Below are 72,089 nucleotides of genomic sequence, written 5' to 3' on the forward strand. Positions count from 1 at the left end.
GATTGTGTTAACTCAGAAGAGCACGCGATTATGCGCTGAGTGGATTTAACTGATCGACCTTTATTATTTTAGGGTCACTAGCAGAGCTTTAGAAGAAAAAAAACCTCACCTGTGCATCAGTTCACTTCTCCCCCAGGGTTAAAGCTTTGGCAACTCAGGCTGAATCCCCAGTGTTGCAATCGCTTTATCTTCTATTGCAAGACGTTGGGAAAACATCAGCTTCGCTGGTCCAAGGTTCAGTCTCAACACACTCCTGGAGTAACTCAAGGAAGAAGAGGACCTGGCTCAGCAAATATCATCTTGGAATGATGCTGCCAGGTCTGTTCAGCACAGATGAAATGCTGCAAAGGAAAGCCCCACCATGCCAGCAGCCTCGTATCAGTGTCAGGGCTCATTTACCTTTATAAAGCACTGTCATCCAGGGACACGTACAAGGGTAGAGCATTGCAGCTGCAAGAAAAGTGCTAGTGAAACCCAAAAACGCGGCGCACCTCCAGCTTTAGGGATTGGAGGTCCCAGGCCCACCTGTGAGTGCCCCAAGCTGCCCTGGAAAAGGGACTAAACCCCCAGTGCCACCCTCCTGGGGCAGCACGGCTGGCCGCACAGCCGCTGCTCTCCCTAGCTAGCACAGCTTGTGTTACCCTGCCCCGCTCCGCAGCAGGTTTTGGCTGACCCCCAACCCAGGCTCAGCTGCTCAAATTCATTGCTGGGGTTGGAGCCATCCCCAGGGCTGGGCAGAAGCTGGGACAGTAACCCAGAGCACCCGACCCCCCTCCCTGCCCTGGGCTGCCCTGTGCAGGGGGCACGCTCTGCCGGTGCCAGGGACCACCTGGCCCAGCCAAGGGGGGAGCAGGATGGTTACCAGCAGACACAGACCCCTGGGAGCTGAGCTCCAGCACCTGCGGGAGGGAGACAGCAGCCCGGAAAGATCAAACGTTTCAAACGTTTCTCTCCTGAGCACCAGTGTGAGCTGAAAGAAAACTAGTGAAGTCTTTTAAGTGCCGGAGGCTAGAGGGCTCTTCCAGCCAGGCTCCCGCAGCCGGCGGTGCTGCTCCCCAGGGTGATGTCTGGAGGGTCTCTGAGGGATGAGGAGCTCCTTCGGCCTCAGCTCACCCACGTGTCCACATTCCACAGGGATGCTGGTGCAGGTCAAACACACAAAGCTGACCAGGACCCTTCAAGCGTCTCCAAGGAGCAGCAGCCACTCTTCCTCCTCCAGCTCCCAGCTTCATCCTCACGCTCAGCATCTCGGGCATCGAGGTGGCTGCACTCTGCAGACTTCCTTCCCCAAAGCCCTTTGCCTTCAGCCTTCGACAGCCAGATGGATTGAACCAGATTCGCTGCACACGTGGCAACCAAATGAAATGGTTTCTTTGGCAACAATAATGAAAGCTTGGAAAAAATTTTGCTTTCTGTCTCATGCGACTTCAGCAGCCCAGGTAACGCAGACCGGGAAGCAGAGAAACTGCAAGCATCTGACTTGAATTACTGCCTCTGATAAGAATCAGACATGCACTCCAGCATGTCTGCTGCACATTTATTTATTTATTTGGGGGCTGATTGATTTAAAGACTCCCTATTGCCCGAGCAGCAGCATGGCACAATAATTCACTTGATCTCTGATTTATATTTCATGTTCAAGTGAAGCAGGATGCTTCTGCCCAGCACAAGACTAAGCTGTATATGCCAATACTGTGTTTAGCAGCTTCAGAGAAGCCAGGCACGTACAGAAGCAAAAGCCGAGGCTACAGAAGGGACTAAGCACAAGATAGAAGCCCTGTTAAGCACCCAAACCTGCACGGCCAGGTTCACGTACCAAAACAGGGACCCACAGATCCGGGTCTCTCTTTGCCCTCTCATACCATGCTCAGTCCCAGGCTACATTTTCCAGCTGAGTCCCACCCCCCCTTCACCTCCTGCCCAAACCATTCCCCTCACCCCACAGCTCCAACAGTGATCCAGGTGTCAGCGATGTTGATCCCTGAGGTCTCCAGCCTTTTCAGGATGTGATACTGGAAGGTTTTGAGCTTCTTGCAGCTCAGCAGGAGAGAGCACAGGGGCTAAGGCATCCCCCACAACACCTACGCTTTTGGCCCTGGTGAGCCATAGATTTCCTACTTGACCTTATGCCAACTACCCCAGCAGCTCCGGCTGCGGCGGGTGAGGTAATTGCTCCTAATTAAGTCCCTCTGCATTTCTGTCTCCCATATGGGGAAAGGATCAAAGCGCTCCCCACAGTACTGCAAAGGCGAGCGGGGCCCCAGGAAGGGTGAGATGAGGGATCTGCTAGTCGGAGGGGGGGATATGTCAAGCAGAGACCCCCCCCACTTTCCCCCTTCCAGCATCACCTTTCCTCTGCAGCCCCTCAGAGATGTCCCCAGGGACTTGTGGCTCCAAACAGAGAGGCAGGAACCTGTGAAACCCACGGGAGAGAGGACCAGCAGTGACACCCCCCCCAGTGTCCCATCACCCACAGGGTACCAGGGGCTGCAGGCACCTCCCAGGGCTTTGCTACTACACTGGTGGTATCAAAACCAGATAGAAGCTATTTCAGACATTTCTCCTTCCTCTTTACAGAAATTGTTATACGGAGGAGAGTTAAGATCTGCTATTCTCTGCTCTGCTTCCCACTTGGAAATACCCTCTGGAATTTAAGGAGGATAAAAATAGTAGCATTCAAAGGGAATAGGAGCGAGCTCTTCAGAAGGTCCCGTAATCACGCAGAGCCGGAGCCCAAGCCCTCAGCTGCAGTGAATAGAGCTGCCAGTTGATCTCCTTCAGAGTATTGTTGAATGAGGTCTTGGCTTTGTAATTTAAGGGGATGAAGTCCTTCCTAAGGTTGGGAAGTTTTGCACTTTCCAGATCTACTATTTTATATTAAGTTCTCCTGGACAACCTAATTAGACAAGGGGGCAAGGGCTGTTCCCTCCTTCCCCCCGTTATCCGGGGCCCTTTCTCCTCTCATAAGAGATTTTATTTGTGCTGCACATAAGATTTATCAACTGCCTTTATAGCCCTCCCTGCACTAAATCACATTCCTAATGGATAGCCTGAGGTAAGAGCACCACTGTTTATTTTATTATTTTTTTTAATCCATTGAATAGCACAGTTACATGCACACAGAGCTGACAGGCTGAGCTCTGCCTCCCCCTCCTCCCTGGACAGCACAGTTTTAAGACCCACAAGTGGCATTACTTGCACTGGCCAAAAATCACAACATGCAGCTTGTGAAAGCCTCAGCAGGAACATCTCAAGGTCTAAACACTCATGACAACCCGGGGATGGCTGGAGCAGAGAGGCAGCCTCCCCTGCTCACCCTCCACTTCGGGGGGGGGGGGGGCGAAATTCCTAATGGAGTCACCAGCTATGGGCTCCCAAGTCTCTGTCCCTGCAGGAACAGATGACCTCCAGCTTTTCCAGTGACTTGGAAATCACCCAAATGCAGAGGTTAAGTTTAAAAAATCCTCACCATTTACCCTAGTCCAGATGTTAAGAGTGTTGTTGTTAGTGCCAGATAAAAGTGAGGTAAAAAACCCAAACCTCACTTAAATCCAGTGATATTTGAGATCCGCTCCACCACCTCAGCTTTCGGGAACACCAACACCCTGTTGGAGAACCCAACTTGCAGGAGATTCTGTTAAGCTCCAGAAGAGTCGTTGGTTCACTACAAATAAGCTGTTAATTTGCTGTTGGAAAAATATCTCCCATAGTCCAGCAGGGCAAGGTGCAGCCCCCTTCTTACACAGGGATGTAACTCCTAAGCCTGTGTAAAATACACTAGTCGACACATCAGCAAGAATAACTCAAGTGGCTCATTACAGGCTCCTCCCCAAGACTAGGGGTGATGGTGGCCTTGCTTCTCCCAGTTTGATGTCCTGCTCCTTCCAGCTCTTGCTCCTCACCTGGTGTACAGATTTGGGGTGGAAAGGGGCCACTCACCTGCAGTCCTTCGGATAAAGGCTGCCTCTGGCTGACACGCAGAGCACGGTGAGCCCACTACACCCAGCTCAGGGGAATCACCATCTCTGCGACAGCGTGTACCAGCTCCTCGCTGCTCTCACCTCCATCCCTGCACGCTGCCAGCCCGTCCTGGCTCTGCTGCTTTGCACGGGGCACATCAGGCACCGCAGCCTGCTCGATCCCAAGCCACTCCACAGGCAGGGGAATCACGGAGTCACCTCCCAGCTCTTCTAACTCATCGCCTTTAACTCAATCTTTTGATTGATGAAGCCTTTTGGCACATAAATCTGTGGGATTTATAACTTTGCAGAGAAGGAAAATGATAATTGGCATCTCTAATAGGACTTGCAAGAGGATAGATGGGCCCAGAAGGGCCCAAAAGCATAGCTGGTCCTGCTGTATGACAAACTGATGTGGAAAACAAGCGTAAAGGTTAGCAAATCTGTCGGCGAGGGGTAGCCATCACCTCAAGCCTGCTCCGTGATTGCTGGAGCAACACCGCAGCACAGAGCTGATGGATTCAGTCTCCTCTCCTGCTGTTTCAGAAGGCACCCCCTGATCATGCTGCGAAGGCTGGGGGGACAGCAGCCCCCCCCCCCCCCCAGAGCAGGGCAAGGTGCAGGCAGCCAAAACAGGCAGCAGCCAGAGGCTGAATCAGAGCCACCAGCCTGTACGCAATTCCCAAACCCCGTCATCCTCGCTGTGCAGACACACACACATGCCCCCCCCTCGCCGTCCCCTGGCAGGATTTCTCCCCCTCCAGATGTCATCACCATTTGGGGAGTGTTTGCAATCCGGGAAGTTTCCCATCACTCATTTTTCCCCGCGCCATTGTACTGCTGTGGCTCCCAATTAGATCACTGTCAGAGGCTGTCACACACCCATCACACCCCGCACCGCCGCAACAATTCAACCCCTCAGGAGTCACCATATTCCTTTTCCAGGGAGCGTTTCCACAGCTCCAGTCCACATTTTCCTTCCTTAACTTCACACCAACAAAACTTGAATAAGGAGAACAATAGGCGCAGCTAAATTCATTTCCATCCCCTCCGTCTCCTGGTAGCAAGCACAAACCCTGGGCTCGCAGGGATGCTGCCAGGCTTTTCGCAGGCTCTCTGCTATCAGGTTTGCTAATAACTGGATGCAGCCCTGGTCCTCAGCCAAAGCCTCAACCTCTCACAAAGGCTGTGCAGAGAGATTTGGAGATTGCAGAGAATTCTCCTTGCTGGGAATGACGAACAGGCACACGTGCATGTGAGAAATGTTGAAAGAGGCAAGTCGCTTGCTTGCTGGGCAGAGGCTCCCACTGGGCTTCCCCCAGCTGCAGGGCAGCTTCTCCATCCGCTGGGAAGCTCAAGGCTGATGGACATCTCTTCAAATCTGGGGAAAAATCTGGATGTATAAATAAATTGACCCTCCCAGAGAATAGCATCAGCCTCAAGCTCTAATCAAGTTCCTTTTACCACTCCATAATTTTGTCTTTCTTGGATCAGGAAGATATGAGTTTAATGGAAAGCTACATTTTTCTTGCCCTTCCTTCATCTTATTTTTATAAATCCCACTGGGAAATAAAGTATATGAAGAGAGAGAGACAGCCTACTTGCTGCTGAAGTGAATTTGCAGAGTAAGACAGTAATAACCACCTAAAAGGGGTGGGAGGGATCGTTGGCCCTATTTATACTTGGCTTATGCTGGCAATTCCTCGAGAGAGTCAGCAACAGAGTAAACTCCTATTAGAGACCACTTTTGATAAGTCATGCCTTTAAATTTCACCACATCTTTAGCTTGTCACATAGAATATCTGTAGAAACTATGTACAATCTAACATGTATATTTAGGATTATACATTATAGACAGGTATTAATTTCTGGGTGAAGGCAGAACTAATATCTCAGTGGTCCTCCTGCTTCTCTACTCTACCCTGAGCTTTAATCCCTCCTAAAATACATACAAACATAGAAAACTCCTCCTGCCAACTCCACACCAAACCTCCCAGCCAACATGAATCATATAGGCCTGACAGCACAGCTTGAGGAAGAACAAAAATCAGCTTTATTCATTCCCATTCTTCTTACCTGGGCAACCATGTGCTGTTCCTGCAGCATGCCAGCCTCCTCCTGCTCACAAGGATGTTTTGTACCCAAATTCCACTTGTTTTTTTTCCAACACTTTAGGGCAGCTTAGATCTTCAGACCTCCTCCTTCCAACACCGGCCAGCTCCAGTAGCTGCGGCCAATTAATACTTCCTAAAAGCTTTTGATGTGCTGTTATCAAGTGTGTATTACACCGGGAATTTCACGGTATTCAAGTGAACGCTACCAGCGTTACAGGCTTTGACCGCCTCTGCCTCACCTGCTGGCAGGAGGAAGGGAGGATTGCCAGAGCAGGGGAGGCAGAGACACGGGGGTTCCCACACTGTAACCCCCTGGTAGTTACTGTGCAGCTTTAAGTCCTTCTCAGAATGGTGTTGGAGAAGAAACAATGTACGGACTGGAACGGCCTCTCAAATACATCAGAAACAATTCCTAAACACTGAAAAAAAAGAAAGCTGGAGAAATTAGAAATGTTAGAAAGTCATGAAATCTTCAGGATCCTGGAAATAATAAATAGTCATGGTGGAGAGAAACCTTTTTTTTTTTTGGGGGGGGGTGGGGGTGGTTGGTTGGTTGGTTGGTATGGAGACTGAGGAGAACAAAGAAGTATTTGTTTCTTGATTCCTCATCTAGGAAGCAGAGCTGGCTCGTGCCTTTGGTGTTTCCTGCGCAGCCAGGGCTGCCAGATCGTTTACTGCTCTGCAAAGAGCGATCCCCGTTTGAGGAGCAACAGGGGACTTGAAGCAACTATTGAGAGACTTGCCATACAACAAGATCTGGCTGCTGGAAGACACTATTTTCTAGCTTTAATGTTAAGTGAAGACCAGAGTTAGGTTATAAAGCGGTCTTCACTGTTACAGGCTTCCATGCTATTGCATAGGAAAGTTTTGCAAATGGGATAACTGTGCTGGTGTGGCTTGAAATTCTTTTGGATAGGAATTTCTGAAACAGCCTTTTGATGTTATTGGTGATTTCTGCGTACAGATTTTTCTTTGAGGAGACCAAGTAAGCAATGAGAAAACCCTGCAGAAGTTTCCAATATCTTCCTATTAAATGGGTTCAGCTGGAATCAGCATTAGCCTCAAACCTGTCTGGAAAAGGACTCTGTACAAATACAAAGCAATCAGTTATTGTAAGGTGAAAAACAGCAAACAAGCCTTACTGCACCTACTGACAGCGAGAGCAAAAAGACAAGCAAGACTCACACGTGTAAATATGCCAGAAACAGCCGAGAAAAGGAAAGGCAGAAAGACCTGACATTTCCCTCTCCTTATTACGACTACAAAAGCCACGAAGGAACCCTGCTGTTGCAAATTGCAGCCGTTCTCCCTCTTCCTTCCAGATCCTGCTGGTTTTCCACATGTGATCAGGACACCCTTGGGAAGGCTCCGTGTCGCAGCCGGGCTCCACGCTCAGGAGCGCGCACAGCCACAGCGCCTGCCCCACGGAACCCCGGCTGCCAGTCAGCACCCAGAGGGGATTTAAGAAAACAGCAAATAGAAAATGCATTAAAGGCAATCTCTACCAAGCTTGCATACTTCATTTATTTTTTGGGGGAAGTGAAGTGAAAGAAGCAGCAGGGGAAAAAAAAAAAAAAAGTCTGTAAAACCAGGACACATATAAGGAGATGTATATTGTGTGGTTTTTTAGGGGTTTTGTTTGAGTTGGGGTTTTTTTTTTCAGCTTTTCAGTTTGTGAATCACAAATGAAGTTTCACAGCTTTACTCACTTTAAAAAACTGTAGACTCAGGTTTACATTTAAACAACCGCCTAAACGGGGCTGCCGCCGTCCCTCCAAGCTGCTGTGAGGTCAGAAACTCACCTGAAGCCGAACATTTACACCCTGGAGGAACCCACGCTCCAAGCCACAAGCACAGCAGCACATCGTCTTCATACCCCTCTCCCAAAGAAAGCGACACCCAGTTTTCCAGCCAGGTTTTTGCGGGTTGTTTTTTTTTTTTTTTTTTGGTCATGCAAAGACAGGCAGTAGCTCTGCAATCGGAAATGCAATTTCTTCTTGGCGTAGCTGCCTCCGTGAGATGGAGTCGGGATCTAAACACGAGCCCCTTTCAGGGCGTTTTGCTGACTCAGCACTGCAGTTGCATTCCCCTGGGATACTGCTGGACCCGCGTGGCTGTTGGTCACATCTGCCGTGTCTATAACAGACAACTTTTTGCTTTGGTCCCTGGAAACTCCCATTGTGACTGAAACGCAACAAAACTCTGCCGGACAGACTGCCAGGGCTGCGCGTCCGGCGGGTCAGGAGCAGGCACAGCCCTGCCGTGGGTTCCTGAAGCTCCTTCCAAACTGCGGGCTGTTAGCGTCTTCTTGCTTTAAACCGCCCCCAAACTGCTGCGTGAAGGAGGTATGTTCAGATTTAAATAGTTTAAAAAAAATTAGCTGACATGACCCTTCGAGAGGAGAGGGGTTTTTATTCTCTCTCCCTGTTATGCAAGTGGGTGCTGATTTTTATAACGTCTCCAAGTCTTAAAACAATTGACTGTTTGGCCCAGAAACAAGCTGATAAAACCCTAAGGAGCCATGAACTAGATTTCTCCGTTCCTTACAGGTTACACACACCTTTCAACACAACACCTATGTCCAGCAGTACGTACCTTGAAGCAGCCTCGGGTGCCGTTATCCCTGCAGCCTCTTTCCCCCCGCAGCGGGGTCGGCTCCGCAGCCCCACCATCGAACAGGGCCCTGGGCTCACGTGGCTCCAAAGCCAAAGATTTCCAGGAGACCGGTCAATCGAAATCCCAAACCAAAATAATTTGCTGGCTCCATCCAAGCCTCCACCTGGTGACGAAGTAGGTGGATGCTGATGAAGATGAAGGCCATCTCCCTCGCTCCCGGCAGCTTTGCCCAGGCGGTTGAGTTCGGGGACCGGACACCCTTCGAGGCAAGGACCTACTCACCCATCTGGCATGCCAAGCAAGTGCTTTTCGGGTCTGTAGAACAATCACTACCTTTTCCTGTTTCTTCTTATTCTTGGCACAAAAGATTTTGAATCATTTCCAACTGAGGTTAAAAGCATTTAAGAGTCTATTTGCACAGTGGGTTTTTTTTTTTTAAAGCGACCTCTAGCTGTAACACACGCTTCCCCCAGAACACACAAAAATATCCAAACAGTTTTCAGTTTAGGAATTGTCCTCATGTCCCTGAGAAAAAGCTCTAGAGTAAGATTTTTTTTTTTTTCCCCTTTGCATTTTACCTGTTGCCTAGATTTCAAATTTCAACTTCATATTTGAACAGTTACGTCAAACATCTCCCATCTTGGGCGGGGGTAAAAATACGAACTAGAAAGAGCACAGTAATTCACGTCACCTTGTTTCCTAGGCAATGGACCAAAATACTGCTTGCAAAATGCTAGCATTTTTACACTATGAAAATACAATTAGGCTCTCTATTAAACTTTATTAATTTCACTCATGGCAGTTTGTTAGCGCAAGACTGCCGAAGGAACCCCCGAGGGCTCTCACTGAAATCCTCCACACTGAGCTTCACCATTTCTGCAGCTAGAGGAAGGGGGAAAATTATTATTTCAAAGTACCCAAATTCTGCAGACACATCTGCCACAAACTCTCTGTACGTTGCTAGCGCAGGGAACAAACTGGATTTACTCACTTGACTGAAGTTCTCTCCGCGCACAACCCTGTGTTTGCAGAAGTGGGGTGCTCAAGCGGTGGCTGACGGACAAGACGTACAGACTGACAAAGTACTTCACCAAACAGGACTCTCCGCTTTTTCTGAATACTGGCATCTCCCAAAAAGAGAGCTTTCAGATTTAATTAAATTTTACTATTTTATTTGTGAAAAAACTACAAGCAGAATTCATAAATAGACATTTCTATTTAAAGCAGGAAAATGATAAAGTGGCTTCTAATAACAGTCGTGCACATGCCAGTAACAGGAATATATTAACATCTTTTATTTGCTAGACAAAGAGCAGTGTCCAATATAAATTTCCCAAAAACATTTAAGACCTGTGAATTTCTGACCAGTTCACAAAACCACCATTGACACTTTAGCATGAAGATTAAAACAAACCTAACAGGACTGTCAGCTCTAAAGACTTTACAGAGCGGAAAAACTTTCAAAAGCGTTATACAAGCTGTCTTTCTGGGCAAATGAAAAATATAGCTCGTATAATACATTAACATAAAAATCCACAAGATAAGATTATGTTTTGACATACTTAAACAAGCATTCTATATTTGTCTCCAACAAACAAAGCTAAGGAAATAATGTAACCATCTTTACACAGTAAATTAAGGTTACAAGTCATACACAAGAACAGAACTGCTTGCGCATTAAAAACTGTTCAGCTCCATTGTCATACTCTAAATGTTGGCTCTTAAAACCATTCGGTTACATACAAGCAAAGGTTATTATATAGTCAGCAATTAATAAATTTTCAATAATTTAAGTTTATGGTAGAGCTTAAAAAAGTAGACTGAGAATGATCTTGGTAAGGCAGGTGAAAACATCTCAGTGGAAATAAACTCACGGAAGCTGCTGCCAAATTTTCGATCTGTCCAATTTGAAACAAGCAAAGTGTTCCAATTAAAATAAATAGCCTGGTGGTGTAAAACGCTGTCATTTTTCCTTTGCAGAACTACGTCAAACTGAGCAAGTCAGGCAAGCTGTGTTGGTGTCTCTGTGTGTGTGTCTGTGTAAGAGTTGAAACTTTGCAAACGTAACACTGTGCTTTACTTACCTGCTTTCTGTGCCACTGAACACCACAAATCTGGTCCTTCCCCCTACACTAGTGTTTTGGTTGGTTTGGTTCCTAAACACGCTCCCCACCGACAGCGGGATAACCCACGGACACAGCTCCAAGGGAACCCCACCCGTGGGCGCGTGCCGGGGGGACACCCACTTGAGAAATTAACCGTAAAAGCAAACACTACCCTTCAAATCTACAACACAACAGCTACAGATGAGGCCAGGGAGGTTCAATGCTTAGCTAGCAATTTCTACTGAATGCAGAATTACAGGTCGCTTGTTCCAAAGAAATTTTCCCACTTATTTATAGCAAGCTACTTTATCGAGGAGGCGCGCCCATAGAGACAGATGTTACCAACTTTACCAGTAGCCACGAGTAGCTGGTTACGGCATTAAAGCTTTTTCAACTGATCTACAGGTCCATTTTCACTTGAAAAAGAAGCAATTTCCTGGTACACACAATGCTTTTTTTTTTTTTTTTTTTTTTTTTTTGCACAAATTCCCAGATTCAACAAAGAAAGCGAGCGTGCGGTTTGACTCGAAGCACCAGAATTAGCCCCACCAAAGCCAGAGGGACTCGCCACGCGCTCACATTCTTCGCTGGATCACGGCCAAGATGCACGCAAGCCTAATTGATAATGGATCATTTATAAAGCAGTGCAAAATATACAAGTTCAGGGGCATCTTCAAAAAATCTCTCTTAAAAAATTATTCCAATACATTTCAGTAAAATAAATAAATATGGCTGACCAGTTTACCCTCCCTGAGACCCTTAAAGGAATAGTAAAAACTGGAAAAGGAATGTCTTTGCAATATCCCACTAATGTTAAAATGTGGATTGAGAAATTCATAGTATTTAAAACTATGTATAATAAATTGTCTTGATGCTCATAGGAAGCATCTGGTTTCCTTTGGTTCTTTAATAAATACTTTAAAAATGCTTAAAAAGGTAAAGACAGCCTATACTGTGAATATAAGCAGAATTAAGTCGGGGTGCCCACGTTAACATACTCCCAATAAAACCACTCCTGCAAAGGCACTGCCACTGCACGTACCTTCAAGCAAGGGTTGTAACGGATCCCTCACACATTTCTGTCACCAGCGTGGAAGGAACCTACGTCTGCTACTCAAAACCTCACAGATTTTAAAAGAAATCTTAAATCACTTGCCTCCACAAAGAGAAATTACTCTTGCTAAGCAAATATTTCACAATATAAGAAGCTGGCACAAAGTTGTCAAAATGTGGCCCTCTTTCATCACGCCCAGAAGTTATGCATTTGATGTCAAATGAAGCCACAGCCTCCGCATCTGAAACTACTGCAAAGCACCCTGGGGCCACTAAATAAAGATGAAAAGCCAAAGAGGTTTGGGTTTTGTTTTGTTTTCAAAAATAAGTTTGTTTCACCTCTTCGGCCTAGTGTTTTAGCAGGATAATGCATGGAAGGTAAACTGTAAAGCAACACTAACAGGCCAGGAAAAGAAATTACAGTCTGAATAGCTTTAGAGCAAGAATGAAGGAGACGCTGGTCGTGAGCCACGCGTGCCGCTCACCTGCCAGCGTGAAAGCTTTCCCCTACTTTTGCTCCCACGGCAGAAAACCCAGCAGCATCCAACCGCCGATGAGCCCAACGTCATCCCCGGCTGAGACGCTGTTCAGAAACCACCCTCGGACTCCGGATGGGATTCAAGGAGAAGAGCCACCCAACAGCACGGCCAGGGGCTGCCGACGACCGCCCCACGTGCCGCCGGCTGGAACGAGCAGCAGCTTGCTCCCTCAGCCCGCCATCGCCCCCCCCAGCCCTACGGCTCCCTGCTGCCTTCCAACCCAAAGCAAACCACTCCACTTCGAAAGTTACCTCGGTCACTGATGCAGGTGGACAAAAGTCATTAAACCTAAGAACACCAAACGTCTGCGGGATGGGCTCTGCACGACACGGCGATGCTCACGTTACCAAAAAGACACGGATCCGTGGCATGCCAACACCAGTCTGGTTGTGAACGCTTACGCTCCAGCCGGGCACGAACTTGCACGTCACCAATCTGAGTTACCGTAGTGGAAATACAAGCTACCTGGAGTAAGCTTTTCTCATTTCAGATCCCAAGCTACAAAAATCAAAACCGCATGTCCAGAACGTTTTAGCCATTGCTCAGGGAAGAAACGGGGAAGGAACATTAGAGAGAACGGGTCCCATCCAGGTTCAAACCTTCAGGAACACTTTTCACTTAAGACCAGTTCCATTTCAGTTTCAGTACTTCCACAGAAGGGGACTGTCCCAGATCTTGAACTGTTCAATTTTTTTTTTTTTTTTTTTCACTTCACAGTGTTTCAAGCACCAGCGTTTCCATGTATTGGTTTCAAATAACCCTTTATATATATTTATTTATATATATATTTATATATAATTTATATCAAAACTGATAGTACACAGTATAACTGGAAGAAGAACTGAACTTAAAAAGGATATGTTGAAAGAGGATGGAGTTTGTGAATGCAATAAATAAAGCCCCCTTCCCTCCCCACCCACTCCCTACCCCAAAACAAAAAGTTGTAATGTTCATGGAAAATTGTGCACAGCAGATATTATAAAAAAGTAGATTCAGGAGCACATCCAATTATAAATGATTGTTAGGAAAATCATATAAAACAATGGAATACATAAAAGTGTCAAGAGTAATCGTTAGGGTGAGAAATTCCTTGGTGGCCAGATGCCCACGGCAAGCAGAAATTATCCTGGTTGCATCAGTAAGAAGTCGATGTCCGAGAAAGTGTGTGTTCAAGCACAGAAGAGGCTCTTCCAGGATTTGAACAACATGGGCAGGTGGAGTGTTTGAATTTCATACCCCGATTCATAGTTTCCACAACTCCATGTGCAATTTTCAGAAAGATTCGTCGTTGACTGCCGACATGTCCCCCTTTGGCGTGGAGGAACGGGACGAGCCCTTGTCTGTGCTCTCAGAGCCCGAGCTGCTCTGATTCTGTTGTTCTGATCCTGCACTGGAGGTCACTGTAGAAGACGACGTGGAAGAGGAGCGAGTCTTTTCTTTAAAGTCTGTGATAATTACTGTGACGTTTCCCACTGTGACTGCCAGCTGCTGTGCGGTACTTCTGTCCACATTTTTCAGTCTGGGTCTAAAATAAATGAGGAAACATTAATAAGAAGGATAAAAATAAACAAGAAAGGAAAAGTTTATTAGAAAAAGCATCTGACAACAAACGCAGGGTGACTTGTCCTCTGCTCGCCTGCGCAGATGGCAATAACCGGGAGGAGAACCTAAGCAGCAGCAAGTACTGCACGGCGGAGGACAAAGGTTTGACCTTCTGCTCCCTGCGACAGCCCGGGCTGCGAGGGCTGCTCAGCCCCAGAGGAAAAACCTGTCTTGCAGAGCTCTCTGCAAAGGGTACTGTGCTGTAGATTTATCCCTAATCCAGCTCGGCCAGAAAGGAGGACACTACAGCAGAGCCAAGCGGACAGGAGCCAGACAGACCGAAGGATCTCCTCCCCAAGGGGCAGATGAAAGAGTTCTCTTATCTAAATTCACCATCTCATCATGTGCCCTGATGTTATGAGACAAGGCTGTGACTCTGCAATACAAAACCACATGAAAGCATTTGACCACGGCTCTTTCATTCCCATATTGGAACTCTGCAGCTGCAAACACAGGCACTGGGACAACTTGGCTTCTCTTTCAACTGCTTTGAGCTTATACAAATCAGATGCCCAATCAGCCTATGTATAAAATCACTCAGAATGTTCCCTCTGGAACCAAGGCTATTGTAAATAAAATCCAGAATGTACAACAGTATTTCTTGCAGCTAGCACTTTTGGTTATGGGAAGGGAACAAAAAAAAAAAAAAACCAAAAAAAAAACAACACCAACCCCCCCCCCACAAAAAAAAAAAAAAAAAAAAAAAAAAAAAAAAAAAAAAAGAAAAGAGAAAAAAAAATACTCAAAACCACCAGAAAAGAACACACTGGTATTTATAGCTCAGGATTATCTCGGTAATTTGCATGCTGTGCTATCATTCAATTAGTAATGTAGCTAATAAGGGTCTAGACTCTAGAAGCTGACATTCACGCACATTTCAAGGGCTGGTCCAAAGATCTGATACAACAAACCTTGGACACTCCTCCAGCTACCAGCAAATTCCAAGTCAGCTGCAGCGACTGCTGCAATTTACAGCTTTTGCTCCTAATTAAGGGTCAGGTTTAAGCAGTGGAATATTCCCAATAGGGAAATTAAAAAGGAGAGTCTTTATACATCAGTGAAATGTAGCTTGCTGAGAACTGCCTTCTTCCAGGGGACGGAGGGAAGGATAGTTTACTTTGGGATCAAGCTCCAGCTTTTAAACCAATCTGCCCTTCCTCCTCCTCGTCTGCAGCACACTAGGCTAGTGCGGTCAAAACAAGAAAAAAAAAAAAAAAGGAAATTAAGCTAACTTTGTATTTGCCATGCATACTCAATGGCTTGCAGTGGTGAGTTAACAAGGCGAAAGTCCTTAAGTAGTAGTTATCCAAGTGGTATTCTAGAACTGGACAGAATAGAAAAAAGTAATAAGGACGGATGTACAGCTTCAAAAATAGAATTACTGTATTTCTGCAAACTTCCTTACCAAAAATGAAGTTACTGCACCAAAAATAGTATTTTCATATCTAGCTTAGGAGACTGTTTCAATTTTGAACAAGTACCACAGGAAAAGCGTTTCTGATAGACCGAAAATACAATTAGAATACTGCTGCACTGGGATAACCATCAGTAAAACCTCCTACTTGAAACAGCCCCCGGCTCAGTGACCAGCCTTTCCAAACCCACAGTGAATTCCCGCAGCAGTGACACACACACCTCCCCACGCGTACGCGTCGTACGTACGCGCTTGCAGGAGTTGGCAAACTCAACATGTAACCACAGGCTAGATTAAATGATGTCACCTTGTTTGTGGGTAACAAGAAAGGCCAGCTAGCTCAGCAAGTTTCGGGGTTTCCGTTGGCATTCAGATAAGGTCTCGGCAGATACCGGCTGCCCTCAAAGCATCAGCAGTAAACACAGCAGCAAGCGTTCCCGGAAACGTAGTATGCATACGTATTTTCCTCTCTAAGCCCCAAGTTCCTCTAGGAAACCCAGTTCTTCCTGTAATTTGCTTGGGTCATTTGTTTTCTCCTGTACTCAGAAACAGCCAAAAAATGCTGGCCCAGATACCGGAACAGCCCTTACTGCCTCCGCCTTTCTACAGGGCTGAACGTGCGCTCCTGCTATTGCCTGTCAAAATCCAGCACAGATAGTCATATTTAGGAAGAGGAAAAAAAAAAGAAAAAGGAGTTCATACGGCCTGAGTTGTGTTACATTCTGCCCGAAAAGCTCCTGCTACCAGCAGCCCTTGAGATAAGCCAGGCACCGAGCACCTGAATGAAGCTGCCCGGGCATCTTTAAACGCCACGGCGAAGCAGCATGGAAGGACTGGGGGGAAGCAGGGATGAGGTGCAGGATTTCTCAGCAGTCCCTCTCACAAACATATTCTCAATATCAGTTCTAGAACTGAGCCCTCCAACCATTTCTGCAGGAGGTTTTAGGTGTCTCCCCTGCACAAAGAGCTGATGAACCACAGATGGAAACCTCTAGACAATCTCTTCAGCACATGCATACAATTTTTGCTTCCTATAAAAGGAAAAGGGACTGACCCATCCACATTATTTTGCAAAATTAAACACCTTGATGCTTCATGTTTATAGCTAAAAACGTTTATGGCCAAATAAGCAATGTGTTTCAAAACAATCAATCTGAAAGTGCACAGGAAAGCATGGAATAAACCAAGATACTTTGTCAGAAACAGGCATAGCATCCAAGAAGTTCAAACAGAGTTTCTGAAAAATCCAGAGATCCTTAAAGGCAATTTACAAAAAAACAGTTAAGAAATCTGGACAGGAAAAAAATCTGAACAAGTAACTTGTGACCGTAAAAATCAGATCCTTTACAAAGACCCTTGACAGCACTCCTGAGGGCAGTGAATTGCAAGAAAAGTTCCACTAAACTAAACACTTAAAAAGACAGTTTAAGAACTGAAAGAGATGATGTATCCCTTAAAAATATCCAGCTAGACCTGATATTATTAAGGATTAATTAGGAATGACAAAAGCTTGCCACAAAACATGGACTAACAGACTCTGCAGTAGACAGAATGACTCCTTGAAGTAGTAAAAACAATTATTTGATGTAATCTATCAGTTCAACATTATGTCATTATTCAAGTGCATCAGGGCTCCTGCATCCTAAGTCTCAAAATAAGTACCGTTTCAAAAAGAACAGGACAAAAAAAAAAAAAAAAACAAAACACAAACACAAACTGAAACAAAAAAACTCTGCGATAAAACTGTACTTCTCCAAGCAAGTCAGGAACGGACACTTGGATCTTCAGGGGCTGAGGAAGAGTTAACAGCAGTCCCCACGAACGGCTCAGCCAAGCACAGCAAATCTGACACTGCCCTCACTGCATTCAAGCGAGCTACTGTGTAAAGGGTGTTCACTCCTATTAAATGTTTTCATGCTATTATTTAAAAACTAAGACAACAATTTTCTGCAGTCATGTCTTGCCAACCTTGATGCTAACAGCAGCACGAACCATAGCTCCCATGTGCTTTACAACTGTTTGCAGCCAACTAACATTGCTTCAGTTCGTGTGGCTTCACTATAAAATACTTATTACAGCACTTTTTTTAAAAAGAGATGTAATTCTTATATGGCCCACACAGGCAAAGCGCCCAGCTGAATTCTGTCTCTTGTAGCTCTCTAAATTCAATAAAATAAAAAGGGTTCTTGGTTGCTAAATTTTTGATTTAAGAAATAAAGCACAAGACACCACTTAAAGAAAACAAGCATGGAGTATCGGTATTGGCAAGACCAGAAGTGAACCTCTCTCCATAGACAGCCAGTCATTTGAAACTTAGACAAACATGAAACCAACCATTCACGCGTTTTGTTGATAGCAAGATTGCAGCAAATGTGTTCATGCAGGTCTTTTAATTACCATATATTTGGAAAATTATCTTGACAATTACAGTGACTGAATTACAGATAAGGAAGTAAAAAAAAGTAACCTTTGTTACTGCTATCAAGCAAGGATAGGAATTTGATGAAGATCACTACGATTGCTGGTTAATGTTTTTCCTCCACTGTGTTTTACAGTCAAAAGCATTACTGCCCAATTGACAATACGATTATTTTAGCAGAGAAATGAAAACTGAGTGGAAAACAGAACAACTATTTCCAATGCCTGAATCTGTCCTCACCAGCAGAGTGTTTGAGTGCTTGTACATGGAGAAGGCTCATAACTACTGATGGTCTTGCCACGCCAGCACTGACAGACCCTGTGGGTTCTGTCTCCATCCATCAAAAAAAACAGTGTCTGCTGGTTAACAGCTGTCAGATACCGAGAGCTTAACTTCAGTGTACAGTTACCTTGAAGTGTGATTTGAGTCGCTGGTCTTTGTTGTAGTATTCCCAGACTGTATGCTGTTCGCTTCGCTAGGAGGATCTTTCACAATATCTGACTTTGGTCTGTAAGAATTGGAGGGAAGAGGGAGAATATGATGTTAGTTTAACTGCACAATGCTACTGTAATCACTCCACATTTAACAGCGCATCCTTCAAAACTTACTTGGTCTTCTTGTTAGTGTTCTTCTTTGTAACACTCGGACTAATTTCCTTCTCTTTATCAGGTTTTTCTTTGTCTTGTTTTTCCACTTTCTCCTTCTTCTCCTTCTTAGGTGGTGGTGGGGTTGCATATTGCTGGGCAACTTGTTGTGCCACCAACTGAGAGTTTATTCTAGGTTTTCTATAATGACAATAAAAAGAGAGATCTACAGTCAGTTTTACACAGTGAAAATGACTTCACCAAAAGCAGTATGGAGATTTATTTCAGCAACCAGGGAAGAATATTCCACTTATAAAGAACCAAATTGATGCCCCTATTTAATGGGAAGTACTGCTGCTACCAAACAAGATAAAATCCCAAAATTAAGAAATGTGCCAAACTGTGTTTGCATCACTTTTTAGCCTCATCTAACATTAAGTCTGATGCTGCCTTTCTTCCATCTATGTCATGAAATCACAGCTGATTTTGGGCGGGATAATAGTGAAAAAACAGCTTTCAAGAAGTTGCCAACCATGTACTGTGGCTACACTTTAAGAGAAGGAACAGAGTAATAAAAATAAGTTTCCTGATAAACATCGGTCTCCTTCATATCTTTCAATTCACTTTTTTTCAAATGAGCTTCTGGTTCCCTGAAGCAGCGAACCTCGCACAAATAACAACAAACAAGAGAAGGTAACTGAGATGACTTTGTCCTGAGGCTGGGACAGAAGCTCACTGGCAGGAGCACAGAAGACAAGCGGGCATTCACGCTCCCATAGCAGAATGGCCGTGCCAGCCTCCGACACACCATCTTCACACAATTGTCTGCAGTCCCCAGTGGTGCTCAGACAAAATACACAAGCCAACTGCCTTTCAAAGACTATTTCCATTTCAAATTATGATTTACACAAACAAGTAGCTCCACATGTAACCAATACCTTGGCTATTTGTCCTCACAGATCTTGCAGAAATTTGTACCTTCATGTCTCCTGCATCCCTCAAACTTTAACGTGCTCTCAGCTTAACAACTCGAAACTTCTTCCCTCCTGGCCTGGCATATCAAAGCAGTTTATACTCTGAATACCCTAACTATTCATGATTGATGCGGCCCCTTCAACATGCCAGAAAGATCTATGCTCCCTGTGTCCACACAGCTAGGGGCAGGGGAAGAAAACCAGGTTATCAACTCCATTAGTCATCCATTATGAGCTGAATACTAACTGCAACAGTTGCTCAAGCTTGTCCATTGCATCATTAAGTCTACAGCTGGAACATAGAAACCCAAGGGTTTCTGCTGCAGAGCTCTCTACCTGCGTGCACGTTTCACTACAAACATCTAGAGAGACTTCAGGAAGCCACTCAGTGGTTTCATGTGTCTAAAAAACCCCGTAACATATAAAACAGTAACTGCTCGTGTGTAATATCTGCATTTAGATGATACAGACACTGGAACACCCTGAGAAGTTCTACTCCATCACAGGAAAATCCAAGTATCTAGTAAGCCTCTCTCGGCACTGGTTTTCTGTATAATGGTACCAAGATGCTCTTACTGAAGCCAGATATACCCAAATATTTAATTTCACTATCACAGCTTATCACAGAGTCTGTGTAACAAGTTGTAATCATGCCTCTGACCTGTCTCAACACCACTGGCATTTGGATTTTTTGCTCAACACAGAAACTATCGCTCATTTTATGCTACAATCTGCATACATTTCTGAGTGAACAAAGATGATCTGGTCTTCAGCCTTAAATAATACTGATGCTGAAATGTTTTGCAGATCAGATCAAGCAGTTACTTGTTCCACAGAACAGCAAAGATATTTAATAACCTTGCATCAAAAGTCCTGTATACAGCAATTTCTGTCTGTATGACTGAGAATAAACATGTAAGAAAGTGTTTTGATTACATGGAAAAGATTTTCAGATCGATGCAACCACACTAAAAGCTGACAACAGTAGCTTGTGTCAAGCAACCTGCTGACCACCTACTCAAAAAAAAAAAAGGGGGGGGGGGAGGGAAGAGAGACAAAATAGACAAAATGTCAAGAAATCTTCAGAGGGCAGATACCATCTCCCTACATGACTACACATGATTAACCTCACTGCTTGAAGCTGACACTTCTGCCCAGACTTAGTTATTTTCTGTTTACACAACCAGCTAAGTCAGAAACCCAAGCCATTCATGGGAAATCCCAATTCAAGAATCTGAGCGCACCTTCAGAGTTCTTCTACTTCGCACAACTCTGATGTGTCTGCTTGTGATGTTATTTCCAGGCCTTATGTCCAACCTCTGCAGCTACCGAGCTGCTGTTCCCATTGCAGGAGTGCTGCACTGCTTGAATGACGATATTTTAAAATGGAAACTTCATTTTTAAATTAAAATTTAAAAAGAATGCATAAATCAGTCACATTGCATTTCCTTAGAGAAGGCTGGAATCCAAAAAAGACCAGCTTTAAAGTGCTCCTGCGGAGACACTTTGCCCCGTGCTCTTTGCTCCTTATCTGTGCCTGTGATGGCACACTATGTCTATTAAGGCTTATCATTCTCTGGCCAGCCACTGACATAACTAGCACAACTTCTCCAAACCCCATATTTGCATATTCCCTCTTACACGCCATGCCAGCTCGCTGGTAAGGGCAAATCCAAAACCGAAAGCGAAGGGAGCAGGCAGCAGCCCTGCTGACGGGGTTTCTCCTGCCGCACCAAGGACGGGAGCAGAAAGCTGCTGAGACTTTGCTCAACACCCAGCACATTTCAAGACCTGCTGTACTACTAGAACAGATTTATTGTTTTAAATAACGCAACTAATCCAATAGCTTCCAAATTCCTATTTTGACCATTTCACTCGCACTAGCAGCAAGCTTAGAAAGGTTTAAAAAAGCAGGTAAATTAAGCAACTGGCGTACTAATAGTAATAATAAGAGGAGTAATAAAATCCTCCAAAAAAGGCCCACACTGCCACTACAGCCAGGATACACTGGTTACAAGTCCTTTACAAAAAAGCCAAGCAAAGCAAGTAGAGCACTGCATTTTTAACCACAGCAAACTACAACCATAGTAACCACAATCAAGTAAAGTAGCTGCAATATCCAGAACTTGCTCCAAGTTTCCCTGCCTACCAAAAACACAATTCAAGGGCTAACACTGGTCTAATCTAGCATCCCTAGCACAGATCATCCCTTCAGACACTGTTTCTGCCTCTACAGCCATCCATGCCCTAACCTAGTCATGCTGCTTGTCAAAGCTGCCACACTCCTTGTGAGTGTTGGGAAGTCTTCTCTGGCTGTGGCAGCCAGCAGCTTGCATTGCCTTCCAGAATTAAGGAAAAAAAGTCAAGTCAGTAATACTTTGCAGTGGATACTAGTTGTCTTCCCTTTCAGAATTTGAACAAGAAAGTAGAAAAAAAAAAAAAAACAAAACAAAAAAAAAAAAAAAAAAAAAAAAAAAAAAAAAAAAAAACAACCAACCAACCAACCAACAAACCAACCAACCAACCCATTCACAGAAAAAAAGAATTAGTGGAGAGAAACAAACCTTATTCCCACTTGAGCTACAGTGATTTAACATGCTCTGGCTTCTACCACAGAATTTGGAGTCGTAGGAACAGAAAGATCCCTTTTTGCTTTTTCTGTTTTTGAACACTACAATGTGTTTGAGACTCCCTGCCCCAATTGTGTTCCAGCTGCCTTTTTTTTTTTTAAATGATTTTTCTTTTTGCCATCTTCAAATTGCAGTCTCTTGCTTGAACCTAAATGCACCACTATTATATTGAAGTAAGTTATCACTTGAGCAGAATAAGCTGAACATAAAGTTGAAACCACTTCTTGATTTTTTGTAAGAGTAAACAGCCACAGAAACAAGTATCAACCATTTGCTACCCCCCAGATCTGCTCATCAGCTTACTTTCTGTAACATCAAAGAGTTCATATAAACAAAGAATACATCTAAGGGACAAAAATCAAACACAAACTCAGCCTCTTCCAAGCCTACTAACCAGCACTCCCACTTAAGGAACAACTATATTGCCATTCGCTAGAAGGCTTTGAGTATCAACATCACACACAAACCACAACTTCCAAAAAATTATTTGAAGAGATTCAACACTAAGTATTACACGTGGTTCTTGAATTCCTAAGCAGATACCAAATGCTGGGCCACCATGCTCTGCTGCTTCCTGCAGGCCTCTGGGTCTTCCCGACCAGAGGAAGATGATGTGCGTTTTCCGTATCCGTTCTCCTCTGACACCAGTGGTGCCCCTACAAGAGACTCTGATTCCCCCCCCAACCTGTGTCCCTACATATCAAAGTGTGCTATTACATCTTGGTGGACACCATTACTTACGCCTAGTCTGCACCTAGTATCAGGAAAGGGCTTTCAAAAACAGAGAAGCCAGTATCGTGCAGTAACACATGCCAGCAGATAATGCCAACAGATGAACATTGTAAGAACCATTTTCCAATGCGAGTACCTGAAATAGGTAGGTTTCCTTCTACCTGAACATTTGCTTGGACAATTTTCCCCCTAATTTAAGTGACAGCCTGGGTAAAGACTCAACCATCAAGATCAAACACTGACACGACAATGAACATTACCCTTTTTCTTCTTTCAACATCAAGAGGACTGTCTTCTCCACCTCTAAAACTAAGAGCAATGAAACTAAATTAAACTGTGCTTTTCCAAAGTTACATTCAGCCAAATAAATTGTTTCACATTAGTTAAACTGTAGTTTACATCACAGGAGCAGATATTTGAACAACGATTCATGATCTTTGCAGCGAAAACATACTAACGCATGAAAAAAAATGAAATATATTTGTCTATTCAAAGTGTGGTTTTGGCACCCAGGTCTCTAGCATCAACAATCACAAATGATGTACACAAATACTCTTTACTATCTTTTAGTAACAAACTCTACAGAAGTGTTATGCCTGCAAATACTATGCCCTCAGATTGTCATATGAAGTGACACTGGGATGTTTGGCTCATGGGAAGTGGAATAAATGCAAGCCCTTTCCTGAAGGGCTCACTGCCTACATTACTGTGCTCCTGAAATATATAAACAAACTTTTAAAATAATCAAAAAACAACTGCACTTTTAAGGTTCTAGCAAGCAACTAGCAGTGTTTTACTACTTGCATTTTGTTCTGCATCTCAAAGCTTCCCTTTAAAGCCTGTCCCAGGACCGAATCCAGAGCACCAACACCCAGGAAGTCTGCTGCTCCAACTCCTAATCCCTGCAACTGGGTTTAGGAGTGGAGCTGTACAAATCACCGCACATCCAACACGTGGTAGTTACTCAGACCTGGATTTCAACAGCGATACAGGAGGGTAAATGGCACCCTATTTCTCATGTGATCCTAATTTCTGTATCTGTTTGGGATTTCTTTGGTCCTGCTGCCTTGAGAAAAGGCAAGACTCCTGCAGACAGACACTGGCTTCGTACCCACAGCAACACACAGAGACCTTGAGGGACTCTGGCAATCCCCAGAAATGTGGATCTAATTACAATTGCTCTTACTTCCCTACAACTACGTTAGCAGAGGAATGAAAGTGCCATCGAGTGGGATTTCAGAGTCAAAAGCCTCATGTAACGTGAAGTACCGAGGATTTGGATAATTTCATGCTGTTCTGGCTTTGATGCAAGCAGCGATACCAGCAGATCTCTGGGTGGCTCGCCGCTTCTTTGAGAAACTGTGTTTCATACGCTGTGGAGTGTGGAGTACGTGATTATTTTAATAATCCTAGTCACATGTGAATATATCTTAGCCCAAAGAAAAACAAGAAAACAAGACTAAAAGTATTTAGATGAGCGTTTATAAAACAGTTATTGCCATAACAATAATACAATAAGCAAACTTCTGAGCAATACCGTAAAGCAGGGTTAGAAACTAACCCATGAACCCATAAAAATATTAACATTGCCTTAAAAGAATTTTACATCCTGAGGAACCAAAGCTTTGGAGAAATTAAGCCATAAATGTGATGGAGTGAGCACTCACTCTTGCATGTGTATTTTCCAGCTCATTTGTGACGACCACACGGTCCTTTTTAGCAACAAGAAGAAGGATGAATGGACAAATTGTCCTTAGTGGACAACGGCCAAGCAGTATGGAAGCTCTATACATTTATGATAAGTTCTCTATGTAATACAAGATCACAAGGCAATGATAAAGACAGTAAAAAAAAAAAGACTAGAAGGACAAACAGCAGGAAATATGTGACTGAGCAACATTTTGTTAGCAGAATTTTCCTTTAACACTGATGTGCTAATGCTGTGTTTTTATTTAGGAGACAGATGTCTAAAATTACCCAAGTTAATCTAAGGACATCCATTTCTGGGCTGCAGGTGCTGGGCACAGCAACATGTTTGAAAGACTCCAAGTGTTAAGTCTGAACATTTTGGGAAAAAAGTGACAGAAAACCGCTTCATACAAACAAAACAATTGTTCGCCACAAAGTAAGTACATTTAAAAGTCTACAGACACCTCCAGAGAGCCTCCAACAAACTGTTCAACATCCTCCTTGACTGGCCAACCCCCTGTCTCCTATCTCCTCGGAAAAGCCAAGAATAGGCAACGCAGAGATAAAGGAGCCTCAACTTTTCAGTAACTATTCCTGGCCACAACAACAAACCTTGAGCTGTTCAGATTTCAGAAGAAGAGTATTTTCAACTGTATGTTTGTCCACCATAAGTTTTTAGACTTCAGGTCATTACTCACAGCTTGAACTACCCCCACACACCTGGGTATTTAAACTTTTAAAAGTTTGAAATTATTCACAGTATTTAAGGTTTACTGCTCTCACAAAGCTGCCAGCTCCCTGCCTTCTAGACTGAAAACCTGCTTTCCTTCAATTTCCACCCCCCCTTTTTTTTTCCAGCAAATTAAGAATGGGAAAGTTGTTATGAAATGCAAGCTGTCACCTCCATTTACACAACACAACAGGCATTACTGTTTGCCGGGAAGTGGCTCGTCGCTGCCTCTGTGCCGCTACGGGGTAGCTGAGGCTCTTCGAATGATGGCCGAAAAAGAATACTCAGTTCTTCCTTGATACGGGAGCCTTAGTATTACTTATTTTTAATTATTTGGGTGTATTTACAAATCAAAGCATATAAGTCAAGAGTTTTATTCCCAGAGTTGACACCACACAGTTTCTACAGCTCACATTTATGATATATTTTTTTTTTTAGTAAAAATAGTACTAGTTTTGCAGATTTTAGTATAAGAGTCCCAGAACTGATCTATGAAACTATTTCAGTATGACTGCTCAATAGCATAGTGTAATAGGTTTTTCAATACTTACTCAATAACAGTTATATTTTCATATACATCATTTCATATAACCCCATTACAAAACAGTCTAAAGTCAGGGCTGTAAGATGTTTTTGAAAGCAGTTTCACCAGAATTTTGCCATCTCAAAGTTGAGTAATCACATAATTCCTCAAAACACCCATTCTTATACAGTACAGAACTGGAAACTACAAATACTGCTTGCAGGCACTACCACAAACCCAAACATGAAAGCAAATCAGGATCATTCACCTCCTATAAAATTAAGTAAAAAACATCGTATGTGGTTTTTCTTGTACATCCAGACTTAGAACCTGGTACACTGTCAGCAAGAAAAGAGCCTCAAGCCAGAGAATGGGGCTATTTGGGAATTTGCTGGAAAATTTTCAGTGGAGAAGCACCGCTGTTCGCATTTTTGCAAGTATATGGAAATGCATAAAACTTTTTTTTTTTATTTTCCCCAAGGGAAATTGATAAATCACAGACTGGTCTTTCTGGTTAAAAAGTACTGAGCCTGAGACTGATCACAAACCTGGGTCTTTCCCACCCCGTCTCACAGGCTCTGCTTACCTTACTGCCCTGGGTCCTTGTCCTTCTCTACCACACAAGCCTATAAAAATAATTCAAAAGAGATGTTGAACATTGTATGGTGCACATATTTTGGACTACGGGTTTATTTTGACACACTTCTGTGGAAGGTTCATGATGCCAAGTAGTGTAAGATAGCAGCAAACAAAAGCTCCTGTGCACTCTGAAGAATGAAGAGTCATCCCTAACAGCTCTCCGGCAAAACAGAACTTCAAGAGCCACAACTGCCCCCCTTTTGCAGCTATTTAATTTGAAATCACAAGATGGCAGAAGGAAGAGTTAAACAAAAGTTGTTTTTCAGGCTTCTTTGATACCAGAGCATGGAGGAAAAACAGCAGTGATGGTGAATAATAATACTGAGTATCAGTTACTGGGAGAGCGCTGGAGGTTTACTTAACTGCTAATACCATAAAATCTTTCTTACTATGTCTGCAGGAGGCAAAACAAAAGTCACACTGAAGTTTTGGAAGAAATACTACTCTGTTTCTCCTTTTAGAGTAAGAGCCTGCCTAGAAGCTCATGTGGTGCTGGCAGTCTTGCCCACCTTCTCATCTGTAGCACAAGATGCACCAGGAGATAATTTCATACCTAACCTGCAGCAGCTAACGAGCTCCAGCAAAAGCCCCGAGGCTGCCCAGCAGATGCTCACCCTGCAGTTGCTTTCTCTGCCTACTCCAAATCCTTGGAAGAGGCTTGCACTGATGACGGCGACTACTCGCAGCTTGTCTTGGCTCCATCCCAGGAGCTGTGGGCAAAGGCTGCAGCCCCCACGCCCATCAGCAGGCACCACAGGAACATGATTGATAGATAGATAGATAGATAGATAGATAGATAGATAGATAGATAGATAGATAGATAGATAGATAGATAGATAGATAGATAGATAGATAGATAGATAGATCTATACACACATCCCCCCTGACACAGCAAGGCAGTGATGAAGAGCTCTGTACTCAGAGTAAGGGTTGTGCTTGTGCTCATCTGCTGGAATCAAGTCCAATAGGAACATCTTTCAAGGACTAGGATGTGAAAAAGTCTGAATTAAGCTTTTTTTGCTGTCATTAAAAAATAAAAGCACGTTTCCTTAAATAGGGAGTTCAACACACGTCTAAATAAATGTAGAAGTAGTAGGGAATTGGCAAAACACCAAGTTTACCATATTTTAAACACATTTTGTCTTGCTTCATGGTGAAGCAGAACTGTCCAAATGATCACAACTTCATTACACTTACAAATATTATAAAGCTACCTCTGATTCATGACTATATGTAAAATTTAAGACAGAAGTACATAGCCAGCATTAGTTTTTCAGATGTTTTCTTGCTCCACTATTTTACATAAAAAACAATCTTCTAAGTTCTACTAAGTTTTTTTTTTTAATGGTCTGTTTAAAAAAATAATCAGAAATTAAGAAAAAAAAGAGCACAGCACATCTCTCCTGCTTAAAACAAATTTTGACATACGTAGTAGATTAAAATCGCATCACTTCCCAACTGCAACATGGCCCTAAATTCCGGTTGAACAAGAACAACTTTACAACTTCCCTTCTTGTTCTCTGCCTAAGCATTTGTTTACCACCAGTAGTAGTTAGGTCCACAGCTAAGCATTCACGAAAAAAGCATTGCCTTCTCTTCGTTTATTGCATTTGTAGGGAAGAAGTTCTACAGCAATAGAAAAATTGTGCTAAAATATACCACATCCACAACTGAGTGCTTATGAAATTAGATGCAGCCATAAATGTAAAGATCACACTAAGCCCTAACTTGAAAAGATGGCCTTGAGCTCACCAAATCATTTTTCTTAGGTACACAAATTTCTTTGGTCATCAATAATTCTAGTCGTATGTTGCAAGTGCTGCACAAACTTCAGTTCTATAAAGTTATTGCAACCGGCCCTCATCATGCTGTTGACCCATTTGCTGCTCCACTCAGAGCTTCAGTTTAATGCATCACTGAAAATTCAAATCAGTACTTCAGCAGGCTGTACACCAAAATGGTAAAATTTGTTGTGCAGCTGCTTCTGGTGTTTTCATCTACAGACACACCTTACTGCAAAACACCAAAGGTTCCATGATTTACAAGGACACACAAAATTGTTACGGCAAATTCACTGACCTCAGCACAAAATTTACTTGCCTACTGCCACCAGAATGACAATAAAACTAAGGCCATTTTACTTGCTTGTCAAAAATAAGCTGCTCTCACTAGCAAAAATTTGAAAACAGTTCATAAACCTGGCAGCAACCAAGATGTGTATAATAAAATACTCAGATTTACAACAAAACCAATTACTTAAATACTTCTTCCTATTTGACTGTTCATTAAACTACGTATAATCCTGAGGAAAGCAAACAGGCTCAAAACTTCCTGTTGAGCAACAAGGTGGAGTTGGCAACATGAGGGAATAAATAAATCCGATGAAAATTTAACACGTAATAAATCAACTCACTGTATTATGGATTAAAATAACGAAAATCTAAAGAAAATAATAGTTTTAGCAACTCTAACTAAAGCTAAAAACTAGGAATACCAAACTTAGCGTTATAAAAGCACTTTATCACTGCTGCTAATATATATAACTATTTCCATTTCAGACACTGAAATCTTGAGTAGTATCAGAAATTGTCATGTATACACCATCCTTTAACCCAGCTTGACATGTCCCATCCGGGACCATCTGCCTTCAGGTTTTAGGACACTTAAATTTCACACTTCAGAATCACAGCAGGAGAGAGACCAAACTTGGAAAACAAGCAAGAAATAGGAGAGATGCTGAAAAAATTAGCTCCCTACCAAAAAAAAGAGACTTCAGCTAAATTCTGAAATTGATCCCCTCCCCAAAAGTCTGTACAAAAAATAAAATACATTTCTGAAAGCATCCTTCTTAAAAATGTGCTACTGGGTAAACACAAAGAAAAACTTGTACTTTTCTCTTACAAGAAAATGAGTTATAAGAGCATTCTCTCTTTTAACATGCTCAAGCATCTCCAAACTTAAGTACGCATCAATGTATGATGCCTAATCATGTGGTATCGCATATATAGTACCATTCCTGAAGAAGCCTGTTAATTTACTATTTTTTTAAGAGAAAATTTAATATGGTCTAATCTATGTCTGCAAAAAAATCCATTTAAATAATTTGTCTAAAACACCTATTGTACAGATAGAGTTGAATGAGATTTTAAGGTTTTGAATCTACGCACCAATACCATCGGTCCAGAATTTGAGTTTTGACAACTCATTTCCAACGTTCGTAACTTTTATTAGCAAATGGAAGGTAAATTTTAACTCTGAAACAAGGTGAATTTCTATAAACTTAGAGCCTCTGATGCAGAGAGATCAAGAGCAATTTTTTTTTGCAATCACTGTCACTCTTTCAAATACTGTCCTAAGATCAGTCTGACAGGACTGAAACAGCCTACAAACCTGTGAGTGATCATCATTAGCAAGAACTACATAAAGGGGTTTCCAGTCACTTAAGCATAATGCTTAATAAAATTTACATAAGTTTACATAAATTTGCCTAACCTGCAATAGAGAAGCATGATAGCTTTGCTTAAAAACAACTAAGGAATTTCTACTGAGTAACTCTTCTGCTGAGTCCCCTGGCAATGCAGGGGTGGACTGGTTTATTAGAATAAAATTTCACTGTACTTGCATGACACTGGAACACCATACACGTAGAAAAAAGGACTGCTCTATCATTTACCAACCAGGCTAAGTTCACAGAGAAGCAAAATGAGAAACTACCATTTCTATAACAGATGCTGAATAGTCTCAATAGGCCCTAAATCTCATGGGATGCCATTAAAAAAAAAAAAAAAAAAAAAAAAAAAGCAAATTGAGCAAGGCAGTCATTTTAATTCAGCTACATCAGACACTTGCAGGCTTTACCTAAATGAGAGAAACTGAGTTTTTCTAGCAAGTAAAACATTCTTAAAAAAAAAAAAAAAAAAGGCAAATGAATGATAGGATTTCCTTTCATATGGAAGCGACATTTCAAGAGTCCTTGAGCACCTCAGAATGTAGCTTTGCTGACAAAGCTCCGGCCTGCAGCAGCTATGCAACTTAAGAGACGTATCGGGGTTGCTGCGATGTGGAGCGGACGCTGCCCCGCTGCTCCCCAGCACTGCCCGGGAAGCCAACACAGCCCCAGGAGCTGGTACCCACCGGTACCGGTAAGTAGTACCCCACCTACTCCTTCATCCCTCTGTCCCAGCACAATCTGCAGTGAAAGAGTCACTGTCAATGGTTTAATAAATCAGTTTGCTTTTCTAAACACAAGAAGAAAGAAAAGACACTCTGAAGGACAATGAGGCAGGCAGACATGCATTTTCAAAAGGCCACCATGTGCTCAGAGGAGCTTTTCTTCCCCATTGTGTCCTCTGAACACAATCGGAGAACTGAACGCAGATGTACAAGTGACATTTTGGGGTGTCCGGCTCCATCCAGGCGGCACAACGCGCGGCAATCCCGCGCGCGGACGCTGCTGCCCAGGCAAGCCGGAGGAGAAGCCAGGCGCTGGGCTGCCATCGACAGCTGCTCTTCAAGCACCACAGGAACAAGACAGCCCAAGAGCACAGAAACTTTTGCTTTCAAGTTATTACTCCTGGGCGTGAGGAACTGACCCAGATGGTTTCAAAATCTGACAGGAAACAATACTGCAATACTCAATTCAGAAGCTTTTCCTCCCCCTAATAGAAAGCCTTAGAAGAAACCTACTCGGTAGAAACCTACTTAGTAAACTGCTGGTTCCCTACTTGGGGTACCAGGGTGAGCTGTCTGTGTGTACCTAGCACGCTGTAGGACAGGGAAACTCAACCATCTTTATAAACAAAACTAACAGAAAGTACTATCCTACAGAACAAGAAGCCAGGAATAAATAATCAAAACAACAGAAATATTTCCAAAAACTCTGCAGCACAACTCCTGATCTGCAGATCATAATGGTAATGACTTGTCCAGACAGAACTATAATTTTTCAAGAAAGTTCTCAGATAAAGTAATCTTGAGCAAAAACGCTCATTTTATTGTACTCTTGAGTGTCCTACCAATGTTACCATCCTGATGACTATTATTTTGCAGTTTTGCTCACATGGCTTGCATTTATTTGTACACACAAACGTACACAACCAAAATCCTGAGCTGCCATCATTCTGATACAAGCCCCAAGGAGGGAAAGCAAATTCAGTTAAAAGGTCTTTTTTCTTTTTTTTTTTTTTGTTTTTTTTTGTTTTTTTTTTGTTTTTCCTGAATTCTTCAAAACAATTCTGGTGCTCCATCCTAAAGCAGTGGTTAGTCTCGCTGAAAACTACGAGTTACGCTACAAACCTGTGCCAGCTGCAAATCACTCCAACTGCCCTGGCACCCTCATTTAAAGTCATTTTCCATTTAAAGAGTCTCACATCAGCGCCGGCGCAGCCTTTCATTACCCATCCCACTTAATACCCACAATCTCTCCACAGCTCGCTCGCTCGGTCTCCACTGACCAAGCAGCACACGGAGACTGATGTGCGGATTACTGGGATTCCTAATGCCTTTTCTCCCCGCTGGCTGAGCGCTGAGTGCTTGGCAGCCTGCCTGACCCGCAACACGTGTGGGTTTGTCAGCCTAATGCACTCTGTCATCCGCAGAGTCTCGGGACGAAGCGGGACCCAACGGCGTCCGCATAGCAATGGCCGACGGCTCCCAAAGCTTCCAGCTACTACACTTTGCAGCATTGGTAGAAAAAAAAAAAGAGGTACAGAAGGGAATGTCTGGGTGTTTGCCACCGCTTGAATTCCGGGAGGCAAATATACAAGGTAAGAGCAACAGCATCCAAGCACAGCCCTTTAACCGAAGGCTGGAGAGAGTCAACACAGGGCTTTCCCGTACAAAACATCCGTCCTCACTTGATTGTTGTCTTGCAATGACTCAAAATCTGCACAGCAAGATTCTGGATTTGAGTAACTTTTTTTTTTTTTTCCCCCTCACATAACCCACCTTCTGTTAACTAAATAATGACAGTGAAAATTCAGAGAGACAGGCTCAAAAATTAGTTGCGACCAAGTCAGTTGTCACTCATCAGCTTAAGATGTTGCTATTAAGCTGTACCCACACCCAGCATTTAGGCAGGGCAGAAAGAAGTTAGGCTTGGGCATTTTTCTATGTAAAAGATATTCCCAGACATTTTCAAGTGTGAGGTGCATCAGCCCTGTAAATCTCACTCTTACAGGATGACTGTACAAAAGGAAATAACACGCAATGTGCAAAGAGCAAAAAAATGCAAATTTAACATCATACCTAACTAAAAAGTGTAACAAAAGTGAAACCTGTTTGTAGATGAATGAAATACAGAAGCCAGCAGAGATCTTACTTGGAAATGGAAGAAAAGAATACGCAAAATACAGCTGAAGTTTCACTTCCTCTACGCAACAAAATACAACAGAAAGCTCAAGCACAGCACATGGCACATCCCCTACCACCTCTTCAGACAGCACACACACCAATATTTTCTACTTTTTATCTGGTGTCAGATTACAGATATTTTTTTTTGTGAATTACCTGAGTAGAGAAAGATTACCAACTACATAACTAAATACAGGGATTTTTAGACAGCCGATTATAAACCTATTTTTCTGATAATAAACACATACTAATTATTTTATAATAGCAAACACAGTAACAGAACAACTAAAGGCAAGTCTTGAAAAGCACTACTAAGCAGTCCAACTGCATCAGCTCTAGCATAAGCACATCATCCAGCTCTCAGCATCACAATATCCAGGCACCTCAGTCTCGGGTGTATTTATCAAGATACTCCTTCGTTAGGTTTATTTCCATTTAACTACAGGGAAACTCTAACAAAAAGCAACTTGCTTGCTTGAGGATGACTACAGCAGAAGAAAATAAATGAAGTTTTTGAGCCCCAGGACTATACCACACTGGCGATACACATCTACCAGATTACAGAAATTACTTGCTTTAGAGATTTTTTTAAAAATGGCTCAGTACGATTCTATGTTATGTTGCTTCCTCCTTCCAATTTCTTCCTGGATTTGTGCTTCTCACAAATTGCCTATCACCAGAATTTCCAAGTTAAAGCCAGCTAAAAACAGAATCTTGGTTTTACTCAAATGCATTGTGGAAAACAGCGTGGACTGAGTTGAGCAACCACTTCCTAAGGAACTCGTACCCCCACTCTGCACCAAAACTGGGGAGTGAAAAAAATAATTAAAAAAAAAATAAAAAAAAAAATAAAAGCTTCTGGGGCTAGCACAACCATCCATCTGCCCTGCTCACGTGAGACAGCACTGCCTGCTCCTGCCACAGGCTCTTCAACCCCACCTATTCCCCCTCGCCAGCTCTCCGTGCAGCCACAAAACCAGCCGGGTTGACATCAGTGCACTGGCAGCTCCGGCACTCACGGTCAACAGCAGCGAGGAAGGTCATGAGTGCTGAAGTCCTGGCAGTATTTGCAGCCCGGCCTGGAACCTCAAAGGGCTATTTAACATCTTTAAATACTGAGTGGCAACTTAGAAAACACACACAGGCTTAAGTTCACTACCTGAAAACGGTTGCTTCTGCTAGAAAACCGGTGGACACGTAAGGCAGGAAAAGGTTGAAGGAACCACCTTAACACTACAATAACACAACTGCTCACTTATCAAATAAGTTTCCTCAGAATAAACTGAAAGCAATAAAATAAAACAACAAAAAAAAAAGAATGGAAATTATCATTATGGCAAGAAAACAAAAGCAGAGAAGCTTTTATGTGCCCCCTTTTAACAAAAGGAAGTCTAATTTTGAAACAGCTGCTTCACTGACTCAAGCCTATGCCCCAAGGCAGGGGCTAGGTTTGGTTTTCTTTTTGTTTATTTCAGAGTTTCCCTGTTTATTCAGCTTCTTTCCTCTCCCAGTGGCATCCAGGGCAGCACAGGGCAAGCAGCTTCATCCAAAACCAACAAGCAGTCCTCATCCCTGACAGGTGCTCCATGAAACACAGGTGGCTACATCCTTCTGAACTTGGAAGAAGATTCAAGACTTTTCTAAAGCAAAAGGTAGCAAAGCACCTCGGAGTTTGCTTAAAAAAAATTCCTGTTTTTTTCCCAAGTGTCATATTAAGCTCAAAGAAGGTAGTGAAGGTGAAGAAGGAAAAGCCAATGAGTTACACAGTCTCAGCTTGATGTAACTTAAATGCTACTTACACAACTGTTCAAAAAAAAAAAAAAAAAATAGTCCTCTGCTCCTTCCCTGGAGGCGGAACACCTTTCCCAGATACGCTGATAATGGACACCAAATGCTTGGGAAACATCAGGCTACTCTGCTTACAGACAAATATGCTTTGGTGGCATTTCAGACAATCTATCCTACACTGAAGTTTAACCTCAGTGATACCAATTCCACCATCTTCAAGGGAACAACTTTTGCCTTAGGCACGCAAAGGACTGAGTTACTGCAGGACTGGAGGCTGAGGGAAGAGTAACAATGTGAACCTTTTAAGCACACATTTGTAGCAGGAAACCCGGACACTAAACATCACATCCACTGCAAACAGGTATGCTCATTTTGACATCAACGGTAAAGCTCTTCTACTGGGATTTCCATGGAAAGTCAGAGTTTTAACAGAGCACAAGCCTTGCTCTACTTCCTTTGGGAATGGTGTGCTTGCATCAAGGTGCAAATCCAGGTCTACAGTTCTCCTAAATCTCAGGTACACCTACGCAGCAAAAAAAGACGGGATTGCAATGTGTATAAACCACCACGCTACTTCTGATACTGTAACATGGCTAACAGTAGCAGTGCTGGGATCTAACACATCTGCCAGCAGGACAGGACTTCAAAGCCACACACTGACCACAGCAGAGCCTGTGTGAGTGTGTGCTCCCACCGGGGCGAGTGGTGGTGGCTACAGCTGGAGTACAGGCAAGCAGTCACACCGGCTGGCTGAGCACATCTGAACACTCTCAGCAGCCTGGAGTTCAGAGTCACGGCTGTGTTTTACACAACAAAGTAAAGCAGCAGTTGTCACATGGGGCAAAACAAGCAGCATGGACTGAAATGGGGATCACACTGGCAGGAGGGTGTACAGAGCCTGCGCCGCTCCACCCTCAGCATCACCAGGAATTGTTCTACAGCCACGTGTGCATTCGCTGTGCGGACACAACTCGAGCCTAAACAGCGTTCTTCCGTCACCATACTACACCAACAACAGTCCCCCTGTTCCTACAGTAAAGGTCTTTACAGCAGGAGCTAAAACAAAAGTTTCACCAAAATAGAAACTCCCACCAAAGTATTTGATAAAAGAAGTCACCAAAAGAAGGTGTGTCTCGGAAGAGTGGATTTGTAATTTAAACAGATGTTGTCTCTTAAAGGCTACCATTTCAATGACTGACTCGGAGTCACATAAAACACTTGATACGCTTATAAAAAGAACCTTGAATCATCAGGTCTAACGAAGCTGACCCATTAACGAGCAGCAGACAAAGCATGCCTATGCACAGTGCCCACTGCAAAACCAGGACCCAGGCCTTTCACAAATTACTTCTTCACTACTTCAAAAACAAGTAAAACCACCACACATCAGTTTCACAGTCACGCTCATTCACCAGTTTTAGAAGACAAGTTGCAGCGACAAAATCTTCTTACGTATTTCTTTTTTTTATATATCAGCAAGAACTTCAGGTCATTGTTTTTCTCCTGTGAACGGACCAGAGGGGAATAATTCTCATTACACAGAGTTTAAGGGTTTTTTTTTTCAGAATTTTACAGACCAGCAAAGCAAATTTCTCCATGCAGTTAAACTATTTTAATCCTATATGCACACACCCTCCGTACCATACACGGGCAAACAACTTGCCTGGGTTACAAGTGTTCAGGGATGAGTAAATCTTTTGGATGCTGCAATACCTGTAACTGCATTTTACAGAGCATCAGCAGTGCTAGGGCCGTGATGGTCTGCTGCTTTAAGTTCAACAATTTCTACAGGAAGATATAAACTTAGTCTAAACCAACCCCATGTAGTTAGAAAAACAGACCCTCAGACTTGCAAGCCTGCTTTCAGGGCAACCATGCAAAACCGGAAAAGTTATTCTAAATACTTCATGCATTATTACAATCACAGCATCTCTCAAATTCTTTTAATCTGAATACGATATTTTTACATCAGCTGGACTGATTTGCATACTTATCTAAGCTTTTCACAACCGTTAGGAGCAGCCTGCCCCTTACACAGGTCTCACCAGGTAAGGATCATCCCCGATGCCTCAGGACAGAGGTGAGGGCTGCAGACTGGCAGGCAAACAAACAGTCCTGGAAAAGTAAGACTGCTAAAAAGCCTGTGAGTAACTAACACCTGCCTACCCACTGAAGTACACTAATTCTAGTGAGTAACTGAATGACTGCTTTCCTTACTCAGGGAGGTGCAGATAAGAGGTACGGGTCTTCTCGGATGCAAGTTTAAAACACTCTCAGTTGGCAGCAATGCACAGAAAAAAGTCACCTGCTCTGACAATTATCAGCTTCATTTTAAGTCTCTTTTGTTCAAGTAACTCTTCCACTCAGACATATTACATGAAACAACCCTTTCTCGACTAAACAGATATATTCAAGGCAGCCAGCTAAAACCTGAATGTAAAACCTGTAAGGCCCCTGACGCTGGGAAGCAGCCACACTGCATTTTAACACAGTGGAGTTCGAGTCTCGCCGGTCCTGCCTGCCTGCACAGGAGGTACAAAGGGGATGAGGGCTCCAGTGTCCTCCTACAACCCCAACAGTACTCTTCTGTATCAACTCCTGCTTTTTTAGAACCAGATTCTCAGGGAAACTCAAAAACAAGACCATGCACCAGCCTGCAGAGGAAAAGGAGAGATGTCTACAAAATGAGTTATTTTCCGGACCTGCACAGACATGTGAAAAAGGACCTAGAACTTAGTGTAAGCAGTAAATCCTTAAATGAGATGTTGTAAAGTAATGTATGGATAGATTTCACGTTAAGATGTTACTTGCTAGAAATATTGCAGGAAAAATGCATTTCAATTTAACAGACCTATGCTGATTTTATCCACAACACAGGCTGTCCACTCAATCACCATTTCTCAGAATCAGATGCATGGTGGGAACTGAATTTCTTTGTGGAAACAGGTGTGAACATTTGCTGGAGCTACATTCAGTTCTGCCTTATAGACAGACTACAACCTTCATTAAAACCTCTCTTCATTAAAGCATCTCAGGTGCAGGATTTATTTTGTGCCATTTTCTGCTTGAATTAAAAAAAAAAAATTCACTTTTTTCTATAATACACTTTACACAGTGGCTGAAAAGAGACTGCTTGCATAAGGGGTATTATGCAATTTCCCAAATAAATAATACCCTTGTAGGGGGGAAAATTACAAAGTCTCAAAGATTTTCAAGGCTGAAGATTTGGCTTCGAAAACAAGGAGTCTGTAAAAAGCACATGCCATCCCAAATCTCCCTGATAATTATTGGCATCACATCAGCACCCAAAGATCCCATAAGGAACAGTGCCCCACTGTGTATTAACAGAAGGCAACCTGGCAAAATACACAGTTTACCACCACATCACCACCTCTCAAGAAGGTAAAGAGGTTGACACCAACTAAAAAAACAAACCCCCCAAAACAACACAAAACAGCACGGATGCAGTTACACTTATAAAGCTGTGCTTTGGTCTGGATACCTTCTAGTCCTAAGATGGTTTTAGTAGGTCAGTAAAAAACAAATAAACAAACAAGCCCCCCACACAAAATGCAACTTTATTAGCCATCTTCATCCCAGAGTACTTTCCCAGCACAAGTATACTAGTAGAGTGTCTCATATGGAAAACCTAACCCAAGAAGCCCACCAAAATACCATGCAAGTGAGTGATCATCATGGAGATGTTTAAAAAACAGCTTTCACACTGTAAACAAGCACGTACTTGAAGTCACAAACGGTCCAAGTAACTCATGGAGAACAAACACAAAAGCAAAAAACGAAGCCTAAGTGGCAGCACAGAGACAAATAAAAGAACAAGGGATTTGGCAAACAGACAGACCCCAGTGCCCAGCAGCCCCCTACCTTTTAATTTTGACCAATAATTTTCACAGGCTTGAAAAAAATTTTGCTCTTCCTCAATTTTTTTTCTTGCTTTCATGATTTGGCCTTTCCTCTCCACTGGTGTTTCTCTTCATCTCCACTCAGCCCCAGCACACAGTGCTGGCAGCCCTGGCATGCTCCAGCTCTCGACGGCCAACACTGATACCGACCCAGTTCTGGAACAGGAAAGTCCACATGAATCCCCCTGCTCCAGCCACCGCACCGGCCAGGGATCTCAAACCCCCACCTGCGGCACAACTGCAGCCTTGCTTTTGCACTGGAAATAGGTTGAAAGTGAAAAAGTGATTCAGTAAGTAAAAGAAGCCCACATTAGCTTTAATTGCTTTTCATCGAAAATTGATGAGGTCCAGCGCAAGTTTCAGATCTCAGAGTCCTGGGAGGTTTTTACCAACAATTTCCACCAGGTATCAGGGAGCAGCAAAGAGGCACATCAAGTTCTGCAAAGCCAGCATCCATCCTGCCAGAAACTACAGACGTAAAATTACACTTTCACAACTGAGCTAATCAGCCACGTTCCAAACATAAGCTGCATTTATCTCCTCAGAACAGCAGACTTTTCTTAATTATGCAAGGTCAATGGCAGTGACTATTGAGCAAACCGACACTCAGGGAAAGCAATGTAGATACAAAACTGGAGGGCAATCAGTCTTACAAGTATCACATTTTTATATAAAGTTGCTCTTTTTAGACACGAGAATTACTTTCTAATTAATCACCAATAAATATGTCTGATGAGGGACTTTTTTAGAAACAGAAATACCAAGTTTCATACCAGCCTAATTCTCCCTTTTTCATAGAATCATCGAATCATTTAGGTTGAAAAAAACCCTTTAAGATTATCAAGTCCAACCGTAAACCTAAGACTGCCAAATCCACCACTAAACCATGTTGTAGGTGCCACATCTAGATGTCAACTACGAGGAAAAAAAAATATTTTTAAGTGTTGGAGTAGAATATAAGGTTTTAATACAACTGAAGCATCCAGTCAGCCAAGGGAATAATAATTACATTAATTTTTTTATCTAACTCACACAGAACTACAGAAACACCTCAATTTTGATCATCATCTCTGTGTGTTTAAGATACTCATGGAAGTTAATACAAACAATTTGAAAGCATTATACCTCCAGTTTAACACCCACAAGACGGGAGGTCCCAGGAGCACAGTCTCATCTGCTGCCTTGATGAATTACACCGCTTTTCCAGACAGGTTCAGGCTTGTCACAAAACAGAAACTACTTTGGAAACCTCAATAACCATTTCAGCTTCCCTAAAAACACAAGTGGTAAAGGGCTGACAGAGTTTTACTAGTACTGTATAACAGAAGGGTATTGCACAATTTCCCTGAAACTTCTATTCAAAAATGCAACAACAAAAATGTCTAATATTCTTATGAGCTGAAGAGTTATTTCATGCAGCATCCATAATTACACAGTAATTGAAAATTTCTGCAATCACAGAAACAACGAATAGCTCCAACGAGCCTGAGGTGAGCAGGGCTCTTGGTTTGACCCTGTCCTGATGCTAAAGATATGAGAGAAAAATGGCGGGAAGGGAAAAGGTGCTTTCACATGTCTCATGATGGAACCAAGAAAACAGCAACAAACCTGCCCTGACCATAACAGCCCCAGGAAGAAACACATTGTCCTTTAAATGCACGGTGGTCCTTTCCAAGTTACATTCTGGTTTCCTAAGCTTGGTGAAGACATTATATAACTATTAATTACACCACTGTTCGGCATGCTTTTAACTGCAATGATTCAAACCGCTTCCAGTAGCTCACTAATCCCAAGTACAATCCTCTTGACAGCAACTGACAGATTCGGAGTATTCAGTTCTAGCTGAAAGGAAAGAAAATCAAAACCCTCATCTGTCTGCTGAAAAAACAGCCAATATTCCTGCTGACCAGACTCACAGCTCGGTCAGGGGCTGGGACACACTGCCGATGAGACTTCAAGCCTTGTGTTAACGCGCTAAGCGGCTCTCTCAGCCCAACAAACAGCAGATGAGGAGCAGCCAGACCTACAGAGCGGTAACACACCGAAATGTGGGTGAAATACGGAGAGGTTAAGGGCGGTGGGTCAGGTGAGGCAGCGAGCTGCTGGGATCAGCACCCTGAGGCAGTGCCATCTTGGGGTTTTTCCACCCTTCATGAGTTCCCCGGGGAAGGCGGCAGCACAGCTGGACCCCACTGGATGCCGGCTCTGCTACCCCAAAAGGCAATTCCCCAAAGGATGGCCGTGCTCGCACCCCAAAGGTGGGCATCCACCCCACCAAGACCTGCCGGGCAGCTCCAAGAGGCAGCTCGAGTCAAGCTGTGCTAACACAGCAAAGGAAGATTTCTTCCCAAAGGTCATCTTGAAATTGAAAGGAAACCAAAAACTGGGTGTCTCTCGTATCTTCGTTATCACAGGCACTGAGAGGTTTCAGTCATCAGCTACCGGACCCAGCAGAGCCCCTCCCCGGACTCGTGCTCCGCCTTCGCCCTTCCCATCCACTCTGCCAGCATGAATCCTCCTTGCAAGCTCCAACACAATTCTACATGCATTATTTATCCTCTTGCTAAGTCATGCAGAGGGATAATTACTTAACTATTGTAATGATATTTTGCAATGGCTGTACTCTATTATTCTAATTGATTTTCATGGGATTGCTTTTGCTGCATGTTTTGAGCAAAAGAGCATATTTTCCTGGAGTATAAAAAACTAAAGTATTACATTAATTTTAAGCCTAGGAACTGGATGTCAAAAGTGAATTTTAGGAGAATATCAATGTATTCTTAATTAAAACAATGTTGATATATTACTCAGATTTTTGCCTTCTCTACCAACAACCACTGAAGACGTGTTTTTTCATAAATCTAATGAAATATTAGAGATAGTTAACTATTTTTAGAGTTAATCACAAAGTTTCTTCCTTCCAATAGAATGTTGTTTCCCCTGTAAGCCTCTTCCTTGTAAAACTTCACTTAGCATAATTACCAAACATTTGAAAGGTGAGATGTCTGCAACATTTTTATTTACAAACTAAAAGCTTAAGTCAAAACACATTTACATGTCTTGCTTAACACCACATTAAATTTTACTAAGGTAAATGTTCAGCTTAGGACTCAGAGAACTGTTACAGTAAAACACTAAATAAAATCATTCCTTTCCATATATTCAACATGATACAAGCTACACAGCAGAGCAGTCCAATTAAACAATTATTTATATCTCCCTGCCCCCAGGATATTCTTCAGGCTATGCATGATTCAAGACGTACTTGTAACAGTTTTGTGAAGCGATGAATAGGATTTTGAAAAACACAATAGTCCCAGTAGTTCAAAACTGGTAGGAAAACTTTTTCTGCCTCAAGCCAGAAATTCTTCCAGGAGGAACCTTACTTTAAAAGCTTCTAACAATATGACTCTGAACTAGAGTAGGGAGGAAAAGCAGCAAGCCACTCATAATTGACTTGTCTTATCTACTAATAATCTGCCAGCTATATAAGCAAAGGCCCAGATACAACTTCATGAAGAAGGTATATAGTCTTTTTGATCCAAGTGAGCACATGGGTATATGAGGACCAGCATATTAATTTGTACAGTAACATCAAAACCAAGAATTTTATACAGTTGGCAGTAGAAAGACTAAACTTTAGACAAATGAGACTCATTATGAACTATCACCCTGCAAAATTTGGTGAATATGTTGGACTTTTGGGGTACTTTGTTTCTGCTTAAAAACAAACTAAAAAAAAAATGTTTGGTCACCACCTATGACACTTACTTTAATAACAAAAAAAAAACCAACACAGATCCAAAGTTTCATCAATCTCGGCCCCTGTTCAAATTTTAGAGGCTCCGGGACAGAGCGATAAGTGGTCTGAGGAGTCCTCTGCTTACATGGATGCAGACCAAGTTCTCCCCTGAGCCTCATTTAGGGCTTTATATAATACAACTTAAGTCAATTCTTTTTTATCTATTAAAAACATCTCCCTCAAAAAAAAGGTCTTGGAACAAAGCAAGCTGACAGAAGATAACTGTGTTAAGTTTCATGTCAACTTACTCCCTTTCTTCTCCATGCCTCGGTCTCAGAGGCCTGGTCCAGCCTTTGCAGCTGACAACAAAGTGCTGTGCTGCCTTCTGCAGCCTCTGGACACGATTCAGAAAAATCAATGCAAAGAGCAAAAGGTCACATTCTCCCCAGGCGTCAACTACCTGTCAAACCAAGACGGAATTGCAAATGCCAGCACACTCAGAAATAAAGCAACCAACCACTATTAAACTAATTTCCTAGTGTAGCGTCCATATTCCCACACCTGTGACTAAATAAACCTGTTCCTTCTGCTATATGCCTTTGTGGGGGAGAAAAAAAAAAAAAAAAAAAAAAGCCACTCCTGCTTCTACCAAGTTCTTAAAAACAAGGAAGTGTAGTACACAGCTGTACAATTTCATCGCTTTGAATTCAGAGTGCCAGTGGGAAAGTCAGTCTGGCTTATAACTTAAAAAAAAAAAAAAAAAAAAAAAAAAAAAAAAAAAAAGAAACAAAACGGCAAGAGGGGAAAACCTAGAGATGGAAATATAAAGACCTACTGCTAGTTGATATCCTTTACTCTCTCCCTGCATATTAGGAGAAACCCTGAGAACTGGCACAGAATTGTAACAGGTACCTTTTTATGGACTGTTTTCCATTACTTGCTTGACATGCCTGGCCCTTGGCAGAAGTAATGCCTCTTCCAAGCACAAGCGGTGAAACTGTCCTCACATTTTACAACTTTATAAATGCATATGCTAAATATGAAGGTGTGATCTCTCATGCATTTATGGTATAAGTGTGCGGTGTACGGGCATAATTTTCTACCTCCTTGTTCATTGTTGCATTTTTGTATCAATTTTTTAAATTGTAATTGGAAAAAAAAGGTCATCCTTTTCATACAAAGACGTAAGCTTTATAATAATCAAAAGTTTCACTACCACTTCTTCAACTGCTGGTTGAATAATAGTGACTCTCAGCACAGCAGCATGAATTCCCAGCACACACTTGCACGTTCCCAGCCGATACAACCCAGGAGTCTAAACCAACCCCTCATAGCTCTACATTTCTGAACGCAAATGCGTGGTCCCAGCTTGCAGAGATGCTGCAAAACTGTCACCGTCAATAAGTCATTTAAGGAACCTCAAAATCTCACAGTTTGAGCTCTGGTATTACAGACTGTCCCTGCGGATAGCCCCCTAGTCCCACGGACTCTAATAACGCACGTCTCGGACGCATTAGATCTTGACCTCAAAAGTTAAGCAACTTGCAACTAACTTGAGTCACATCCGGTAATAAGTACTTCTAATTAATGACTCTTAATTGCTGCCAGAGTACTGTATTCCCACACCCATGATTAAGTATGTTCCTTACTCTGCTAACCCACATGTAAAATTGTGCAACTCTAAGAATCCTATGCCTTTCAGTACCCAGAGAGCACACAGCTGTGCCACTCCTCCGGTGCTTTAGGAGCAAAGACGTCACCGTACATGACAGTGAAATTAAGTGTACAAAGTCTACCCACCATGCCATTCCAGCAGTTGTATCAGCATTCACTTTCTTGATGACCTTGCTCTTATTTTTAAACGATTGTCTATAGAGTTCAGAGGAAGGAATATAAACATTGTTTCCTAAGTCTGACTTCACGTGCAGTTTTTGAGAAGACATTTCAGGGTTTCAAGATTAAGTCAACCTCCTACAAGCAGCATGTGGTAGGGACTTCTTACTACATTTGCTTTACAGACAGGTAAACCTATGCATGCAAGTTAACTGTTCAGAGCCACAGCAACAGAAAGGCAGAGGGAAAAACGTCCCCGCAACAAGCAGTGCCCTGGGTGCCACCTCTCCACTCGCAGTGCTGGCAGGTACGGAGAAACACCCACCAGCCATGCAGAATAACTTTTCTGCCAACATTTATAGTTTCACTGTGTCCCCCCGTGGGCATTAACCATCACTGGACGCCAATATATTGCTTATCCAAAGTTTGCAGCCCTGTATCCTGGAACAGGAGCGCTCCCGCCCACGCTCCTTCCTGATGGGACCACCACTACATCACCTCCACTGAGAGGCAAGAGCCCGGAAAAGAGCAAAGCAGCCATCGAGGGACAGCCACTTGCAAGTTAACTCATCCTCCCTGGACAAAGCTGGATGATGCCCACCACCCGGAACACACCAAGCTGCTTTTAAGCTAAGTCGTTACTGTCACCGCACAAGAGCGCAGCATCCACCATCCCTGGGGACAAGCCACCTGCCGTCACCACCGCGTGCTTTGCCTTTTGCTTTGACAGAAATCCAGCGCCGTCAGATGCCACTGGAGTAAATTCTGCAACCCACCAGCTTCGCTTTCAACATTTCTCCTCCAACTAAGACACACCGTCCTTCGAATCCCACGCTGGCATCGAGCAGCTGCCAGCCTTTCCTACGCGAGTCGAGCTACTTGTGTGTAAAACCAATAAAATGCACACAATTCCCCCAAAACAATGCACAATTTTTATGACAAGCAGTTTTAGGCGATATAGGTTTACTAACGGCTAATATGACGCTGAATTGGAAACATTTCCTAGAGCTTATTAAATATTTTTGTTAAATTGATCCACACCCATGACTGTTACAAATAACAAATGAAAATGGTTTTGTTTCTCCAGAAGGCACCAGTAGTAACTGAGCAATAGCAGCAAACAGGCACCAAGCAGAGCCTCCTCGCCCTATTAGCATTACAGAGGAAAGCCTCCCCTTCTGCTGCTAATGATGTGCTCTACCCTGTATCCCCAGGAGACAAATGACTGCACTAGCTGATTGACTCCATCACAGGGCCATCGTCCATCAGTGTATTGCCTCTCTTATTGAAATCTCATCTCGGGAAGAGAAAGTGCTCAGTACCACTTCCGAAAAAAACAGTGAAAGCACTTTCAGAGTAAGAGCTCCAAGATACATAATTAGAGCCAAATGTTTCAGCAGAAACACACATTTCCAACAACCTCAACATATACGCGTGCTTGGTCCAACCAGGACAAGTAAGATTTATGTCCTTCTGCTAATCTAGATGATTTTTCTTTTTTAAAACAAAGGAATGAAACACCTACCATAAACCTAAATTTCTTGATCAAATTAAAACACAGACAGATTAAAAATATGGCAATTCATGGATATTTAGCTGGCTGATTTGCTGAAAGGTGAATTCCAGCCTCTTCTACACATGCTCCAATCACACTATCATCATACCATCCCCACTGACACCTGTAAATACAAGTGAAAGAAAATACAATTCCTTCTTTGTATTTACTTAGTGCGTAGATAAAAAAATTTAAAGGAAGCAATACTATTCAATTAGCAACTACACCTATAATTTTAAAAATGTTGCACATTTGGGACCAAAGTGTAGGGGGTAACCTATGCTCAAGACTCATCTGGCAGCGTTCTGATCAACTGTATAACATCACTGAAGCCACCAAATCCCAGAACTTCTACATCCTCTGTCCATCTCCTCAACTTGATCAAGTTATGTTGCCCATGAATTACCCAGACATAGTTCCACACGCACAAAAATAACTTAGTTCAGGAAAAATATTTCAGATTGTGATCAGTCTCATATCTGTCTACACAACAATATAAATCTGAAGAAGGCAGCTTTATCTCAGGCAAGATATTTTGTCTCATTTAGCACCTCTGCATGTTACAAGCAATCCATCATAACTCTGAAATCCCGAAGAAAAATCTGCTTGAGGAAAAATGTCTAAACATTTATTCCTTGTTTAGCCATAAACAGCATCTAAAACTGACTTCTTTTGCTTCTATTTTATTTAAAGACAACCAATCTTATAATATCCTCAAACTGAAGTTTCTAGAACTTCTGAACACAGAATCACACAATGGTTTGCGTTGGAAGGGACCTTAAAGCCCCCCCAGTGCCACCCCCTGCCCCTGGGCCAGCGCCTCACCCCCTGCACAGGGAACAATTTCTGCCTTAGATCTCATCTAAATCTGCCCGCTTGCAGTTTAAACCCATCACCCCTCGTCCCATCCCCACCCCCTGATCCACAGTCCCCCCCCCCTCTCCTGTCCCCCCTTTAAGCCCTGGGAGGCCGCTCGAAGGGCTCCCCGGAGCCTTCTCTTCTCCAGGCTGAACCCCCCCAACTCTCTCAGCCCGGCCCCCCAGGGGAGCTGCTCCAGCCCCCCCAGCATCTCCGTGGCCTCCTCTGGCCCCGCTCGAGCAGCTCCGGGTCCTTCTGCTGTTGGGGGCCCCCGAGCTGGCCCCAGCACTGCAGGGGGGTCTCCCCAGAGCGGAGCAGAGGGGGAGAATCCCCCCCCTGGCCCTGCTGCCCCCCCTGCTCTGGCTGCAGCCCAGGGCACGGGTGGGTTCTGGGCTGCGAGCGCACGGGACTGGCTCATCTTGAGCTTCTCATCAACCAACTCCCCCAAGTCCTTCTCTGCAGGGCTGTTCTCCAGCCACTCCTCGCCCAGCCTGGGTTTGTGCTGGGGATTGCCCTGACCCATGGGCAGGACCTTGCATTTGGCCTTATCAAACTCCATGAGGTTTGCCCGGGCCCCCCTCTCCAGCCTGTCCAGGTCCCTCAGGATGCCACCCCTGCCCTCCAGCGTGTCCCCACACCACACAGCTCGGTATCGCCAGTGAACTTGCTGAGGATGCACTCAATCCCACTGTCCATGTCGCCGTGTCCATATTCCTATGTAAGTTGTAAATATAGTTTCTGGAAGTTTGCACCTCCATATAGCAACTGACATAAAGCATACACTGTGCTAACTGAAACATGGAACCTTTCAGCTCTTCAGCAAATTGCCATAAAATGTACACTTCAAAATGTTTATCAGTTAGGTTAAAATCAATTTGACTATTACAAGACTTCTGCCGTAAAGAAGATAATTACAAATTTTTACTACTTTGATCCTTGTAGCATAGGCAGTTACTCCACAATCCCAGGCCAGCATCTCAAATAAGACCACATATGGTTCAAACTCAGGTCTCACGAGCCGTACTTTAGATCCCTACAATCCCTTTTTTTCATGCATTTCCAGTATTACTTAACAGAAGACTGGCTGTGGATGTACTTTTAACTTTCAGAAACACAGGCAGCATTTCAATAATAAAATACTATCAAAACAATGCCCAGTTTTAGCCAGTTTGTTTTGTTTTTTCTAGGAAAAGAGTTGAGATTCACCTGACTCTGAAGATACAGTTACTGAACAGTCAAACCAAACCCACCAGGCCAGCAAGAAGTAGTGAAGCTTTTCCCTCTCATTTATATCTGAGCCAGTCAGAATTACAATCTTTCCCATGTTTAACAGTCAGTGAATTTGTTGATGTACCAATTAGCACCCTGCTACAAAGAGCATGCTCCTAATTAATAGCTGGCTTATAGGAAGACCAATGTTAAGGATTTGGTAGTACCTCCAGATGTACCAAAAAAGTGTGAAAGGAGTTCTGGTTGATGTAAAGAAAATCTGTCTGCACAAAGAGACTATCAGTGTATTTAGCATGTGTCAGCTGTAAAAGGAACTTACATAAGTATAATGGAGGCATTTCCACATTATTTCTGTCGCATCGTGTAATCCTGGACATCTGCTTAGGGTAGCACGTACAGGTTGCTCGGTATTTGTGGTCTGCTTTTTTTGCCATGTCCTTAATAAACAAGGAGTGGCAATAACAAAAATTTGCCCTTACCTGTCTGAAACACGCACACTTTGAATAAATACAAACCCTCCTGTAAGGCCCCTTCCCTCTGGAAATACCCAGATTTCTCCTTTTAACTTGTGAAAGAGGCCAGTGCAAAGTGAGACGTAAAGTACAGCTGCAAGACAGTCACACAGAGAGTTTGTATGAAACTTCTTTCAGGTTAGAGCTACGTACTATGAAACTCCAGCGCACCTTGCGAATGACCTACATTGTGGCACTGGAACCCACTAACCTACAGAACCACCTGAAACACCGCAAAATAGGTCAGTGGGTTTCCTTGCAAGAATAATTACGCAGACAAGGAGAGATTCACAAAATGTTCCGTTTCTCACCAAGGGGCCCTGGAAGGACCTGCCTGCTCATTCAAGGCTGATGGAGCAGGAAGAAAAGGAGCAGCATCACAGCAAGGAACAGCGAGCCTATCAACAGCAAAGCTGTTTAATTCACATCGCTAACGCAAAGCAGGTCTTGCAGCAGCCGGAGTACAAGCGACACCTGATGCATGGTTACAGCTGGGGTGTCCAAGTGACAGCGCAAAAGCTGGATGTAGTCAGCCAAAACAATCCACAGCACTTTTCTTGACTCCCTCCATCCCTCATGGGTCTTGGGTCCAGTGGATTTTTTTCAGGGACCTCACAGTTCAGCCAAAACAGAGCCCCACTGCACTACAAGCTGTTGGGGAACACTAGCATGCTGTACAGGACAGTCAGCCTGCAGGAGCCAAAGGTGACCGCAGAGGACCACGCTTCATATCCATCACTTCCCTCCTCTCAACTATTACTCCAGGCAACACTGCACACTTTCTCATTTCCAGTTCATGCAAGGTTCTGCTTACTAGATGAACCCACATCAGGTTGCAAGCATACACGCCAATCCTGCAAAGGCAGCAGCAGCCCCTCCGAAGCCAGCTGACAGGAACGTGAAACAATCAGGGCAATTAAGAAAGGCACGCAGAGAAAGTTGCTCCGCATTCCTCTGCCTACCAGTTCCCCACGAGGACCTGCCGAGAGCAATGGGTCAGTATCCCAATGGACGCAATGTCTGTTTACAGCAATAGACAAAAGCTGCATGCCCTCTCCTCCTACACACACATACATACTTGGATTTAGATTCCCATCTCCCAAAAAAGCAGTCTATGGAGGAAGGGAAAAATTAATAGTATTCGCGCTGCACATTATCAGTGATAGATTAGTGTTGCAGCTTATCTATTAGATCTTTATACAGTCTCCAACAGAAATGGATATTAAACCCTACCATCCACAAATTATTTAACCCAAACGGGTAATCTACATAAAAATCGTAATACATCTTATCCACAATAAACGTATTACTATTTATTTTAACAAAAAGATCCTTTTCCCCCCCCCTAATAAAAGAAAACACAACACGTATAGCTATTATTCCTTATTAGGACCTTCAGGAACAAAAAGTGGTAGAAGCAACGTGAGTCACAGCAGCCAACACACCACCTACTGTGTGTCACCTACAGCATTTCAGGTAGCCAAATCTGACAGCCATCACAAAGGGGCATTGCCTTGGTGCTGCACATCAACACTGAGGATCCTCCCTGATGAGAAGGATCTCCCAGAAGTGCCGAAACACAAGAGAAATCCTGGGGTGATGGAAATGACATAATTAATGCCAGAGCCAAACATCAGCAAAGAGCAAATCAGGACACAAGTCTTATTTCTTTCAATCGGCCCAAGACACAGATCTTATGCCAGTGTTACTCTTGCACCAGGATGACAGATAATAGCAGATCTTAAGCTGAACATCTTCAACTGCTCAGATGAAGTCTCACAGACTAACTCTATGCTAGCTAAAAAACTAGGCGTAGCATGATTCTGTATCAGCAGTCAGTTTACAATGGATCAAGACCCCAAGACACATGGCTGAGGCACCCAGAGTCCAGCAATAAGAGTCATGAAGTCAAACTTATGTGTATCATCAAACCACAGCCCCAGAATTCAGGGCTTGCTGCTAAGTATCAGCATTGTCTGCGCATAAAATGCTTGGTTTGCAAAAAGGCTCCTCCTGTCCTCAGCTCCCACGTCCTGGTGGGTTTGCCAGACCTATCAAAAGTACTCCTCATCTACAATTTCAGAAAGCAACAGCTAATTACTTTCAGACAGTGCTGATAAACAAGGTATGAGACAATAGAGGTCCTAAGAACTCCTCGCATGTGGGCAAACATTTTGCAAACAGGTATCATGCATTCCAGCACTCAAAACCACCTAGGCAGAATTACGCTGTTTCCACCCATCACCAGCAAAGGTGCCCCCAAGGGGACACATCCTCCGGATCTGGATGGCCCCATGGAGCCCTGGCACAACTCCAGGCTGGTAAAGACCACGCTCTGCTCCACCTGATCTAACTGCCATTTAACGTCAATGATCAACGGGGAAAAATAGGGATGATTTAACCACAGACCTAAATGGCCAATTAATAAAACAAATATTCCAGAGCAAAGGCACCCATGTCCCTTCCACAACAGCTTTTTCCAAATGAGTCACATACTCCATTTTTATGGAGAATAGCCCACTTAAAGGCCAGCTATGATGCTAAATAAAACCCACCTTAATGCAGGTGAGAGCTATTTAACTTGAAAGAATTGAATACAACCACTTTGCTTCCAGCCTACACCACAGCTACACACAAAAGCAAGCATTTTTAGAAGAACTGTCCTGCAAATACGTGACAAATAAGCAGGACATACACTGGTTGTACAGAGGTCAGGATCATTAGCCTGATTCCTCATTCCAGGAATAGCAGGAGTATCTGGTGTCTATTCTGGTCTGCCCAGCTTAGACACAGAACAAGAGAATACTTTTCAACAGTGACATGGACAGTAGTTTACATCCTTCAAGGTGCTAGCAAACCTTGATCTTGCAAACATGCAAAGGAATTTTCTGGAGAACTGAAGGAGAACAAAGACCGGTGGCTGAGACACCTGTTCCAAACAAGAGAAAATTAATTTTAAATTTATGATGAAGTCTCAGCTCAGACTCCCCTCAGAAATAAGGATGGCAGAAGAGTGAAGCACTACTGATATACACTCCTTGAGCACTCCATAATCAAATATACGTTCAAATCATTTGATGCAAGCTTCAAACCATGCACTTTACGCATACAGGCATCAGCAACAAATACAGCAGAAATGCTTACTATGTACATGCCTTGCAGAGGACATACACACTACAAGTTGCTCATTTTGTACTAAAGTCCCATTGTTTTGTTAATTTGTGTATCAGATATCCAACTGTTGCTCTTGCATCTTCCACTGACTGTTTTTTAGCGCCCTTCCCCGTAATCAAGGCACATGCATGATAGAGGATGTGAAGTTTGGACAAGGAAAGCACTTATCTTAGAGAAAAATTAACATCAGAGAAGCTCTATCACATCACGCTGCTTGCCTCTTTATCCAAAAGGAAAGATTCAGAAAACAGTAACTACCTCTGTGAAACCAGAGTGGGGAGAAATATTCTCCTTCGCAACGAAGTCTGAAAGCAATCTCATGCAGAAACACTCTGTGTGGCCATGCCTGGGAGGAGAACAGAAGCTACAAGAAGAGGTGTACAGGCACAAAACATACAGAGACCATCAGAGACCCAAAGGGGAAGAAGAGCAAGAATATCATTAAGAAAAACAAATGGAAGCAGGGAGCCATTGTCTACCCTCAAACAGGAACACACAGCTCCCCATAACGGGAAACACAAGGCCATATTCTGCCCTCACGCTCCCAGGAAATCCAAAGTAAACTTTCCTCCTACATCTGAAGCAGTAATGGATACTGGAAGGGAACGCATGTCCGTGAAGCAAACTTCCCAGCGGAAGCTTTAATTCAAGCCTTCTTCTGTGTGCACGAGCAGGTGGGGCTACACCAGAGCAAACCACCAGAAGAGCCGCAGGATGGAAGTGGTGGCCAGCACCAGTTCCCCGCACCATTATACCAATATGAAAACCTCTGGGAAACACATTACCATTGCTCACTCCCAAGCTAGCCAGTTTAATCATCTTACTCAACTGCACGTTGTGTTGAACATAGCTTTTATCTTTGCTATGATCCTCACAGAAGGAAAACTGTAGAAAAACTCAACGTACTTGCCTAAACAGAACTTAATAAAGTTTAACCATAAAATAGCAAGAATAAGGTTGAGCAAAGGAAGTTAGTAACATACCACAAGAAATCCAATATTCAAGTACATACTACAGGTTTAATGTAATCTTTGAAAGACAACTCCCAATTCTCCTGAGATGGATTTGACCTCATTTTTATTTAAAAGTCCAACTGAAATATTTAAGAACGGCCCCTTGAAAAAGTATTCGGGTGCAATTTAACTGTGTAGCATCTACAGTGATTTTGACTTGGCAGGTCAACTCTAAAGACTCACCGCGTTTGAAGCTCCTTTTATGAGATCCTAGGGAAAGGGGATAGTTGGATCTGAGAAAGTAAAACTTCTAACTGCTGCCAGACACCCCACCCACACATCAACAGATTATATCGAGTCTGAAAAAAATATACTCACGGTGAGAATTAGGTAATGTCCTAACTAGTTCTCAAATCAGAGAATATTTATCAGCCAAAGTAAATTCTACAGCAAATAACCAGCTTCACAGGGGAAGGGGGGTGGGGGAAGTAGGTCATACCAGATCTTAATAAAAAAAATGGGCATACAGTGATTGCATACAATAATTTGATGAAAACCAGTTGCCTCACCACATCTATGATGTCTTTGACTACATCGCAGAGTTCTTTAAAAAGCGAGTTTGATAAATTTCCGATAAGTGTTACTGAAGTATGCCTTAACGAAGCAAGGCAGTTTTAAATGTAGAAGAGTGTCATCAACTTGTCAAATTGCAACTTAAAAGTCAAGCTCATCAGACACCTTATATTTCAAGTAATAAATTATCAATCATAACTCATTAAGCATCTTTACATCAGTCATTTATTCAAAAAATTCTGAAGAATTTCCCTGGCATTGGCTCATACGTCACATACTGTAACACTCAAAGCAATACCACAACAAAGGACTCTGACCTCCCAGGTCTTCTCAACATATGACGCTCGCTCACAATGTTCAATCACTCCTGCTTTCGGTTATATTTATTCATAAATTATATAAATATGCAAGCAGACATGATGGTCCATTGAATATTTTAAATACTTTCTCAAATTCTACAAACAAAAGCAATTTTAAAAGCAGCAAAAATGAATAGAAAGCTGATGAATTAAATGAATTAAAATTAGAAGCCATTCATAAGGGTCCATTAAAAGCTAAACAGAAGTACAATGTTCTAGACCCAAAGATCACATCTGCAAGTAAGTCTACAGCTCTTAACCTGAAATAATCAACTGCTATCCCTCTTAATGGCCCTTTAAAAGACAAAACATCCTACTTCCTCAAACAGTTTGAAAAGTATAATTTAAAAAAAAAAAAACCAAGGGGGCACGCAAGAGAAAGCTGCTGCTCTCAAAATGAACATCAGCATGGTGGCCAAATAAAAACAATTGAGTCTGATACAAGAGACAACCCATATGGGCTCCTACATCTCATTAAGGCTCTCCTCTTACAAACACCCGTGCACACGCTTGACGTGACGCTGCGAGAACTTGCGGTGACTGCAAGGCTACGCACTGTAGTAGCACAGTGAAGACCAGGCGACTGCAGGATCAATGTGTTTCACCTGAGCCAACGGGGAAGCCAAGGAGACAGAAACCAGCATAAATCATGCGTGCTGTGAAGGGTTAGTTGCATGACAAAATGAGACTGAAGGAGTGAAGAATCAGTGCTAGGTGCATACCGAACACTGCTGCCCCAAAAGCTCAATCTTACTCAATGCTGTAACTACGCTATTTAAAATCATTTTAAAGTTCAACACCTCTGTATATTTTGTAAAAAAGCACAGAGATACTCGTAACCAATGTGTATCACAAAACACACAGTGAAGCACTACAGCACTCTGTTGCTGTAACTCAGTTTCAATGGCCCAAAAGCATGCTCCCATTAAAAATGTAGGCACTTCACATTGTCTAAAGCACAGTCGAACAATAACCAACCGAACACGCTTTCACCTCCTTTGTCAATCAAGTCAAGACAGCCAAGGCATGCAAACAGCCTGCTCATGAGAGCATCTCAATATACTGCTTCACTCAAAGGAGGAAAACAACGCCTTTCACAATGAAAATCTTACGGACTGCTTCCTTAGCAGAGCAGAGCAATGGTAACTCAAATTTGGAAGGTACAATATGAACAAAATCAGAAGCCAACATGGTAGAACAAATCAGAAAAAGAAAGAAAAAGCAGAGTACTGCATGCCTGTTTTAACACCAACTGATATTTCCAGGACAAACTTTCTGAACCCATTAACTTGGAGAGTGCAAGTTTTGGGGGGGGGGGGGGGGGGGGGGGGGGGGGGGTTGAGATTAAGTTAAGTACTGTATGTCAGCTTCACCATCTCATAAAGAGTTCCACAGTTACTCAGTGCAAGGCAGTCAGAGAGACCTGACAGCTAAAGCTTTCAGAAATCCGCACCATTCCCACACTGAGCACAAAGCCGATTCCTTTCAGATGACAACAAACACCGAGAGATCAACATCTCGGGAAGGGAGTTTTTGTTCTCATGGCATCTTTAGTTTCAGCTGTTTCCCTTCTCACTCCCTTAATCCACAATCATTTCTACTCCTGTAGGAAAGACAGGTAAATCTCCACCCAAACCACAGAACACTGTCTGCCCCAAACCACAGTCAGAACATTTCTGGCTGGCTGCAGATCTCCAAGAGGTCCTTCGTACATCAGTGACAAAAAAGCACAGAACAACAAGAAGATTCAGGTCACTGCCACATCCACGAAACACGTCTTCCAGCTTCAATTAAATGCTTGAAAGAGAATTTTTAAAATCCACAAGCTTTTGAATGGGGGCAGAAAGGACTGCATCGAGGGGGAAAGGGGATGCAACCAGCAGATATCCAGGCAACAGCAGGGGAAAAAAAAGAAAAAAAAAAAAAAAAAAAAATCAACAAGTCGGTGCAGCCCAGCGCAGAGCGAAAGCCGCATGGAAAGGTGCGGACATACCTTGTGGAGGTGCCTTTCCTGACATCGCAGATGCTGCATTTGAAGGCTTCGGCACTGTTCCTGAAGGTGCACACGCTACAATCCCAAAAGCCTTCGTCGGCTGCAGGTTTGGCTTGCCTCTTCGGCCTTGAGGAGGGGGAGGGAGAGGGGAAGCGTGCGTGTGTGTGTGTGTATGTGTGGTGTGTGTGTGTACGTGTGTGTTTGGGGAGGAGAAGGGAGGCGGCGGGAGGAGGAGGGAGGGGAGGAGAGAAAGAAAACACACACATGAGAAACCATGTTACAGAGCCCCGAAACCCAGCGCCTGCTCTCACCGTCGCTCTTCCCCCCCCCCCCCCCCCCCCCCCCCCCCCCCCCCATCCTCCTCCTCCTCCTCTCCCCGCGCCCGGGAACAGCAGACAAACACCTACCGGGGCCGGCGCCCGGAGAGGTGCGGTGCTGCGCCGCGCTCCGCCCCCGGCCCCGGGAGGGCCCCGCCGGGCCGGGCCGGGCCGAACCCAACCGGGCCGGGCCGGCCGCGTCCCCCGGCGCCCCCCTCACCGCGGCGGGGGCCGCCTCCCTCCCTCCTTCCCTCCCACCCTCGGAGGGAGGGAGGGAGGGAGGGTGGGTGGGAGAGTTTGAAGGCTGGGAGGCGCGTTCCCTCCTCCACCTTGTTAAACCTCCCTTTGTCTGGGAGCAGCGAGTGCGCGGAGCGGGAGTGCGAGCGAGTGGAGCCGCCATGGCTGCTCTCACACCAGACCAGCCCTGGCACCGGCGGCAGGCAGGGAGACACCGGCACTACTCCTCCTCCTGCCCTTCCACGCTCCCTCCATCTTAGGAGCCTCCCTCCCTCCCTCCCCGCCCGCAGCCCCCCCCCCCCCCCCCCCCCCCCCCTCCGCGTACCTGGCGGGGCGGCGCGGGCATCCCGCCCCCCTCCCCGCACTCTCCCTCCATCTTAGGAGCCCCTCGCCGCCGCGCCCGCCCCGCTTCCCCCGCGGCGGAGCACACGCACGCAACTACCAGCCAAGGGCCTACCCACCGCCATCCCCCCCCCCTCCCGCCGCGCCAGCGCCGCGCCGGGCCCGCCGCCACCGCCGCCGGGGCGGCCCCCGCCGGGCTCCCTCCATCTTAGGTGCACTCTTTCCCCCCCTCCCCAAAACACATACACACACCCCCGCGCCCCCGGCTCACCTGGTCGGGCTCTTCTTGTCGCCCATGACCATGGATCGGGGCCGCCCCTGCCCTGCGCACAAAGAAAGAGGCGAGGGGGAGGGGAGGGGGACGGGGCTGCCTCCGTCCAGAAGGCTCCGGCTGCTCCTCACCCCCGCTCCTGCCGCTGCCAGGCTCCGCTCCAGACTAGCAGCGCAGCGCAGCCCGGCGCCCTCCCTTCTCCTTCTTCTCCTCCTCCTCCTCCTCCTCCTTCTCCCCCTCCCTCCTCTCCCTCCCCGCGCCGCGCCGCTCCGGCGGGCGGAGCTCGCCGCCGCGCCGCGGCCAATGGGGGCGGCCCCGCCGCCAGCCCCGGCGGGGAGGAGAGCGGGGAGCGTCCCCCGGCGGGTCCCACCCCCGGCCGGGAGCCCCTTTCGCGCCGCCTCCCTCTCTCCTTTCCCCTCAGCGCCGCGGGCGCTGCCCCCCGCCGCGGCGGGCGGGCCGGCTCCCTTCAGCCGGCGGTGTCGTTCCCCCCCCACCCGCCTCAACCACCACCACCACCCCCCTTCCTTTCCCGTCCCTTCCCCCTCGGAGGGCTCGTCGCCTGCCCGTCCCCGGGGGAGCGGGGCTGAGGCCACCGGGGCCTGGCTGCGGGGGGGCGGCCCCGTCCTGCCCGCGGGGCGGGAGCGGGCTCCGGGCGGCGGGAGGGGCAGCAGGTACCGCCGGGGGGGGACGGGGGATGCGCAGGCCCCGCTCCGTGAGGGGAAGGGCGGCCGAGCCCGGCCTCGGCCCGCCGGCGGCTGCGCTGGAAGTTACCCAGCAAGGGCCGGGCAGCCGGGAGCCAACTCCTGCTCCGTGCCCTTTTCCTCGGGCACGGGCCTCCTGCGCCTTGGCGAATGCTTCGGCCGCCACCTTGACGAATTTCTGCTTTGGGTCAGGTCACTAGCCCCTGCAGAGCCGCGGGCGTTTTGACAGCGCTGCCATCATCTTCCAGAAACGTTCCCATCCATCTATCTATCCATTCATCCATCCATCCACCCCTCAGCGATCTCTCAGCTCGCACTGAAAGCACACGCCGTGGTTCTGCAAAACTCACCAGGTGGCAAAAAGCAGCATTTCCCAAAAAGCAGCAGGGCTGCCCTGAGCTTTCCCCCCTGCCCCTTGGGGCCTGCGGAGACGCTGGCGTGGCGGGCTGGATGGCGACATGCCGAGGACAAGCCCTTGCCATCTTTGTGGAGCTGCTTTTCGCACAGGGCTGGATCCTCAGCAGCAGCTGCGGGAGGAGATGGGGAGCAATGGAGAGTTGAGGGAGGACAGGGTAATGAGTGATGAGTAAAGACACAAGTTGGTTCAACAGCTCCCCGCTGCATGAGCGCAAGCCTTGCAGGGCAGACATTTTTTTTACCGTGCCTGCCCAGTTTCTCAGGGGCGACTAAGCCAAGCTAACAGATCCCGACAGTGAAAAGCAAACTTCATCCCCAGGCAAGAAGCAGCACAGACAGGAAGGCTGTCTGTGGGCTGCACGGGGCTGTGCCTGAGAGTGTGGTGAGCGGGACTGCAGGGCGAGGGTGAAGACAGTCTGAGCAAAGTTAACCTATGGCTGAATACGAGGGAAAAATAAAGAAAATTGTTGCCTAAAAAGCAAACCAATGTAAGTGGCTTAAGGCAGGATACGCTCCTACCATGGCAGGAGGCAAGCAGAACCATGTCCTACGCTTCAAAGCGATCTGGACTCACTCACAAACCAGAGGTTTCTTCCCCTCCACCGATGCCCATTTTAATAGTCAAATGATGCTGACAGAGTCACCTCCCCATATCTAATAGCTGCATGTAATCCACTTACCCTACCCAGCCCCTACATCCCCACCCAGGTAATTTAACCCTCTTTGGCAGCTCCGCCAACCTCTTTAACTGAAATTTGCACAGATGAAGACTTCCAATGACTTCTTTTCTACTCCAACGGCAAGTTCCCAAACAATACAGCAAGAAGCAGACATACTCCAAGGGCAGAGTTAAGGTTGCGCAATTATCACATGTAGGAAGTGTCATTTTCCCATTGCATCTGCTGTTTTCCAAACATTTTTGCTCTTTTAGATTACAGCAATACCGTTTGCTTCGGGAATCTGTGTGGGAACAGTAACTCAGCAGTGCTCACGGGGTCTGATAAGCGCAGAGTCCTGGTGTGCAATCGTTACCAGAACTTCATGGCAATGATGCTTACGGAGACAAGAGCAACACCGTGTTTGGGTACCAGGTCAGCAGAAAACCGGAGAAGAAGCACAGAAAGGCAGAAAGTGCTGAAATTTTGACCTGGGAGGAGGTCTAGGCGTGGTTTGACTCTTGTTTTCTGCCACAGCTGCTTCCCTTAGCTCCCCATTGCTGCATTAAGTAGAATGAGAGCCACCAGAGGCACAGAGTAAGTTGTAGAAACACCAAGGAGCTATGGCCCATTTTTAGAAAGCAATTTATCTCCTTAAAAAAAGTTTCAGGGTTGCTGTTTTCTTTTCATAGCAAAAGTTGTTTTCTTTCCAAAAACCTACTACATCCTTTATTATCAATTCTCCTGGAAACCTTCATCCCTCTAGCAAATAACACTTTCAAAATCACATGTTAAAAGCTTGACAATCCAAGCATAGCGTGACTTCATTCAATCACGTACATGCAATGGGAAGTGATCATTCCCAGTTTGTTAAACACCCTTCAAGCCCGAGTTGGGTGTCTCTGCCTTCACAGACAGTTCCTAGAGGAGCACCATGGCCAACAGTGGGCTCGCACATTGACCCAGCCGGAGCTTTTGGGATGCTGCATCCTTCAGGCAGCACTACACTGCTGACCCCTCCAGACACCAAGACAGGAACCGCTGGCAGAAATCAGGGCTGAAAATGCAACCAAACTAAATGACAGCTGCCTTGGTGGGATATTTCTTTCACACCACGGCGTTAACATAGTGAGCTATTCTGTCAGCCTCAAAATTCACTGAGGTGGCACGGGCAGTACATCTCACTGAGCCTTTGGGGGTTTTTAATGGAATTCCGGTTCTCCTGTGCTCACAAAGCAGCCTTGGGCAAGTCATTGAGCACTTCTCATCAACTCCCCCAGCCTGGATTTGAAAGTAAATTTTTTGGCTCACACATGAATCTATGGCACAAATTTTCAAACCAAACTCATTCCAGCTAAATGTTTTTGACTCCACAGTGATGTCCAGCTGGTGGTAAATCTGCCTGAAGAAATTCCCACAATTGCCTCCAGAAGATGCCGCTTTCTCATCAGTGCCAACTGTGCAACTGCTTGCTTGAGAGCACGCTCAACTTCAAGAGGATCCTCTTAGCCTGCTTCTTTCTGCCTCTCCCCTCCAGCCACCATGTGTATTTTTAATGACAAAAACCTTGTAAAGAGACACTTGTTGCAGATGCTTCCAGGAAGTGGCAAGGGACACGGCCCCGGGGCAGGCATGGTCACAGCAGCTGGGAGAGCAGGACACAAACCTCTCAGACCATCCTGGCTATCACAGCCTGTGCTAGGAGCTGGTGCACAAATGACTTTGCCCAGCAAAGATCTGACCGTGCATCAGGACATCATGTCAGGTCCGGAGATGTTGCGGTGAGACAAATGGAGCACTGCTACCCCTCTGCACCAGCTCCTCATCCTCATCCCCCTCGCCCAAACCATCCCTCACCCCAGCAGCATCACAGCTGCTCCTGCTTCCTTGCTTCAGCCCTGAAAACAGGCAACAGTCCAAAATGACGGTCTGTACCCCCCTACCCCCCCCACAGCAGCTGGCTGCTTGGAGATACACCTCCAAGCTAAGTACCCTGGTAGTAGCCTCTTCAGCGCAGTGAGACCTCCGAAAACTGGGTGCCAAGAGCATAGGGATAATTCCCTGCACCTGGACTGTTGGTATAAACAGATTTGGAAACAAACCAGGATGCTAAGCATGCAGCCAAAGTCAGTATTTGTGGATAGAGTTCAATGCCAAATATAAATATTAACCTGAGCTTCTCAGCCCCGCTGGTCACTGTGGTAAATACGCATTTTTGTAATTTTGCATCAGATGTGCGTAACTTCTCAGAAGTGACTGCTGTCCTGAACAGCCTGAAGTCTAACCACTAGTAAATGACTTTTCTGTGGATTTAATAAGAAATTTGTTACATAGGAATTAGAATCAGGTTCAGGACACAGGTCTCTCTTAGTTTAGCCAGAGCTAAGAGGATCAGAAGCAATGCTGCTGCTCTCTGGGGCAGGGAAGTTGCGTATCACCACACGATTAGCACCTTTTAGTAGAAGTGGGTGGGAGGGGAAATTAGCAATTGTGGGTAGAAATAGCGTGAACCAGCTACATTAGAGCACATTAACAGCCAGCATTCATTTTGCTGTGTCCTGCTGAAGGGGATTAAATGTATTTGCCCTCCCCAGGTTTCGGTGAGGAGAAGGTATCAAGAGGTGGAAGAAAAAGAGGTTGTGTGAAAGCCCGCAGACTTCACACAAAGTAGCATAATGCTTGCCATACCCTCAGAGCACCCTTGGCAAGGGAAGCAGGAGCCCATGCTCAGAAGCCTGGAAGTCTTCGCCACAAAACAAAATACCAAACCAGAAAACATGGGTTGGCCAGAGACACCGACAGTCAACTAACCGCACTCTCTCTTGCTTTCAAAGCACAGCATTAACTGCCATCAGCTTCAGGTGCGATGCCAGCGAGAAGTCAGGAGGAAACTACTCTTAGAAGTCTCACTTAGCGCTTGACAGCGTTTTTGAAAATGTGGCCCAGGCGGAGCTCATAAGCTTTTGGGGAAAAGCATCATGCTAGGGATTGTGTAAACACAGAACTGGCTGAGGGATGGCCCTGGTGCACCACAGACATTTATTCATACTCCGGCAAAACGTACTGAATCCACAAGCATCTGATAATTTTACTTTACTGACAATCTACTTTACTGACAATTGCAGGAGAGAAACAAATGATCAGGAAGAGTTAAACACACAGTGTTCTGTTTTCCAGACTTCAGTAAAGATTTGGATGCAGGGTCAGATGGGATGTTTCTGGCTGCGCTGGGAGCACAGACGTGGCAAAGTGGGCAAGGGATGAAGCAAGGCGTACCACGGGGCTGGAGGAAGATCATTGGTAGAGCTCCACAGAAAACAACCTTGGGATGAACATTACTTGGTATTTTCCTTAGTGACTCCCTTAGGAAAAGGGGGGACTGTGCTAATAAGCTGAAGATGAGAAGCAGAATGTCACACTGGAAGATTAGAATAACTTTGAGAGAGAGCAAAATGGCAATGGGATGAAATACAGCGTTACCGACTTAGGCAGCTCGGTGCTCCCAAGAAAACTTTCTGACTTAGAGCAGATGCTCTTTGGTTTGGTGCAGGAGTGGGAGAAGACCTGTCTCAGGTGTTTGTGTGCCGCTGGTGTGACCTGCTTCCTGAAAAGGCCAGTGTCAAGCAGAGGGTATCAGAAGTACCATCACTGAATAGAGACAAGGAAACATATAACTGCATTGTACAGCGCCCAGGCAAGATTCTGTTGGAGTTGCCATTCTCCAGAAAATTCTCCATTTGAAGAAAAAAAAAATGCATTCAGGCTGGAACAAGCATGGAGAAGAGTTTCTAGTATGGTCAGAGGAATGGAAAGCCTATTTTATCAGAGAAGTCTCTACAAACTCAACTTGCTCAGCCTAGGGAAACAAAGACTGGGAGGAGATATGACCACTCTTTTAAAAATACACAGGGGAAGGAGGCAGCACATCACAGCAATAAAAGAGCTAGCAGACAAGAAGGAAGAGCACAACTGATCTATGCTGGACATGTAGTCTGGAAACTAGACAGCTGTTTATAAGATTCAGAGGAGCAAGGAACAGAAACAGCCTCGCAATGGGAGGAGCAAAGGCACTCAATGTAAAGATGGACCTCAATGGCTTACAGACGGAATCACGCAGCGAAGCAGCTCACACAGTCCCTCCTGACCTTGTGATCCCACTGAGGTCTGACCCTACCACTGTCATCAGAGTCCTGTCTCTCCCTCCTCACCCACCCACACCAAATAATCTTGTCTGACTTGTTTCCAGCCAACAGATTTCAGTAGATGCTCTCTCAAGGGAAGGGGAGAGATACAGGGAGAAGAAAACTCTTCATCCAACTTTTGTGCCTAGAAATGGATTTCTCAAACACCCAGAGATTTCCAATTTGCTTCTAAATTTGGTATGTGTTTTTTTCCTCCCAGAAAATTTAAAGCTTCCTCTATTCAGCAAAATAAGGGTCTTTTTAAAGTTTTTGTTTGTTTGTTTGTTTTTAATATAATCTATTTATAGAGAGTCTTTCATGGATTCTTTGGAACATAGTTTTAGAACTGAATTAGCAAGTGATCAAATGCCGACTATCAGGAACTTCAAACAGCAAGCCAAAAACTTTCTATCAGAAACAGCCTGCTGAAGAACAATGTAGTAGAAAAAGGATCTGAAAGATGAGGAGCAATATGCAAGCAACAGCCAGTGCCAAGAATCTCCAGGATTTGCAAACCCTTAAAATGCCAGCCAGCCAGAAGTAGAAAACAGCCTGAAAAGGTAGAGGCACATAAAAGACTGTGTGCAACAGCATTAAATATAAAACTCGGCTGAGTAGAAAAGAAAGCAAACAAAAACTAGAAGCCCTAGCTAAGCATCCTGCACATTGTATTCTACAGATAGCAAAGGCTGTGCAATTTAAATCTGTAATCCCTTCCCAAGCAAAGAGGCTTTTGCAATAGCACAATCTGGATGTCACCAGCATATGAATAGGCATCTTGGGACCGCTCTGGAGAGCAGAGGTCAAAGTTTAGTGATGTATGTAGTTGTCTCCCTAATGGGTCTTATTGATTATTATCCATAGAAACAAGCAACGTCTCCAAATCTGCTGTCCCCTTTGTACTAGATGCTGGCAACCAAGAAAAAGCACCTTGATCTTCCAGCTCCATGCAGTTTGTAGAACACTGAAGTCTGTGATGAGGAAAGACACAATGTTGCTGAATAGACTAATGAACTACCCTAAGTGGAAAATGGTAAATAGATCTGTGTAACATCTGCAGAGCAATGATACATGGGAACATGCTGTCAAAAAAATAGTAGCTAATAAAATACAAAAAAAACCCCACAAACAAACAAACAAACAAAAAAAAACAAAACCAAACTTCAGGATAACATGAGGGGCGGAAAGAGGAAGTCAACATTGCAATTCAATCACCTAAGTAAATCCTGCTTCGTGGAAGGGGCTGAAAAGCCCCAGTACAGATAAAGCCAAATTCACAGTTGTCCAACCACAGGTATTCCAGCAAGGTGTCTTAAGTATTGCTGTGAAATTGTCACGTCTGGGATACAAAATGGTAGTAAGAGGTTGGTATCTTCACAGCATAAGCAATATTCTGTTGTGGCAACTTCAACAAGAGAGGAAAAATAGAATAAACACCAGAAGAATTGAACTAAAAGTACCAATGCTATTTTTTCCTATTGCAGTGAGCACAGCTGTGGCAGCCAGCCAGCGCGGTCGTGTGAACAGAACCATCTCAGGTAGGGCACTGGGAACCCCCTCGGGTGGGGAGTAAGCTGATAAATAAGCAAAGGTAAGGGTGATTGTCAGACCTCTTCAAACTTCCTGAGCTTGCAAGACAGAGCCAGAGAAAACAGGCTCACTCTCCAGACTTTGCTACTTCCACTTCTGGCTGCTGAGAGAAACTGGAAGTGGGGAAAACAAAAAAAAAAAAAAAAAACAAAACAAACCAAAAAAAATAATCCATGCAGGTCAGGGATGAAGCAAGGCTTGCAACAGACTACCTCATAAGTGACTCCTGCTCCCGGACGTGCAGCTTGCTAGCACAGGTTATATAAACCTAGTTATCTACCCGCACATACTCATGTTGAAAAAGATGGGCCTGCACACCTGAAAAAAAAAAAAAAAAAAAAAAAAAAAAAAAGGCATGTGAGTATAACACAAAATAAACAAAATATAGCACTAACCAGATCAGCAGTAACTAACTGCATTTACTCTAGTGGAACAGTAACCACATGATCCCAGCCCCTACCAGGGATGTTGTTCTTCAGTACACATCTAAGTCATAGAACAGCAACAAGCCTGCTGCACGCTCCATTTTCTTACAGGTACAGCAACTCTGGCTTGCTGGAGCGTGTGAAGAGACCAGTTCCAGGCAATCAGAGATGCTGTGCTCTGTGCAGCTGGCATTAAGATCACCGGCATCTGGTGGGAGTGCAGCTACTCAGGACTCACCAAAAGAACGATGACAAAAAAGCCTCTTTTTTTGTAGAGTACAGCTGAATTCCCTTCCTCCCATTCCCTTAACAGATGTCAGAAAAAAGCATGAATGGCTGCAGCTCTGTGCTTGACTCGCAGCTTTCACACTTGCTGTAGAGCTGGCCTACTGCTTCTGAACCCAGTTCTGGAAGGTGTTGTTTTTTGAAAAGAGAAATAGAGAGAAAGGAAAAAAACCCCTTAAACACTTAATAGTAAACTCCTTCAAAAGAAAACTTGCTTCAAGCCAAAAAACATTTGCCAAGTTTCAACTCAATGTGAATTTTCACGATGCTGTAATAAACACCTCAATATGGGAGTTTCAAAATGAGAATGCTGAGACAACTTTGCTCCAAGCAGTTCAAAAAATATATATACCTTTTTTTTTTTTTTTAAAAAAAAAAAAAAAAAGAAAAATCAAACTACCCCAAGGAGACATTTTATGGTGCTTCAGTTTTTATATATATATAAAAACAAAACACAACACAGAGAAAGCAAAATGAAAAGCCATGGATTCATCTGTTGCCCATCATCCTGGTCGTGCAGGAGGACGCAGGCAAGAGCAGGACTCTGCCCCAGATCCAGTTCGCAGGTCTGGATGCTATTGCAGCACATTAACCTGGGAGCACTACGGGAAGGAAGAGTTTCCAGGAGGGAGAGAAGCGCTCTACCACAAAAATGGTCTTGCGGAACCTACCTGGCCATTTTACCTCACCAGGCTCCAGCCAGGGTTCCCCTGGGCTCTGACACATGGTGCTGCTCTCCAAGCCCAACGCCTCCTTCCCCAGGCGTCGCACCAAGAGCATCGGCCACGGCTGTGGGCATCGGCGGGGCTCCAGCGAGGTTCTCCAGCGACGGAGAGCGATGGCATGAGCCATCAAACATTCCTAGGACTGGAAGGGTCTCAATTCTGGACAGCTCAGATGTTGAATGACTTTTCTTGGGCTTAGGCTGGTGCGTAAGGTGGGATCCCGAGAAAGCAGAGCTCTGGGTGGAAAGCATGAGCACGTCGATCTTTTCTCGGGGGCCAAGGCTGGCCGCCTGTTTTGCAGACAGCTGCCCATTTGTTTTGGAATGTACAAAAATGCCCTTAAATCCAATTTAGGAATTAAGGAAAAAACAAAACAAAACAAACAAACAAAATAAACCCACCAAAACAAACACGAGTGCTGTATGGTAGCTTTACAGCCCCAAAGGCATCTACAGCTCCTGAGGGGACAGTGGTGCCGCCGTCACCGGTCCAAAACCAGTGTCGTGGTGCTGCCAGCTACAGCTTGCCTGCAGAGACAAGAGGCAGGACTCTGCTGCCAGGGGACTGAGGGCCTTAGGCTGGTTTTAATTCTGGCCAGCTCCCTTGCACCATCACATAGGATGGATTGGGAAAGCTGCAGCGGGAGAACAACCCACATTTCTGCAGGGGACGAGACCGTGTTTGGGACTGCAGCCATGAGTTAGCTAAATTTGTCCAAATAAAGGGGGGGGGGGGGGGCTGGAAAAAGCTACTTACGTTGTTTCCCCAGCCTCAGAGCAGTATGTTTCCCTAGGATCACTTTATAACAGGCTTCTGTATTCAGAGCTAAAATTAATCTTATACCAGGAGAATGAATTAAAAAAAAAAAAAAAAAAAAAGAAAAAAAGAAAAAAAAGAAGAGCTTCCTGCATTCATTGCTAAAATTTTCATCTTCTGCTAAGACTTCTCTTTTTCTCCTTTCCAACTGGCCACCTTGCTTTCATTCAAGGAAAGCCCGAGTAAAAATATAAAACCGTTTCCAGGTGGTTTTGGTTAAAGCAAACAAAGAGCCGTGAATTGTGTCAGAGCCTGGTTTCAGACATGGCAGAAGGTTGAGGGTTAGCCAGAAAGAGAGAACCACCGCTGCTGAGATACAGCCACTGGCCTAATTAGGTGGAATAGCTATTAGCAATTCTACCTAATTAGATAATTAGATTAATTATCTAATTAACTGAGATTGTTGTTAGACAAAGGCAGGTAAAGCCTCAGAGGTGATAAGGAAGATATCAGGGCAAGGTTACTCTGTGAATCATATTGATTTCTTTAACAGTTCAAGAACTCCCCTGGTTCCCACATTTATTTACCCTAGTCTCGCTCCTCCAGGGTTGCTTTAAAGTGATTAAAGCAGGGAAGGGGGGGGGGGGAGGAGGGACGCTGTTTTTTTAAAAATAGAGAGAAAAAAAAAGTTTAAAAAATAAAATTTCACTGCAAGTTTTCCCCATGCTACTGAAAACTCAGGACTTGGCGGAGGGGAGAAATCAGACTGGGGAGAGGGATGCCTTGTGGTCAAGGACTGCCTATGTCCCCCCCCCCCTCCATTTTTCATGCTTGTATTTTGCTGTGCATCCTTCCCGCAGGCCTTTTTGGCTGCCCAGCTTGTTTGTCTTCGGGGAGAGAGACAACATGTGAACTAATGATGCACCAACACTGAACGGTAGCTGTGGTGCTGGCAGATTTTTCTCCATCGCTTGCTCTTTGCTTGCAGTTGCTGGTGGGAACCACAAGCCAATTAAGGAGGCCTCGTTGCGGTAGACGTGGCGTAAAAGTAGCATTAGAGCATCCTGCCCCAGAGACCCAGCAGTCCTAAATACCCAAGGGCTAGCGCGAGGCAGGTTTGAAACTTTAATAAGCTAAGTCCTCCTCGCTCAGGCGTGAAGCTAATATTATGCCAGGCAGGCCCGAGAGGAGGAGGCGCAGCCGGAGCCTCTGGCTTCCACAATTTCAGCCACCTGCTTTGAATTTCACCACGGTGGAGTCAGGCCCATGGTGGAACCCAGATTTCAGGAGGTCCAGGAGGGCACGCAACCAAATCAACCCTGCCCTTCCCATTCTACATCTATTGTTAGATGCATCAGGGAATTTGACCCACTTTGGGAGTTCCTGGTGGTTTTTCACATTCCATTTGTCCTTTCTGACTAACATTTCACGCTAATGTGTCACAGCCCTGGCTCCGCTCCCTGTGGTGGATGCTCAGATTGCTGGAAAAAGATCCAGCTGCTGTATCCCACTGTGTTTAGAGCTTCTAAGCTCTGAGCGGGTCCAAGATGCTACCCACACCGGGTTTTGAGGTGTCCTCTCCACGTGCCAGCTCCACCTAGCATCCTCCCTTCACGCTGAGCTCCCCTCCTCCAGCCAGCCGGTTGAATTCAGACCTTACGAGCTTTGCACGCTCCCTTACACCAAATACACAAGCTTTGCAGGCTACAGCATCATTTTTTTTTTTGCAGAGGCCCATAAGAAGTGCAATCCCAGGCGGGCTCCTCCCTGAATTTCAGAGCTTGGCTGGTCTCTGCTCACGCCACAGAGCGCAAGAGCATTTAGAGATCTGGTGAGTAGGATGTCCTCAGCACAGGGCTGGCTCTTTCACTCACCTCCCTGTAGGAATCCTCACAAATCACTCACATAGCAGGAGAAAATGGTTTACACACCTTGTCAAGAGCTCAAAGGTGACTTGCGATTTATCTTCTCTAGCTTTGGTTGGTCCCACAGCTAAACAAGCCCTGTCCTTGCTACAAACGCCTCACCATCACTTCCCCTAACTTCTGTGCACCTCTGAGCTTTCTCTTTCATACGCCCTCATAACACTCGACTTCTTCGTTCAGCCTTAATACCTGTGTATAATAATAGCTTAATAACTTTATAATAGCTTCAGCCTGTCTCCTGGGAGGTACAGAAATAAACCTGTCTTTCCTAGCTGCAGAGACTATGTTAACACATCCATTATTGGTCAAAGCAGAATCATTAAAATTCTTAGCACCCTTTGCCCCTGCTCCAGTGAGTGTGCCTTGGCAGCCTTTTCAGCAAGATGCTCCACCCAGACCTTAGCAGCAGAGGAAAAATGTCACGCTGGTGCCTCGGGTACCGTGTGGGGCTGGGCAGGCTGTGCCCTGCCGAGCACGGGGCATCGGGCTCCCAATCTCCTGCCTGCACCCCCCACCCCCCAGAGGCCACGGCCACGATCTCAGGCAGAACTTGCTCTTTCCTGACAAACCCTTTACGTCTCCACGGGAGCTAAAGGGTTGCAAGCGCAGACCAGCCACATCGCTGCAGCAGCCGTCCATCTGTTAAGAGTATTGGAGCAAGCGACTTTCAAAGCCAACAGACACTTTTTCGCAGAGTTTTTCCACTGTACAGAATATCACAAAAACTTCTCTTTTGTTGTGTCATAATACTGGTAACTAAGAGAGATTTTTATCATTTTCAACAAGCTCTGAAACCCCTCCCAGGCCTCAGGGAGGGAGCTCTCTTCAACCAGCCGCAGGACGTGCTGCCTGGGGAGGAGAAGACCAGTCCTAGCAACCCCAGAGAGTCACTCTGCCTCCGGAAAAACTCCCCTCAACGGTTTTGGCCTCTTTGGAAATCTGTCAGCAGCGTGCCGAAGCTGTCCCCCATTAGCCAGCAGGACGGAGGGAGACCACAGGCCAAGAGGAATCAATTTAAATCAGGCCCAGCAGCAGACTTTTAGTCCCTATCAAAAAATCTGCCTGCTCTGCTACTGTTTTCATCCGGTTCAACAAGTGTGTGGGAATTGGACTGCAAGAAATCAGGCGACAACTTAAAGCTGAAGGCTGATCATCTTCAGAATCTAGCGGTGTTAATGTGCTGATTACATTCGGTGCCGAAGGGGCCCGGGTGGGCAGTGATTTCATTTTCAGGGCTTGGAAATCAAGCAGCCTGTCTCACTGCAGCCCCAGAGTTCAAACCCTGGAGGACAGTAAATCAGGGAACGGTGCACAGGCAGCGCATTGACACTCCTCAGCATAAATATCAATTTTCACACTGTGGTCAGGTTCTGTAAGTGTGGGGAATTGGTGTGGCAACGGGATTTTAACGAGGTCTGGTTGCGATTAATCCCTTTCTAAACAGTTCATCTAAACGATTCGATTCCTTGTGATCACTCAGTAATTATGAGACTGAAGCAAACTGTAAGGGAGAAAATGAACACATGCATGAAACTATCCAAGGCTGGAAAACACAGGTACTTGCTGGGAATTATTAAAACAGCACAAAACGATGGAACTTACCCGAAATGGAAGGTATATTGGAATGGGTAAGGGATATCATATTGCAATTAATGCTGTATAGGACACTACAGCAGGACAGAGCCTACCTGTGAAAGAGTATTGCAATACCCGAGCAAAGCCCACGGCCGAGCCTGCCCGCTGGGGTGCAGCTTGTGAGGGGCTGCTCCCCACCACGCCGCCTTTCAGCGGGGGACACCCATCCCGGGCAGGGGCAGGTGAGGAGCAGCAGCAGCCCCGACACAGCGAGATGAAGCAGAAGTCTGCAAATAAAATTAAACCGCTCACTCGAGTTCCTGCTCCTACATCATCCATCCTTTTGCTTTTACCCCTGCGGCAGAGAAGATTCCCTGCCCAGAAGGCAGCCCGGCCGCTGCCAGGGTACGCTGGGAAAAGGGGGAGAGAGTTTGCTTTGCAGGGGAAGCAAACGCCTTCCTCCAGCCGATCTCCATCGCTCTTTATCTGCCCGCAGCTGCTCGCAATCTGGCCCCGCAGATAAGGCAGGCAGCGCTCGCCATCCCTCCCGTCCCTCCGGCCGGCCGGGGGCTGGCAGCACCGCGTTTTCTGGCGCTGGGGACTGCGGTGCTGTACGGCAGACGAGCGCGGGGCCAGGTCCCGCGGCTTTGGCCGGGAGGTGCCGCGGTGTGGCAGCCGGCCACGGGGACGGCAGAGCAGGCACACGGGCTCGGCACCGATTTTCTCCGACCCTTCAGCCCTCTCCGGGCTGCGAGAGAGCGGCAAGGGCAGGGGCTGGTCTGGAACCCTCTGCTCCCTTCCAGATCCATCCCTCCTCTCCATTCTTTTTGCCACCTCCTCCCCGGCTGGAGCAGGAACTCCGTACCCTCCTCTCTTCCAGCTTAGCAGTACGGCTCTGTCAAGTGCATCCGCTGTAAAAGGACCAAATCCATCCCAGGTGTCCAACACAGAGGCTTAACCGGAGGGACGCTTGGGATGGATTTAGCCCATTACACAGCGTGTTAATCATATTACTGCAGAAACCTGACACAGTTCCCAAAGCGCAAGCTGACGAATCCTCCTGGAGCCCGGCGGGCCTCGGAGCCTCGTTCCAGCGTGCCAGAGGTTCTTTTATTCATTAATCATATTTGCTTAATAACCTTGTATCTCTCCAGCGGAGGGAACTGCCAGGCTCACATAAGGTAATTGTGGGATGGCTCTTCTGGAGAGCTGGAAGTACCAGCATTTTCAGGCAGTGCCTGTGGCACAGCTCCGTGGTAATTTCCTTCTCTGTCCTCAGCCGCAAGGGCACGGGGAGGGACGCGAAGCCCTGCGGATGCTACGTACGCTTCTGACAGCGCTTCTCCCTCAATCTGGCAGCAAAGTTTATGACAGTGAATTTATGACGTTCTGGGTCTGCGCTGCCTCTTGATTGACAAGCCCACGCGCAGCAGCAGCATGTTTAGTGCAGGTAATTACTGACAATGTCAAGGAAAAAAATTGCAGAGAAGATCCTGTACGCAGCCTGTTAATTGTACCTGTTCCTCTCGCTAAAAGTTTTGATAGGTGTAATCCATCAAATATGCTTTATGCAACTTTGCAGTGGTTGACTAAAGGCCAATTTTATTGCTTTAGGAATCAGTGGGAGCAACGCTGTTGGAAGCAGAAGATCCTGTTGGTGTTTCCCATCGCCTGTATCAAGCACCCGGCGTGCAAGAGGAAGGTGCTGATTCCAGAGCCTGCTTCTCCCTGCTGCTCTCTTGCTCCATGCGGTGTTTACTGTCGTTGTCTCAGGAGTATTTTTTGCTCCTGTAGTCTAATAAAGCCACTGAGATTAGTGCCCATGTTGTTACAGCATGTGGTCTGACTTTGTATCTGAGGTTCAGAAACTTCCCTTTGATTAGGCTTGGTGAGAACCAAGCTTTTTAAATATCCTGTGATTATATCACTGAAAATCCCTCTAACTGTCATATTTTCCAAACTCTCTGCTGTTTGCATGATGTTTATCAATCAGCCCAGCGTTCTCCATCCCCCAGTACACCCGTTTCTGTATGACATCTCCTGGGCGTCCGTCCCAGCGCAAAACAGAGTGACACCCCACTACAACCCCCAATGTATTAATTGCCCCGCTTGTTGGTCAGGGAAGGGATTCCTGGCTGGAAAATACTTTGGCCAGAGCATGGAAGAAGTGCTATATTTGATTGCTGGTTCCCGTGCGGTATTTCCCACCTAACCCAGGATTCGGTTGCACCCCAGCAGATGATGAACCATTTCTTGAAAGGCCGGGGGGCTCGGAAGGGCCGGGCAGCCCCCGCGGGGACGCGGGGAGCATCTGACCGCTGCTCTTTCCTCTCCCTTCCTCCTCTCAGGCGAGGAGCAGTTTCACATCAGCAGCCTCACGGACATGGTTAAACTGCAGACCAGGCTGGTTTTAAATCAACCCCAGATGGGCCATCTCCTTCTTCCAGGGGTTGGTAAATCCACTTCAAGTCCCACCAAGCTCTTAGGGGTTGGGTGAGGCCCCTCAGACTTTAAGATGCAGCT

The 72,089-nt window shown here is 45.0% G+C and overlaps 1 protein-coding gene across 1 annotated transcript; it reads right to left on the bottom strand.

The window, feature by feature from the left end:
* Positions 1–9,844: 9,844 nt before the first annotated feature.
* On the bottom strand, positions 9,845–56,574 carry LOC104365955 (RING1 and YY1 binding protein). The gene is made up of 5 exons (XM_042799742.1): positions 56,331–56,574; positions 55,164–55,289; positions 18,430–18,606; positions 18,231–18,329; positions 9,845–13,911 (listed from the first exon to the last, which is right to left on the bottom strand). The coding sequence occupies exons 1-5, from the start codon at positions 56,360–56,362 to the stop codon at positions 13,659–13,661; spliced, it is 687 nt and encodes a 228-aa protein (XP_042655676.1). The 5' UTR covers positions 56,363–56,574; the 3' UTR covers positions 9,845–13,658.
* Between the last annotated feature and the right edge of the window lie 15,515 nt (positions 56,575–72,089).

Source organism: Tyto alba, unplaced genomic scaffold, assembly GCF_018691265.1.
Source record: "Tyto alba isolate M040663 unplaced genomic scaffold, T.alba_DEE_v4.0 Super-Scaffold_3, whole genome shotgun sequence".
NCBI classification, from domain to species: Eukaryota; Metazoa; Chordata; class Aves; order Strigiformes; family Tytonidae; genus Tyto; species Tyto alba.

Excerpts from the sequence above, each read along its gene's own strand:
- LOC104365955 (XM_042799742.1), bottom strand. The coding sequence starts at position 56,362 with ATGGTCATGGGCGACAAGAAGAGCCCGACCAG. Across the intron at positions 55,290-56,330 it reads GACAAGAAGAGCCCGACCAG|GCCGAAGAGGCAAGCCAAAC; the intron begins GTGAGCCGGGGG and ends CCCCTCCTCAAG. Across the intron at positions 18,607-55,163 it reads AGGAAAGGCACCTCCACAAG|AAAACCTAGAATAAACTCTC; the intron begins GTATGTCCGCAC and ends TTGTCATTATAG.